The sequence below is a fragment of the Camellia sinensis genome, chromosome 5 (assembly GCF_055761805.1).
Source record: "Camellia sinensis isolate YWXY chromosome 5, ASM5576180v1, whole genome shotgun sequence".
In the NCBI taxonomy this organism is placed as follows: domain Eukaryota; kingdom Viridiplantae; phylum Streptophyta; class Magnoliopsida; order Ericales; family Theaceae; genus Camellia; species Camellia sinensis.
This window is the reverse complement of record NC_138965.1, coordinates 166,682,271-166,754,359: the sequence shown is the minus strand read 5'-3', so window position 1 is coordinate 166,754,359 and position 72,089 is coordinate 166,682,271. Positions and strand designations below refer to the sequence as shown.

Here is a 72,089-nt window from a genome sequence, read left to right as displayed (position 1 = left end):
TCTCTTCCCCAGGTAATGGTATTGGAGCTAATCCAAACTCTTGCTCACCATTAAAAGCCTTTTTTTGCCTCTATGGATGGTAGCGTGGAAGAAATTTTATGTGGCTGACATGTGTTCTTCTTACCATATTTTAATCTGTGAGAACATGTTCCTTCACTACAAATTGGACATGCAAAATATCCCTTTACAGTACAACCACTCAAATTGCCTAATGTTGAAAAGTCGTTAATTGTCCACAACAATATAGCCTGAAGTGTTCTTGTTTATAAGCGTCATAAGCTTCAACACCTACCTCCGACAACATTTTCAAATCATCAATTAGTGGTGCCAAGTGAACATCAATGTCATTACCAAGTTGTTGTGGACCTGATATTAAGAATGATAACATCATAAATTTCCTCTTCATACATAACCACGGTGGAAGATTATAGGTAATCATTATAACTGGAAAACAACTATGCCTACAGCTAAGGGAACTATGTTGATTTATTCTATTAGCAGAAATAGCTAATCGAAGGTTTCTTGGTTCTGCAGCGAAATCTGGCCACTTGTGGTCTACTAACTTCCATGATGGAGAATCTGCAGGGTGACACATTGTACCATCATAATCTCTTTTGAGAGCATGCCATGTCAAATCCTTCGCTATTTTTGCTGATTGGAACATCCTTCGAAACCTTGGGATAGGTGGAAAATACCATAAAACTTTTGTAGGCACATCCTTTCTTATTTCAGTGGAATTCTTCTTCAACTTCCATCTTGATGTACCACATGTAGGACATGAAGTTTCATCTTTGTACTCTTTTCTATAGAGTATGCAATCATATGGACATGCATGTACTTTCTCATATCCCATTCCCAATGCAACAAACGTCTTCCCAGCCTCATACATGGATAATTGTATTTCATTGTTCAATGGCAGCATATCACCCAACAACGTCAGTAGATCTTAAAACCCAGTGTGAGATAGGCTATTTATAGTTTGGAAGTTATACAGTTTAACCAATGCAAATAACTTGGTAAACTTTGTGCAACCCGGATACAATGGTTTTTCTACATCCTCAAGTAATTTCTTAAACACTTCAGGATCAGCCGTGCAATGCTCATATGCATCTTGAACCATTTCTATTGTTTCAGCTACAACGTCTATGGGAAACATGTCAAATTGTTGTTGGGAAAAATCTTGTTCATTTAAACATGGTGATGCCCCACTGGTGACTGCTTCTCCATGCCATATCCATGTGGTATAACTTTGGTCAATACCATTGAAAAATAGATGATTTCTAATCTCTCAAATAGGTTGGCTTCTCAAGTTTCCATAGACTCTACAAGGACAACGTATGGATTGAAGATCACCTGCATGGATCACAACAAAATTAAGAAATTGTTCAACTCCATTCTCATAGTCTTTTGATCTTCTATCCTTGAACATCCAAGATTTGTCCATTTGAAATGTATTTTTGAATACCTATATGAACAAGGAAATTAGAATATAAAACAATAAACTTGCAAGGATAAAGGCTACACAATTGATAACCTCAAAGGAATGTCATTGACAAGGCACAATTTCTTTGATAGAACATTAAATGCCTCAAACAAACTTGCAACAAAAAAATTTTTTTAAACAAAATACAAGATCTTAGTGAGGAAAGATTGTGTATTTAATAATAGGCAACCTTTTTGTGTTGAGTTGGGTGAAGTAGTGAAGGTTAGAATTGAAGTAGAATTTGTTAGCCATGTTTTACTCCATTGCCCATTGGTAGTCCCTAGTTCCATTGAAGCCTTGCTACAATGGTGGGATGGGGTGAAGCTCAAGATGGAGGGAAAATTTTGGAATATGGTGCCACTAGTGATGCTGTGGTTAGTTTGGTAGTTGAGGAATGAAATGGTGTTCAATGGGGGTCATCCCAATTTTGTTGATTTGGTGGATATTGTGAAGTCAAGGATAGCTTTTTGGGCAAAGGGTAGTATTGCAGGTGTGCAGTACTCAGTTCATGATTTTGTGATCAATTTGAATCAAGTGCTGTAGTTGCTGAGGTGAAGGGTGTTGCTGTGCTTTTGTTGCTGTTGTGTTGCTGGTGTGGTTTGTTTACTAGGTGTAACTGCTGAGGTTAGAAGGTGTCTGGGTTACCAACAATAGGTTTGTAGGTTCGTCTATCCTATTGCCCAGACAATAGGTTTGTAGGTTTGTCTATCCTATTGCGTCTGACAACATATTCTATACCTTTATCATTGTTTGAGATTGTATTACATAACTGTTATTCTTTTGCTTTTTGACAATTTTCCCTTTGTTGTTGCAGTAATTGTTGTTTTTGTTCACTTGTTAGTCTTAAATACTACGCACGCTATTGGCAATTTTGTTCACGCTTATGAGCTGGGAAATATCGACCGATTATTTGTTTAGGTATTGGTAATTCAAAGTGATTCGCTCTATTTATGTAGCATACCTTCTTGTTCTTCAGATAGGCATTGCCGTGTTTTGATTAAACAATTATTCATATGTTTGAGCTAAATTCTAGAGTATGCCTACATTTAATTATAAATTTTGCAAGTTACATCTACAATAAATCAATAATAAATTAAACAACAACGTCGTGGAAGCTAACTTCTTAAAGTTTTCAACATTAATTGTAAAGAAAAGAAACTAGCATATTGAGTTATGGAATAAAACAAACAAGGTTTTAAGAATCTTCAAAAAGTTTAATAAATCTGAATGGTTAGATATTTTTCGCAGTTATGGAATAGAACAAACAAGGTTTAAAGAATTTTCATAAAGTTCAATAAGTCTAAATGGTTAGATATTTTTCACATAATAAATTTGTTGCTATGTTTTTTTATACGCAAGACATGATCTCTATATTAGTAGATTGAATTAAGCTAGTAAACAATCGGAGAGCAGCAGCAGCAGTGTGCTTGGTTCTGGACAACAACAGTAGCAGTAGCCGCAGTGTGCTTGGGTAGTGTCTGGTGTGTTTGGGTATTGACCAGCTTCCCTCACTTTTTCACTAGTATCATTAGCCAGCATATAATATGTACATTTTCATATCTGATTTCCATTTTCATCCCTTAATACAGCAACTGGAGATTAGACTAGTCAAGGCACCAATAAATTTTGGTGTAAACTACTCCAGTCAAAGCATGTACACATTGTATTTGGTGTTTTGCCTATGACTTACATACACAGATGGTTATATATCAAGATAGCGGCTTTGTATGTTATATGTAAGACATAATATATTTTGATCATTGTTTATGTTTTGGGTCTATTGGCAGGTTGTGTCCCATGTTCTAGCAACCCCAAAGAAACAAGAAAGAAAACTAAAACTCCCAAAAATAGTAGCAGCAGCAGTCATAGAATCAAATTGACAGAAATAATTAAAAAAACAATTATTATAATTATATTGAAATAATTATAAAACTTTGGGTATGGTTCGAGTTGTTGTCAAAACATATCGAAAATTTCCACCCTTATATTTTATCTTTTTTTTTTTTTTTTTTTGATCAACAATGAAGAAAACTTTATTGATGATAGAGAACCTTACACGTAAGGAAAAAAAATCAACAAAGGGAAAGGGGATGATGCAAAAGCCATCATAACGAAACAACCCAATCCCAACTAGGTTGGCACTAAGAAACTCGCACAATCACATGGTAGTATCAATCCAAGCACTTGTTGGTGAGAGACCAACAGATACAAACTGCAACAGAGCTTACAATACTGTAACAAATACACAAAGACAACAGATATAAACAAAATACAGTAGATACACAAAGACAGTAGATAGCAACAGATAGCAACAAAAATACCAAAATAGCAGAGAAAACCTATGCTAATAGCAGCCCAGGTCACTTTAAATCTACCCAAAATACTAAACCAGCAACCACTACAGACCAGACCCCATCAGATACTCACCACATAACAGCTCTCAAATTCTAGCAGATCTATCAGATACACACCAAACACACCAGTAGCATTCCTCCGATTATATCAGACCATACACACCAAATATACCAATCTAGGAGCCAAATCAGCAGGCAAATTGTTGATCAGTATTCTATTTGTGTATCAGTATTCCTTCTCATTCAATGAAGACTATCTACTTGTTTTGCACATGCATACAAACTGATTTTGCGAAAAAAATTCTCTGAGATTTTGTTTTTATCAAAAGATTTAAGAGGGGAAAAAAAAAGAAGAAATTTCACTTTTGTCTTTCCTTTTGATTTCTTTCCACTTATTTCTACTCTAATTCTTGATTGAAATACAGAATGTTTTGGTTTTAACTACTCACTTTGCATTTGTAGTTTTTGCGATTGGAGCCATAAGGAGTGAAAATCTAAACAAGAGAAGGTTGACAACGATGTCAAAACCACTTTCTCGAAACTGTAGGTTTAGTTTATGACAATGTTTCACTTGTCTGACACTAAATATATCCTTCATTCTCATATATTGCACAACCAAAAATGTCTGGATTCATTTTGGTTCTGTTTTAGGGAACCCAATGCCATTTTCTTTTTTGCTGACATGATTTGGTTTATAGGGGAACCAAATTGAATCCAGCCATCAATGCACCACTAGTGTCTTTAGTCGCACAATATATAAAAAATAAAAAATAAAAAAAAATTGATGCATTAGTAGTCCTACTGGTGGACAACCATGATAACCTAAAACCACAACTCAATGATTACTTGGAGTTGCATCAACATATCTCCACAACCAATCTCAAAAGGAAGTATAGTACTTGGCGAAACACCATTTGCCAAGGTTAAAATCTCTATAAAAATAATTCCTCCTCTAAATAATGATAGACCCACGTACAACACACTAACAAAATATTATGAGGTAATAACAAGCATTCCAGTGACATATAGGATAGAACTTTACAATATGCTGATGGTTTTCTGTGTCAAAAACTGGTAAGCCTTTCTTGTAGCAGGCTTTGCATCGTTGACATAGCAACCAAATGAGTACTAGCATGTAGAGGGCCACATGTTTGTACCAGTGATGATGCACAATGCTGAAGTTCATAACAAAGATTCAGCTATTGAGGTCTTGTGCAAGTTGCATGAACAATGTTCCCTGCATAGGCTTAGGTAAAGGTTGCACACTCCTAAAACATGGATATTCTCTCTCATTAAATCCTCATTACTAGAATAAGGGTCATAGAAGTAAGATTTATGAGAAAAGCAATGGATGAGGCATGCTGTGAAGCAGATATCCTTTTGAAAAAAGTGCAGGGAGGAAAGGAAAAGTTGTCGGGAGAAGAGAACGATAGGAGAGAAGATAGAATTGCATGAGATGCGCAAAAACGCTTTGAATGTGAATGCAATAGTTTCAAAGAAGTCACAGAAAGCCACACAAAATGTCTGAGCTACTTACCAATTCATGAGAGAGGGGATCAATGATTTGAAGGTATATATACATATATATATATATATATGTCTTGCTCATGGTGCTTTCTTTGCTACTTGCTAAAGGTTTTCTACTGTGTAGTTACGACATTTTATAGTTTTGGCTAGGTTGCTGTATATATAGCAATTTTGGTTTTGTTAGTTATAAGATATGTGATTGGTTTTTGTTCTTAATTGATACCCCAAAGAAACAAGAAAGCAAACTAAAACTCCCAAAAATAGTAGTAGCAGCAGCCACAGAATCAAATTGACAGATAGTAGCAGTAGCCATAGAGCCAAACCAGTAACCAAAACTGACAGCTCAACCACCTCAATCAACTACCAGCTCTAACAACTTAAACTCCAACACAGATCAAAAAAAAGGAAAAGAGAAAGAAAAAGCATCAGGACCAAACAAGAATTCAGAGTCACCTGGAACAAAATCTGACCCGATATAAATTAAAGATAATGTCATTCATTAGGAAGGGCAATCCTGTGTATGATGCTTTGGTCCATAATGCAATTCTCACTTTGACAAGTAAGCCCCCTATGTTGTGTTTCTGGGAATTGCATTCTATTTATACAAGTGAGCTCCTTATCTTGTGCAATATCTAGCTTATGATCACATTGGAAGATGCATTTATTGTACCATACTCTTATTTTTATGAGTTTCCTAAGTTTTTTTTTTATTTATTTATTTATTTATTTTTAACCACGACCTTTATGAATGGTTGTCTTTTTTACATTTTTAGTAATGATGAATAAAAATAGTAGTAGCATAACTTACTCAACTCAACTAAGCCTTGTCCTGCTAGTACTAGGAGTAGTGATATTGGTCGTGTTTGCAAAAATTAACGTTCAGAACTTATTACCTTCCAAACCAGAAAAAAAATAGAGAAAGAAAAACATGATTTTGTCTACCCTTTTTAGCCATGTAAAACACATCCAATTTGAATGGGAATTTCTAGTTCACTAGTCTGACCAGCTAATCTGGAACTTCAATGTTAAATGCAATGATGCATGTTAGGGCTGGGCATAGGGTTATTCGAACCGCCCAAACCGCCCTACCCGATCCGAACCGTGCACGTATGGGCGGTTTCGCAAACACATTAGGGTAGGGTGCGGTTTGGATTTTATGTAATTTTCGGGTTGCGGACGGGTTGCGGGTTTAACCCGCACCTGCCCAACCCGTCCGTCTAAAACACTTTTTTTTTTTTGGGTTCAAATCTAATCTAACCGTTTAAAAAAAAAAAACCCTTTTCTTTTCCTTCAAATTCGACCGTTCAAAAAAGAAAACCCTAATCAATATTATCTATCTCTCACTCTATCTATCTCATTCTGTGTCTCTCATTCTCACGCTCGCTCTCACTCTCGCGATTTTCATCTCCACTGCCTACACCCACTGATTGATCCACTCTCTCTGTCTTCGCAAGATGGACTAATCGACCAATCAACCTATCGACCTCATCGCACACCTCACAGGTAAGCTCCTCTCTGAATCTCAGTCTCTGTCTATGTCTCTCTCTCCCCGATCTTTGTGTCTCTGATCTGTCTCCCTCCCTCACTGTCTTATCTCACAGTCTCTCACTCTTTGGCTTTGCATCTACTGCACCGATCGACTCTCTCTCATCACAAAATCGACCGATCGATTGACTCTGTCATCGCACCGATCGCAAGTAAACCTCTCTCTCTCTCTGTCTTTCTCTCTTTCACTCTCTCCGATCTTTGATCTGTCTATGTTTGGAGAATCAGTTGATAGATCTATTTTGAATCTATTCATTAATGTGGTATTGGTTTGAAGAATCAGTTGATAGATAGATCTATTTATGTTATTTGTTGATGGAGGACATTAAATCTGTTTTTGGAATTAATCTGTTTTAAATCTGTTTAATTTGTGGAATCTATTTAATTTGTATTGAATCTGTATTGAATATGTTTTAAATCTATTTGTGGAATCTATTTAATTTGTTTTAAATCTATATTGAATCTGCATTAAATCTGTTATTTAATTTTTGGAATTAAATCTATCTGTGTCTGTATAATCTGTTTTTAGGAATTGAATCTGTGAAATTGAATCTGTTAACTTGATTCAATCTATTAACTTGAATCTGTGAAAAAAAAGGTCCAAAATAAAGATTGACAAAATGGGGGAAAAAAAAATAATAAATTTTTGGAAAAAAGTTCAATCCGCAAATCGCTCGCAACCGCCCGCACATCCACGAACCATATCCGCACAAACCGCAAACCGCATTGCGGGCGGTTGCGGGTTGACTTTTCCCCAAACCGCATAGATGCGGGTGGGTCCAAACCGAACCGCAAACCGTCCCAAACTGAACCGCAGACACCCCTTGTGTTTAGACATAGGACACCCACCGATATAAATGACATGGACACGTTGATACAACAAACCTTTTTTATTTTAATTTTACTTTAGTGAAAAGGAAAATTTATAAAATAAATATATATAATGACACTTAACAGAGGCCAATAGAGTAGTGAGTTTCACTGTTTCGGCACTCAACCACTGGTTGCAGAGAGTGACAATCATCATTCATATGGTTCGAGTAGGAAGGATAGCAACCTTCAAATGATCCAAGCATAGCAAGTTTCTATAATTATGAATCGAGGGGAACAAAATACCATCTTGCAGAACAGAAAAGCAAATTCCAAAATAGATAGAAGGCCAACCAAATACACATCCTTAGCATACATACAAATACAATGACAGAATATACAGCCAACAAGTTAAAAGGCCAATCAAATACACATCGATATCCAATACCACAAGAGGATAAATACACATACAGAAAAGAAAACTCTGCAAAATTTGTGATTCTACTATACCAATAGAAATACACACAAAGGGGGCATAAAAACTAGAGGACTCACTAGAAATTTCAAGAGATTTTTTATTTCAAAAGACAAACTTCAATGGTGGTTCGAAGCTATGATGAAGAAAATGAAGGGCTTCGTTTCAGCAAGGAGAAGAGATTCAATCTTGTTGGGAAAGGCAATGGTGGTTTGGGGCTGGGATAAAGAAAATGAAGGGCTTCGTTTCAATAAGGAGAAAAGATTCAATCTTGTTAGGAAATGCAAGAGTCATTTGCTCTCAATGGTGATACATAATAGGCGCCAACTTGGGAATCAGATTTTATATAAAAATGAAATTAAAATATTTTATACAATCACACCTATTTAAGGAGTGCGATTAAAATACATATATAATGACACTTATTTAGAAGTGTGATTAAAATAAAATGAAATTGATATATTTTATACAATCACACCTATTTAGGGAGTATGATTAAAATACATATATAATTACACTGATTTAAAAAGTGTGATTAAATATATATATATATATATATATACAATCACACTTATTTAAAAAGTAATAAATATTATATATAATGACACTTTATTGAAAAGTGATATAAAAATAAATATAATCACATGTTAATTAAAAGGTGTGATTAAAAATATATATATAATCACACTTAATTAAGAAGTGACATAAAACATAAATATTATCACACTCAATCAAATCAAGTGTGATTAAAATATCAATCTAATTTTTTTTTTATCACACTTACATTAAAAGTGAGATATTTTTATTTACCACGGCTTGCATTTAGTGTATGTCGTTAATGTGAATCTGTGAAAACCCAATTTTGTTGTAGTGAGGAGAAGAGACCTGTGTGTTTGTGAAATTCAATCTTGTTGGGAATGGAAAAGTCGTCCTCGGTCATTCATGGGTGTAGAATAGAGGCGCGAATTTAGGAATTGTACATTTTATATAAAAATCAAATTGGAATATTTTATACAATCACACCTATGTAGGGAGTGTAATTAAAAAGTAATTAGAATGTGTGATTAAAAAATATATAAATAATCACACTTTAATTAGAATGTGTGATTAAAAAATATATATATATATATATATATATAATCACACTCATTTAAAAAGTGTGATTAAAAAGTAGTAGTGTATATATAATCACACTTTAATTAGAAGGTGTGATTAAAAATTATATAAATAATCACACTTTAATTAAAATGTGTGATTAAAAAATATATTTATAATCACACTAATTTAAAAGGTGTGATTAAAAAGTAGTAGTGTATATATAATCACACTTTAACTAGAAGGTGTGATTAAAATATATATATATATATATATATAATCACACTTAATTGAAAAGTGATAAAAAATAAATATTATCATACTCAATCAAATTAAGTGTGATAAAAATATCAATCTAATTTTTTTTATCACACTTCCAATAAAAGTGAGATTTTTTTTCCCCCCTCAAAGTGTGATTTTTAACTTTTTTTTGTAGTAGTGATGGTTATTAATTTGTATAATTGTATCCAAATGCACACATAAACATAATCTAGAAACTTTAGTGGCCAAAATAATTTGAAAAACCATATCACCCCTACTTATCTATCCACATATTATTATGGTATTGTGAAGTTTATTGTATATATATAAATTTATTTTTATGGTTATATATATATATGAGAAATCTAAGTGATTCATGATTAGATCAAGATTTAATTATTCCAATTCCCAATCAATTAAAACTCACAATCTAAATCATCAAGCACGTACGAAAGTGATTTAGATTGTTGTTTTAGAAAACAATAAATCGATACAAGCGATTTTTACGTGAAAAAATCACAATTGAAGTACCTTCAATTATGACAAAAAAAACCATGGGCGAAACGCCACTAATCAATCCACTACCGAAGAAAGAAATATTACAAAGATAACAAACAAATTATCCAAACACTTCCAATTTGTCTTCAAATCTTCTGTATATCTTTCAGCACAACCTTCGTCTTGGAATTGATTAGATTGATGTTGAATCCACAACATCTATTATCGAATCAACGACTGCACACAACATCAAACTGCTTTGATTACTCTGTGCTTGAATCTTCGGATTCCACCGAAGAAGAATACTCTCAAAGAAGATCAAACAAACTCCTTGATGTGTGCTTATAAGAACATGAGTTCAAAAAATTCAATCAAACATCAAAGAAAACTAGAAAAATATCCCCAAAAGAAAAACCTAAAACCCTTAAAGAAGATCTAGGAAAAGTAACCCTAGATTTGAAGCAACTTGAGGTTTTTAGAGACTGAGATAGTGAGATCTGCTCGAGCAGAAAAATGGACGCTCGAGCAAGGAATATATATCGCGTGTTCCAAACACCAGGGTTCATGCTCGAGCGGAAGATCCCACACTCGAGCATAAAAACACAGCACTCAGTATTTTTGTAGACACGCAAAATACTGTGAGAGTGTAATCTTCGCTCGAGTGCCAATTTGCCTACTTGAGCAGGCAGACCAAAAACAGGAAAATTACAACTCAATATAAACCCAAGTTTGTCCATGGAATTTGACAACAAGTAGGGTCCTAACAATATATATATATATATATATATAGTGGAATCTTCTATTTAACATAAAAAAAGGAATTTTTTTTTTTTGTTAATCAGAAATGGCTACAGAAAGTAATGTTACATCGAGAAATACTGCCCCTACACCCGTTGTGTCTACACCGGTTACTTCGATTCCAACAGTTGTTGGACATGGTTATGTTCCGTCAATCATGGGGAAAAACCTGAAAAATTTACTAGTATAGATTTTAAGCGTTGGCAATAGAAAATGTTATTTTATCTGACCACCTTAAATTTGGCAAGGTTTTTAAGAGAAGATGCTCAATCTCTTAGTGAGAATGAAAGTGATACACAAGTTGTTGCAATACTGGATGTATGGAAACATGTAGATTTTTTCTATAGGAACTATATCCTAAATGGATTGGATAACACATTATGCAATGTGTATAGTCCAATCAAGACTGCAAAAGCATTGTGGGATTCGCTTGATCGCAAATATAAAACAAAAGATGTCAGAACAAAGAAATTTGTTGTCGGTCACTTCCTTGATTTTAAGATGGCGGATTCCAAAACAGTGATCAATCAAGTCCAAAAACCTCAAGCTATCCTACATGAAATTCATGCAAAAGGAATGTCTCTGAGCGAATCTTTTCAAGTGACAGCTATTATTAAAAAATTACTTCCGACTTGGAGGGATTTTAAAAACTATTTAAAACATAAATGCAAAGAGATATCACAAGAGGATTTGATTGTTCATTTGTGGATTGAAGAGCATAATCGTGGTTCTGAAAAGAAAAATGGACATCGTCTCATGGAATCAAAGGCAAACATTGTGGAATATAAGCCAAAGTTTAACAATAAGAAAAGGAAGCATCCCAGAGAGAACTCTAAGCAAGGTGTTAAGTGGAGATAGTCCGAATTTTAATGGCAAAATGGGATATTGTGCCAAGGATTGTCGCAAGAGGACTCAAGGAAACTACAAGAAAAAAACCTGCTCAAGCTAACTTAACTGAAGAAAAGAGTCTTTGTGCAATGGTTTCGCACCTGAATGTATCTGGCATTGTGTCTAAAGTCAATTTGGTGGACAACCCCAAAGCATAGTGGATGGACATAGGCTCTACTCGCCACATTTGTTCCAAGAAAAAGATGTTCTCATCATATCTTGTAGCAGAATATGGAGAACAACTTTATATGGGGAATTCTTCGACTTCCAAAGTTGAGGAACGAGGGAACATGGTGCTAAAGATGACATTAGGCAAAGAACTCACTCTCAAAGATGTGCTGTATGTACCAGATATTCAAAAGAACCTAGTTTCTGGATTTTTGCTAAGCAAGAATGGATTTAAATTTGTAACACCCTCAATTTAAGACATAAATCATTCATTATCAAGTTTCATGAACATAAGGGAAAGAATACATTTTCATTCATCAGAGTCTTCTTTACAAAAATAATACATGTTATCAACAAAGTAAATGCCCTACGGGCTTACAGCTTTCCAAGTTACCACTTGGTCACAACAAAAGAAGAGTTCTAACTCTTTACATAGAAGCCCTCGGCTTGAATTTACATTTAATCAACAAAACAAAATAACTAAACATGGAGCCTTCAACTCCTAAACCTCCTAAGCTAAGATCTTGGAGGCGACATATCACCTGTACTTGAAAAATGATGTCCCAAGTAGGGTGAGCCAAAGCCCAGTAGAGATATGCTAAAAAACAAATAAGAATTAACTAAAACATTAGCATTCGATAAATGTTTAACACTTATGAACCATCTTAAACCTTTTCCATAATCAATCAACATTGATACCCACATTTCAATTCACTTCCGGTTATTACTCAAGTCAATTCATTAACATAATTCATTATCATAAGAACAATTCAACATGAGACTGCAACTCATTCATCAATACTTCAATTATAAACATCATTCATATACTTCCATAACTTTGCCATTTTACGGAACTACGTCCGAGGGAACCGACTATAGCGATCCCGGGTTTACCCCTGTTGTATAGTGATCCGGACATGTGTCCGTGGATGTTGGTAGTTGTTTATTATCTTGTTTACATCCTTTCTTTCTTTGTATTTGAGTTATAGGATGTGTTGAGCGGGTTTGTTACAGGTTGGTTGAGTTTAGAAACCAAAACTAGTTGCCCAGATTTTTGGCCTGTACGCTCGAGCGGAGGTGTTGGCGCTCGAGCGTAGATTACATCCATCCAGTATCTTGTTGTGCAGTGTTGTGAGCTCGAGCGTAGGGATTGGGAGCTCGAGCGGAGGCCTGGTTCTGCAAAAGTGCTGGGCGAGTGCATTCTGCGCTCGAGCGGGAGGTTGGCCGCTCGAGCGGAAGTCTGTGAGTGGTCGCTCGAGCGGGGTGTTTTACGCTCGAGCGGAAGACTGGGTTTAAAGTCCCGAATTTGTGACTCTTTAAATCACTTTTTCACTTTCTCTTCTCTCTCTTACTTTTCCAAAATCACCATTGTTGAGCCTCTCACTCTAGACTCTACCTTCTCTCTAGGTTTTGATCTAGTAGGAGTGATTTACTCACCTTTGGCCTTTACAAAAAAGTTGTTGATCGTCGAGGGCTTCATTTTAATCTGAAAATCTCGGGTTTTGGAGCACGTTGGGTTTTGTCGTCTTCTCCTTTGGGACTCCGAATTTGAGGTAGGGATATCCTACTCCTCTCTATGGATTTTGTCTTTAAATTTTGGTAATTTGAGATGTTGGGGTTGGTTTGGTAATTTTGTGAAAGTTTGGGCCTTTTGTGTTATGTTACAAAAGTTGGGGTTTTATTTGTAATAAACCTAGATGCATGTTTGGTATAGAGAAATGGAATAAATGTTGAATCATTGATGAAAATGGGACCTAAGGGTGGTAATGGTAATTATGGAAAATGACCTAATTACATTGTTTAATTAATTGAGATAATTAATTGTAGGAAATGAGGAAATGAAATGGAATCGCTGAGATTGGGAGTGCATGGGGTTAAAGGGTGTAGTTGAATTATTTATCACTCACCGAATTGAAATGTCGATTGAATATCCATTGTGCATTTATTTCCTGCTTAGAAATAATTGCTTTGGGCTACCGGTGGAGGGTAGTGTTGATTGTTGTAGACAATGCTTGATGATTAGGCAAACTAAAACTAATCAATTGGATGTGTCATAGAGCATGTCGGTTGATAGAATACATTAATTTTATGTATTGATTGATTGCATATGTGATTCTGTGTTTATATGCATTACTTGTGTATGGGAGGAGATAGGGGATGTACTCCACGGTTTAGGGGAAGATGGGGGATGTACCTCTAAACCGGTTAATGGTTTAGGGGAAGATAGGGGATGTACCTCTAAACCGGTTGTTGGAATGTTGATATAGCTCATATGCTTATCTATTGAAGTGTTGATACAGCTCATATGCTTATCCGTTGTGAAGTGTTGATACAGCTCATATGCTTATCTGTTGTAGTAGTGATGTAGCTCATATGCTTATCTATTGAAAAGTTTGTTTGATTTGATATAGCACTAAAATGTATATCATCATTGTTTGCGAAGTATGGGAGTAGTTTATGTGTTATTGATACAACACCATAATGTGTATCCACCTTGGATTTCGAAAGTGTTCTAGTGATGAACTATAATCTCATCAAATGTTCTGGCCAGAGTACTGAGCCTTGTTTTCAAACTCAAAGTTGAACAAAAACGAAAAGTGAATTGTAACATAGACTTGGCTGTCATGGAAACGTAGGGAGATGTAAATGGAAGTGTCAGGGTTGACCGTCTATCAGTTGCTAATCTTTTAGTCATTGTTCATGGTTGGTTTAGTGTATTTCTACTGGGCTGTGGCTCACCCTATATGGGAATATCATTTTCAGGTACAGGTAGCATGCCACCTCCAAGGACGTAGCTTGGGAGGCCAGAGGCGGACTTTTTGTTGTTTTACTTGATGTATTACATGTAAATTCAAGCCAAGGGCTTAACGTGTTTGAGTTAGTACTCTTTTGTTGTAACCAAGTGTTAACTTGGAAAGCTGTAAGCCCATAGGGCATTTGCTTTTGTTGTTAACATGTAATACTTTTTGTAATGAAACTCTGTTAAATGAAAGAATGTGGAGCTTTTGAATATCAATGCATGTCTTATTTAATGGGTTTAAAGCTATTATTTTGAGGGCGTTACAACTTGGTATCAGAGCGTACCGGGTTCGAATACTTTGGGTACGTAGGAAGTGATTAGTATCACAATGGGTTTCTCTCGCTTGTTAGAGACTTAGACGTAATGTTATGTACTTTTGTGATAACATGTTTATGTGACTATTTGGGTATGGAATGTAGTTTCTTGGATGTTGATTGGATCCTTGGGTTTCTGAGAGTCCTGTTGGAAAGGCACTTGATCAATGCTGTTTCTGATCGGAACTCTAGTAACGCCTCGGGACTATCATTATCTGGAAATGAAATTCGTAAGTGCTTACATGTTTATGTGCTTATGAGGAGTGAATTACAGTTGTCCATGTGTTAGGATGTAAGTGTTTAACATCGGCACATGTATGAGTGTGCTAACGTGTCTCCGTTACTTTTACTAGGATGCCTAGGCGAGGAAGTTGCGATTTCCCTCCTTCCGCTCGGGAAGAGCTGCGGAAACAATTTGTGGAATTACGCCAAGGTACTACACCTTTGGTGCGATTCGAAAGATGGTTTGCTAATCTGTCGAGGTTTGCTCCAGAATTGGTGGAGACGGAGGACTTACGTTGTTTTGAGTTTGAGAGTAAGCTGCGTGACGACATCCGTGTAAGGATAGCGGGGTCTTGGCATAAAAGATATAGGGCGCTTGTTGAGGCGGCCGCCCATGTAGAGGCTGCAGTGCTAGCAATGGGGCAGAGTGGGGAGGAAGCCATCTCGGCGACTCCTGTGACTCAGGGTGTTGGTAGGCCTTTTAAGAGGCAGAGGGTTTTAAACTCGCAACAGGGAGGACGGGCTAGAACTGCCCTTCCAGTGTCAGAATTGGGTTCGGGGGAAAATAAGCAGAGGGGCATCATTTGTTTCAGATGTGGTCTGCTGGGCCACAGGGTTTCGGTTTGCCCACAGAAGAAAGGGGTGGGGTTAGCAGTTCAACCAGTAGTTGTACCACCAGGATCATCCAACCAGCCGGGTTTTGGACCGATTAAATGCTCAGTGGGGAGGCAGTTGTTGGGGTCTTCATCAGCCCAGATTCTGAACCAATCTCGTGCTCAGGCACCGCCTACCTGTTGGGTGTGTAATCAGCCGGGTCACATTCGGCGTTCTTGTACTCAGCCGGGAGCTTCTTTAGGGGTTTTGCAACCTAGCCAGGCTCAGTTTCTTTCGACTGGGCAGGAACAGTATCATTTTGGGGGACTAGCAGGCCAGATTGCGAGGGCCTCAGTAGAGTCGAGTTCCCAAGCCCCAGCTAGGGAAGTTTGTAGTTGTTCTAGGTGTGGGCAGAGGGGGCATACCAGTGGTTCTTGTCCGTGACTTGTAAGCTCGTAGGTTGCCTTATGTTCGGGGATGACCAACTTCGGCGGTCCAACAAGGGACGGTAGTAGTAGTAATACTGATGGGATGGTTTTGTTTTGACTAATCCGTTTTGTAATCAGTGGATTATTGTTTTGTGATCATTGGGTTCCGTTGTGTAACCAATGTGTTTTGGGAAGGTTGAAACATCTAAACTGTTTGTTTATCTATATATATACATATATGCTTTGTTTGTTAATGTCCCTAGAGTGGGTGAATTGGAGCATGTCGTAGCTCTAAAATTTTATTAATGTATAAAGTTGCTATAAAAAAAAATTTATGCTTGTGATTTGATTTGGGGAGGATGAGGGCTAGAGAGCCATGTTTTCAAAATTTGGAAGAACCACCGAGGGGTACGTGTCCTAGCCAAGGTAATATTGGAGCGAGAACTATTTTACTTGCCGAGAGTGTGGAATTACATGAGTACTACCCATTTAAAGTTTGTGCGTGGTATAGCTTTTGATCTACTGTCGAGTGAACATGAGAGGATGTGAAGTGTACGATTAATACTAGATGTAACACGTATTTAATATGGTGTCCTACGGGGGCATGGCACATAATTTTGTCCAGGTTGGACTCGTACCTTCGTGGTAAGTAACGTTGTCAAGATTGCAGGTGTACTGATTGGCCGTTTCAAGTGAAGGGATGTCAGTCCCTATATAAGGTTGTGATTGTTGTATCGGGAGCGGTGTGTTGTGAGTAGCTGGTACTATACCTCGGGCTGTAGCATAATGGATGTCTCCCTAAGTTTTCAAATTTCTTTATTTGGATTGAATGTGATAAGTTCGTACCTTAGCACTGGTCAAGTCAGAGGATATTATCAGAAGCGTTAATTGGGTATATAGCCCATGGTTAGAGTGTGACCCGTGGGTGGAGTCACAGTGGTATGGTGTTTGCGGATGAAGATGTGGGTTAATGACGAGGGAGGCGAGGACTTTTACCCCTCTGGAAAGTTAGAAGAGTGAATCTTTGGAAGCCCTATCGGCGACTTGTGACGGTGTCGGGGTTTGGCTCATGATGGTTGCCTAGCGGTAGTGTGGACTAGTGGTTTAGCACGGAGGCCGGGCCTCTTGATGGTACTCTCGAGATGAGTGACAAGTAAGATATAGAGTAACGAGTGGACCCTATGAGTTATTGGAGGATTCGGTGTAGGAGTAAGAGGGCTTGCAAAATAAGGAGGTTTTGCCTAGTACGGTTGAATGTGTTAGATGGGATGGTTTCGAGAGTTGCGCGGTGTTGGCAAGACTATATGAAAATGTTCGAGGAAACGTGAGATTTGTATCTCGAGTTAGTGGGAATGGTACCTGTATGCTGGTTCGTGTGTTGGGCCTTGCTAGATAGTGAGTCCGTGGTGACCCCCCTTGGTTGTATAGGGGTAGTGTTCATATTGTGATTGGTTATCCATTGTTGGGTGTGGGTTATGAGTGGATGCTGCCAACATTCTTTGAAGGAAGAGCAATTCGTGTTCTAAAGTAATGAGTATAGCGTGGGTCAAAGTAGTCCTTCGTATTCGGGATGTTGTGATTGAGGTTGACCATGTCGGTCTTCGGTCAAGGAAGTGAGCAGGCTTGCTAGATAACCATGGCGGGGGATGGTGATTCCCTTAGACGCGATGTTGAGGCGGTTAAATTTTAGGAAATCCAGTGAGATTCCAAAATTTGTGGTTCGTGTAGAGAACTCCGTGGTTGGGGTTAGTGGTCTGAGTAGCACATCAGTGTGTGGATTACTGAGTGTAGAGTTTATTGAGTTGACTAGTCAGCTTGTCGGTATCGGGTGTTGGGGTGGCATTGGTCACCTTGAGTTTAGTCTCGTTCGTTGTAGACTACGTATGTTGATTAAGGAAAACTGAAATTAATCGAACATGTTTTGTCGTTGAGTCTGACGGTTGGAATAATACATCTAATATATGTATTGATTGATCATTGTGAATGATTGGCTTTTATACGTGATGAATGTATGGTGTTTAGTTTGATGTTGATACAGCACTATAATGTGTATCATTTGTGTATTTCTGAGCCGTGTTTATGATTATAAAGTGGTTAAGTAAAGGGAGGCGGGATAAAATTGCAAAACCATGAATTTCTTATACCTTATGTGCTGATAGTACTATTGTTATTTCTATTAACTATCATTATAGAAATGTTATGTTCTGTGTCGGTTGTGGCATCACTGTATGAGTGATGGTTGTGGATAGTGCTGTTTTGGAAAGAAATGGAAAACAAAATTTTTCCAGTGTTTGGACCATATAAATGCGTTGTTGAAAAGTTGATTTAATTCAAGAATTTTAAAGAATTCCAGATTAATCTTTTGGCAAATAAACTGTGGATGACTCTGCTTTTTGGGTAACACCGTATTTGTGAAAAATGTTTGCAAAGCTTTTGAGTTTTCGTACGGAACACGCAAGATTTATTCCGGAACGTTAACGTTGAAAATTTAAACATCTTTGGGAAATGCCTCTTGAACAAGAAAATGTTTTCTTATTATCTACTCTAAAGATTTGCTTTGGTCGTGTTGTTGAGTAGTGACTTAGCTTGGAATGCTAGTCGGTTGTTGGTGAATTGTTTCGGGGGAGGTTTGGTTTGTTGAGGCTTGCGTACCTAGAGTGTGGTTGTTTAGAATGTATTTCCTTGGTTAGTATCTTCCTTGCTAAGAGTAAGTCGGAGGTTTGTTGTGAAAGTAATTTCTTTCCTTGGGGTTCGGTTGTTGAATGCTCTATGATCATTTGGCCTTGTGTTTTGATGTATCTTTAATTTCGAGGACGAAATTCTTTAAGGGGGGGAGGTTATAGCGATCCCGGGTTTACCCCTGTTGTATAGTGATCCGGACATGTGTCCGTGGATGTTGGTAGTTGTTTATTATCTTGTTTACATCCTTTCTTTCTTTGTATTTGAGTTATAGGATGTGTTGAGCGGGTTTGTTACAGGTTGGTTGAGTTTAGAAACCAAAACTAGTTGCCCAGATTTTTGGCCTGTACGCTCGAGCGGAGGTGTTGGCGCTCGAGCGTAGATTACATCCATCCAGTATCTTGTTGTGCAGTGTTGTGAGCTCGAGCGTAGGGATTGGGAGCTCGAGCGGAGGCCTGGTTCTGCAAAAGTGCTGGGCGAGTGCATTCTGCGCTCGAGCGGGAGGTTGGCCGCTCGAGCGGAAGTCTGTGAGTGGTCGCTCGAGCGGGGTGTTTTACGCTCGAGCGGAAGACTGGGTTTAAAGTCCCGAATTTGTGACTCTTTAAATCACTTTTTCACTTTCTCTTCTCTCTCTTACTTTTCCAAAATCACCATTGTTGAGCCTCTCACTCTAGACTCTACCTTCTCTCTAGGTTTTGATCTAGTAGGAGTGATTTACTCACCTTTGGCCTTTACAAAAAAGTTGTTGATCGTCGAGGGCTTCATTTTAATCTGAAAATCTCGGGTTTTGGAGCACGTTGGGTTTTGTCGTCTTCTCCTTTGGGACTCCGAATTTGAGGTAGGGATATCCTACTCCTCTCTATGGATTTTGTCTTTAAATTTTGGTAATTTGAGATGTTGGGGTTGGTTTGGTAATTTTGTGAAAGTTTGGGCCTTTTGTGTTATGTTACAAAAGTTGGGGTTTTATTTGTAATAAACCTAGATGCATGTTTGGTATAGAGAAATGGAATAAATGTTGAATCATTGATGAAAATGGGACCTAAGGGTGGTAATGGTAATTATGGAAAATGACCTAATTACATTGTTTAATTAATTGAGATAATTAATTGTAGGAAATGAGGAAATGAAATGGAATCGCTGAGATTGGGAGTGCATGGGGTTAAAGGGTGTAGTTGAATTATTTATCACTCACCGAATTGAAATGTCGATTGAATATCCATTGTGCATTTATTTCCTGCTTAGAAATAATTGCTTTGGGCTACCGGTGGAGGGTAGTGTTGATTGTTGTAGACAATGCTTGATGATTAGGCAAACTAAAACTAATCAATTGGATGTGTCATAGAGCATGTCGGTTGATAGAATACATTAATTTTATGTATTGATTGATTGCATATGTGATTCTGTGTTTATATGCATTACTTGTGTATGGGAGGAGATAGGGGATGTACTCCACGGTTTAGGGGAAGATGGGGGATGTACCTCTAAACCGGTTAATGGTTTAGGGGAAGATAGGGGATGTACCTCTAAACCGGTTGTTGGAATGTTGATATAGCTCATATGCTTATCTATTGAAGTGTTGATACAGCTCATATGCTTATCCGTTGTGAAGTGTTGATACAGCTCATATGCTTATCTGTTGTAGTAGTGATGTAGCTCATATGCTTATCTATTGAAAAGTTTGTTTGATTTGATATAGCACTAAAATGTATATCATCATTGTTTGCGAAGTATGGGAGTAGTTTATGTGTTATTGATACAACACCATAATGTGTATCCACCTTGGATTTCGAAAGTGTTCTAGTGATGAACTATAATCTCATCAAATGTTCTGGCCAGAGTACTGAGCCTTGTTTTCAAACTCAAAGTTGAACAAAAACGAAAAGTGAATTGTAACATAGACTTGGCTGTCATGGAAACGTAGGGAGATGTAAATGGAAGTGTCAGGGTTGACCGTCTATCAGTTGCTAATCTTTTAGTCATTGTTCATGGTTGGTTTAGTGTATTTCTACTGGGCTGTGGCTCACCCTATATGGGAATATCATTTTCAGGTACAGGTAGCATGCCACCTCCAAGGACGTAGCTTGGGAGGCCAGAGGCGGACTTTTTGTTGTTTTACTTGATGTATTACATGTAAATTCAAGCCAAGGGCTTAACGTGTTTGAGTTAGTACTCTTTTGTTGTAACCAAGTGTTAACTTGGAAAGCTGTAAGCCCATAGGGCATTTGCTTTTGTTGTTAACATGTAATACTTTTTGTAATGAAACTCTGTTAAATGAAAGAATGTGGAGCTTTTGAATATCAATGCATGTCTTATTTAATGGGTTTAAAGCTATTATTTTGAGGGCGTTACACCGACACCCAAACATAAATAAGGTTTCGAGACTTTCACCCAGGACACTCCGGCCAACTTAATTATCCATGGAGTCCATCCCCTATCTTCTCCCAAACAATGGAGTACATCCCCTATCTCCTCCTAGACAATGATACATATATAATGTATTTAAACATGTTGTCATATATAATGACCAATTAAATCACATATACAATGTTTTCTTCCAACCGTCATATCCAATGACATATTTCAATTGATTAGTTTCAATTTATCTAATCAACATGCAGTTTCTACAACAATCATGACTATCCTCCACCGATAGCCCAAAACAGATATATCTAAACAGATAAATAAATTTCTCAACAGATAATATATCACATTTTCCATAGGTGAGTGATTCATCAATCCAACTACACCATTTAATCACAATTTTCCCCAATTTCATAATTTCCAAACCAATTTCATGTTTCCATAATGATCTCACTATTTAAACAAATAATTTGTATAACACAAAGTAGGGCATTCTCTCCATTTTCTCAAACATTGCACCTAAGGCCAAATTTCACACAACATACCCAAATATTCTCATATTCAAGTCCTCACATACATGTGGAACCCCAAAATAGGAAACCCCTCTTCAAATAACAAAACCCTAACCTTGACTTTGCCCAAATCTTCCACAAATCCACCATTTAAGTGTTTGAGTCTGATAAGTTTGTACTTACCAAAAATGGAATATATGTGGGAAAGGGGTACATGAGCGATGGGCTCTTTAAACTTAATGTATTGATTGTTGTTCCAAAGTTTAATAAAATTAACACATCTTTTGCTTACTTGCTTGGGTCTTCTTGTGTGTGGCATGGACGATTAGGTCATGTAAATCATGATACTTTGTGAAGACTAATTTACCTAGATTATTTGTCTAAATTTCAAATTGATTCAAATCACAAATGTAAAGTGTGTGTTGAAGCAAAATTAACTAAAGCACCATTTCAATCAATTGAAAGGAAAACTAAGCCACTGGACTTAGTCCATAGTGATATTTGTGATTTGAAATTTGTTCAAACTCGGGGTGACAAAAAATATTTCATTACTTTTATTGACGATAGCACTAGATATTGTTGTGCACTTGCTACGAAGTAAGGATGAAGTCTTGGAAAAATTCATCAAAAATAAGAATGAGGTTGAATTACAATAAGGCAGAAAAATTAAGGTGTTAAGAAGTGATAGAGGTGGTGAATATGATGCACCTTTTTGGTGACTTATGTTCACAACTTGGAATTGTACATCAAACTACTGCGCCTTATACACCTCAGCAAAATGGAGTTGCTGAGAGGAAAAAGAAAACTTTAAAAGAAATGATGAATGTTATGTTAATAAGTTCGGGATTGCCTTAGAACTTGTAGGGGGAAGCTATTCTTTCTGCCAATTATATTTTGAATAAAATACCTCACAAGAAAACCTTTCAAACACCTTATGAATTATGGAAAGGCTGAAAGCCTTATTTTAAATGTGTGGGGGTGTTTGACTAAGATAGCATTACCAGACCATAAAAAGGTCAAGATTGGTCCTAAAACAATTGATTATGTATTTATTGGATATGCAAACAACAGTAGTGCTTATCGATTTTTAGTACATAAAAGTGACAAGTCGGAGGTCCCTGTTAATACAATCATTGAGTCGAGGAATCCTTCATTTTTGAAAAATATTTTTCCTTGCAAATCCGCTCAAGTGATTATTATTCCTAAACGGACTCATGATATTGCATTTGACAATAGTCAAGAATTGGTTAAAGAAAACCAAGGAGGAGAGTTCAAAAAACAACCTAGACAAAGTAAAAGGGCTAGAATTGAGAAAACTTTTAGTCCTGACTTCTTAGCATTTCTACTTGAGAAAAAGCCTCGAACTTTCAAAGAAGCAATGTCAACTCCGGAAGCTCTTTTATGGAAAGAAGCTATTAACAGTGAAATTGAATCCATTCGACAAAATCATACTTGGGAATTGTCGGATCTTCCACCAGGTTGTAAACCTCTTGGATATAAATGGATATTCAAAAGGAAAATGAAATTGGATAGATCAATTGACAAATACAAAATAAGAATTGTGGTCAAGGGTTATAGTCAAACTAAATAAGTGGATTACTTCGATATCTATTCACCCGTAACAAGGATCACATCTATTAGAATGTTAATTGCAATTGTTGCTTTAAACAATCTAGAGATACATCAAATGGATGTAAAGACTGCATTTTTGAATGGTGATCTAAATGAAAAAATTTACATGGAACAACCAGGAGGTTTTGTCGTTCCAGGCAAAGAGAAGAAAGTGTGCAAATTAGTAAAATCATTGTATGGCTTGAAACAAGCACCAAAACAGTGGCATGAAAAATTTGACAACGTCATGGTGGTAAATAAATTTAAAGTCAATGAGTGTGACAAATGCGTTATGTTAAAAATATTGAGAAATGTTATGTCATTGTTTGCCTATATGTAGATGATATGCTAATTATTGGTAGCAATAGTGGAATGATTAATTCAACTAAGAAAATGTTGAAAACTAAGTTTCACATGAAAGATATGGGAGTAGCATATGTGATTTTAGGAATGAATATTACTGAAACATTTGAGGGATATGTTTTGTCTCAAACTCATTATGTTAACAAAATTCTTGAGAAATTCAATAAGCATGATGATCGCCATGTAAAGACACATGTGGATGCTAACCTTCATTTAATGAAAACTAAAGGTGAAAGCATATCACAATTGGAATACTCTCATATAATTGGAAGTCTAATGTATCTCATGAGTTGCACTCGTCCTGATATAGCGTATGCAATAAATAAATTGAGCAGATACACTAGTAACTCAGGAAAAGACCATTGGACAACAATTGTTAGAGTTCTTAGATACCTAAAATTAGGATTGAGTGTAGGGTTATCCGACGCACCCAAACCGCCCTACCTGAGCCGAACTGCGCACGTATAGGCGGTTTCGCAAACACATTAGGGTAGGGTGCGGTTTGGATTTTATCTAATTTTCGGGTTGCGGGCGGGTTGCGGGTTTGACCTGTACCCGCCCAACCCACCCGTATAAAACTCTTTTCTTTTTTTTTTAATCTAACCGTTCAAAAAAAAAAGGCCCTTTTTTTTTTCCCTTCAAATCTGACCGTTCAAAAAACAAAAACCCTAACCAAACTCACTCACTCTATCTAAGTCTGTCTCTCACTCTCACTCTCGTGATTTTCATCTGCACTGTATATACCCACTGATCGACTTTCTCTCTCGTCGCAAGATTGACTGATTGACCGATCGACCTCATCGCACACCTCACAAGTAAAGCCCATCTCTGAATCTCAGTCTTTCACTATGTCTCTCTCTCCCCGATCTTTGGTTTTTTTTTTCCAACATATCAAATCTCTCTGTCTCTGATCTGTCTCCCTCACTCTCTCATCTCACAGTCTTTCACTCTCTAGTTTTGCATCTACACTGATCGACTCTCTCTCATCGCAAAATTGACCGATCGACCAACTCTCTCATCGCACCGAGCAACCTCACAGGTAAGCCTCTCTCTCTCTCTCTCTCTCTCTCTCTCTCTCGCCCGATCTTTGATTTATTTTGCAATATATCAGATCTGTTAATTTTTTTTTGTAGCAACAGATCTGTCTGTGTTTATTTGAAATGTATGTGTTTTTTTTTAATTTAATTTTTGATTTAATGTATGTGTTAATTTTTGGAATTACATGGAGTATCAGCTCATAAATCTGTCTGTGTCTATATAATTTTTGGAATTAAATCTGTTGAATTAAATGGAGTATCAGTTCATAAATCTGTCTATGTTTGTATAATTTTTGGAATTTTTGATTTAATTTTTGGAATTAAATCTTTTTTTTAATCGGTATTAAAATTGGATCTGTATTGAATCTGTATAGAATTCATATAATTGGATCTGTATTGAAATTGGATCTGTATTGAATCATATAATTGAATCTGTATTGATCTGTAATTGAAATTGAATTTGTTATTGAAATACTATTGAATCTGTATAGAATCTGAAATCTGTTATTGAACCATTATAATTCATATAACACTATTGAATCTATTATAATAACTATTGGTGTAAAGGATAGTATTGAATCTGTTATAATACTATTGAATCTATTATTGAAATTGAATTTGTAATTTTTGTAATCCAGTTTAAATGGAGGATAGTATTCAATCTCCCGCAATCAATCATGTACCTCTGGAATTCTCTAATTCTCAAATGAATCTCCTCTTAGTCGAACCCGAACCTAAACCTAAGCCTCGTTGACCTCCAAAGAGAAAGAGTGAGGGTGGAGGGGGGAGAGTACCATCCACAATTTGGGATCATTTTGACAAGGTTGTAAGGACCGATGGGAAGCGTAGAGCCGTATGTAAATATTGCAAGAAAGAGTATATGGCTGACTCTAGACTTCATGGGACTAGAAATTTGAGGAGTCATACACCCAATTGCAAAAAAATATCCAAATAGGGATACAGATGGTCAACAAATATTAAATCTTAAACCGAAATAAAATGAAGATGGTGTTGAGGTTGTAGCAACAATTTTTAATTTTGATACTTGTAAAAGGGCACTTGCGGAGATGGTGGTCATTGATGAGTTGCCATTTAGATTTGTGGAGGGTGTTGGGTTTAGAAGATTTTGTAAGTCATGCAACCCAAATTCACACCAATTTCCTTTCGTCAAACCATATCTAGAGAAGTGCTCAACATATTCAAGAATGATAGGGATAAGTTAAAGAAGGCCATGAAGGGTCGTAGAATTTTCTTTACTACGGATACTTGGACATCTATTCAGAATTTGTGTTACATGTGTTTGACTGCTCATTTCATTGATGATAACTGGAAACTTCAAAAAAGAATCATAAATTTTCAACAAGTTGAGGATCACAAAGGAGAAACATTGGGTCAAAAAATTGAGTCGTGTTTGATTGAGTGGAACATTGATAGCATATTCACCTTAACAGTTGATAATGCTAGTTCTAATAATCTTACCGTTTAATATTTGAAAACGATAACCAAAGATTGGAAGGGGACTATTTTGCAAAATGAGTTTATTCATATGCGTTGTTGTGCACATATTCTTAATCTCGTTGTGAGTGATGGGTTGAAAGAAATAGATGATTCTATTGCCAACATTAGACTTGCGGTGAGATATGTGAGGTCTTCTCCTCATAGGCATGATGTTTTTAAGAAGTGTGCGGCCACACTCAAACTTGATTCAAAAGCTCTTGTATGCCTAGATGTACCAACTAGGTGAAACTCTACCTATTTGATGTTAGAGGCCGCCGAAAAGTATGAGAAGGCTTTTAACTGATTGAAGTTTATGGATTCCAACTTTGAACCTTATTTCAAGGATGTTGATTGTGGCATAAGAAGTCTGAATGAGTTGGATTGGAAAAAATGTAGAATTTTTTTAAGGTTTCTAAAATTATTTTATGTTGCAACTAAGAAATTTTTGGGGTCTCTCTTTGTTACTTCCAATGCTTTTTACAAGGAAATGTTTGTTATTGAAAGCAAAATTTACCAATTAATTTTGGAGGGGGTGATACTTTGAGCACAATGGCAAAGACTATGAAACTAAAGTTTAGCAAGTATTGGGGGGATGGAAGTAAGATCAATTTGTTTTTGTATGTTGCGGTGGTTCTTGATCCTACAAAAAAAATGACATACTTGAAGTTTTGTTTTTCCAATTTATTTCTTAGAGATAATAGGAAGGTGGAAGAGATGGTAGACAAGGTTAAGAGTTGTTTGAGTCGTTTGTATAGCCATTATGTCACACTTTATCCTTCAAATGAGAAACTTCCAAGTGTGAGTGAAGTTGTGAATATGGTGGAAGATGATGATGATGATGATCCCTATTCTTTAGTTGACTCCCAATTTAATTCCTATTTGAAGGGGCGATACACTAGTGGATCTAAGTCGGAATTGGAACAATATTTATCCGAGATTGAACATTTTGCAAAGAATCAAACATTTGAGATTTTGGATTATTGGAAGGTGATTGCAGCAAATATAGGGTGTTATCACAACTTACAAGGGATATGTTGGCCATGCCTATTTCTACCCTTGCATCGAAGTCGGCTTTTAGTACGGGAGGGCGTATTCTTAACCCATTTCGTAGTTCACTCTTGCCTTCTATGGTTGAAGCTCTTGTATGTACTCAAAATTGGCTTCGAAGCAACCTTCCAATTTCTCTTCGAAAGGCAATGGATGATGTAGAGGAATTTGAGCAATATGACTCGAGTAAATGAGAATTTATTTATCTTCATTTTTATTAGTATTGTTCATTTTCTAATGTAAGTTTTATTAATCTTCTCTTGTTGACTCCTAATTAGGTACTTTGGAGTCAAGCTCATCTTCAAGTTCAACCTATAATGTTGATGCTATAATTGATCTCTAATATCCATTTGCTCATTGGTAAATTTTCATATATTCAACACATTTTCTTACTATATTGAGATGCAATATATAGACATTTGTTTATCTTTTCATTTCTTACTATAATTGAAGATTAAAGTTTATATTTTTTCAATTTGTTTTTGTGTAGGGTTCATCAACCAAATGCATGGAATTGGAATTGGAATTTGTGAAAGTTGGATTGGATGTGATTCATGATAAAGTTTGATATCTTAGAAATGTTTTTATTTTATTTCATGGGTTTGTATCGAATGAAGTTTGACAACAATTTTTTTTTTTTTAATTGCATTTTGGTTTTGGATGAATGTAAGTTAATGAATTTTTATTTTATTTTTTTGCATTTTGGATGAATGTAAGTTAATGAAGAATTACTCTTTTTTCTTTTTTTTTCTTTTTTTGTATTTGGGTTAGGAATGATGAATGTAGAATTTTCAATGTATGATTTTTTTTATTTGGATTATGAATGATGAATGTAGGATGAATGAAAGTTAATGATGAATGTAGATTTTGAATGATTTGTTTAGGTTGCAAATTGAATTTGTTGTGTTTTTTATTTTATAAGTTTTAATTTATTAATTATTAATGTTGGAGCATTTTAGAAATTATGAGGAAAAAGGTCCAAAATAAAGATTGACAAAATGGGAGAAAAAAAAAAAGGTATGAAAATAAATTTTTGTAAAAAAGTTCAATTCGCAAACTGCCCGCAACCGTCTGCACATCCGCGAACCTTATCTGCACAAACCGCAAACCGCATTGTGGGCAGTTGCCGGTTGACTTTTCCCCAAACCGCATAAATACGGGCCGGTCCAAACCGAACCGCAAACCGTCCCAAACCGAACCGTGAACACCCCTACCTAAAATACACCCGTGACTATAGACTGTATTATACTAGATATTCAGCAGTCCTAGAAGGGTATCGCGACGCTAATTGGATATATGACACTAACGATTCTAAATCCACAAGTAGATATGTCTTTACCTTGGGAGGTGGAGCGGTCTCTTGAAAATCTTCTAATTAGACTTGTATAGCTAGATCCACAAATGAATCTAAATTTATTGCTTTAGACAAAGCAAAAGAAGAAGCAGAATGACTTCCAAATTTCTTAGAAGATAATCCAATATGGCTAAAAGCTATGCCAGTGATTTGCATTCATTGCGATAATCAAACTGCAATGGCTAGGGCACATAATCATATATATAACAGGAAGTCTTGTCACATTCGTCTTGTCACATTCGCTGTAGACATAACACTGTTAGGCAACTGCTCTCTAATGGAATAATTTCCATTGAGTTTATAAAGTCAAAAGAAAACATTAGCAGATCCGTTGACAAAGGCTTTGACCAAAGAGCAAGTGTTGCGATCATCGAGGGGAATGAGATTAAAGCCTGTCACTTAAGAGTTATCTTAATGAAAACCCAACCTAATTGATTGGAGATCCCAAAATCTAAGTTCAAAGGAACAACCAAATTAAGAATGACTCATTAGAACCACTAAGGAGTAAAACTCCTACCCATTTCTATGATGAAATAGTGATTATCAGTAGCAATAAATAAGTTAAGCTTTGATTTTAATGAGACTCATAGTTTGGAAATTCAAGTGGGGTATAGCATGATACTTTTAATGGGAATCACCTATGTGAGTGTGAACTGGGTCGGTTTATAAAAATTGAAAAGGCTAAATTCTCTAGAACACTTATGAATTCAAGAATTGTCTAGAGCCAAAATAGACACAACCGATAGAATCAAGTTGTGTATGAAAATAAAACTGTGTGATAGGCTATTGTCTCGGTTTACACCAACAGCAGAACAATTCAATACATCATATTCACTAATCAACCAGTAAATCCAATAGTCTTTTATAAGGGAAGGTTCAAGATCAAAAGCTACCTATCCTATGTAGGATATTTCTAGATTTGTATTCACATAGTCTACATGTTGTTGCATTTCTCATTATGTCAATTTCATTCATATGGGGAATTGTTGGAAAATTTATAAAGGCATTAGTGAATTGAAATCAACTCCATTTGAATGAAAGGGTGCAACCCTTCATTTAAATAAAAGGATGTAATCCTTTCATGGTGTTTTTTTATTTTAATGAAGGGTCATGTCCTTTTTTTGTGCCTTTTCTGTTCAAACTTAACAGGTACCAACAAGCCTATATAAAGGTAGCCCCCATTCCAATTTTTTTCATTCCAACTTCCTCAAGTTCAAGCATTCCTCTTGTATTCTTCATCTGCGTGAGTTTGAATTTTGTGAGTGTAAAATATAATTTTGGTTCACAGTACAATCAAAGAGTGTGCTCTCTTCGTTTGTGGTGATTGTTGTATCCTAGAGACAGTACATCCATTATTCTCAAGCACCATTGAAGAAGCTGAAATTATGTCTTAAAGACACAATGTTCATACATTGGCCTCAATCACAAATTTGTTCATAAACTATCTATAGAAGTACTATAAGGTTTAATTTTGTTGTTTACTTTATTTTTTTATTTGCTTTAATTAATTATTATTGAAATTATCTCCCACACATCTTTCCCATCTCCATTTCTGGAGTGGTTTGTTGGCCTCCGCTGCTCGAACCAGATGGATAAAATCCATATTCGCTAGTTAGTGCACTGTGCTCGTTGCTTCCATACCCTTTGGTTCCCAGAGCCATCTTCCTAAATTTTTTCATGTCCTCATTGTATTGGTTAGTGTCATAGTCTGAGCTGCCATGAGAACTGTAGACTGTTTTGTGTCCGGGTTTGATTCCTTCGTTAAGATCAGACAAAGATATGTCTCCTTCGAAGGCCCGCACTACCTGCACAATTCGAGTTATGCTTATCGATTAGGAGTTAGCTCACATATAGCACATCTAAGTTAAGAAGCAAGAATCTTGCAGGCTATGGACATACTGACACATCAACATCAGAAAAATATAGGACATGACATGTGGTGGACATGCACAAAATATATGATCTTATATATTTATTATATATCACATATATGAATATTTCATTCCAACATAATAAAAAATACAACATAATATTAATTCCTTAATTTAAAAAGAGCATGGACTAATACGTATAAATTTATATTGTTTTTCTTATGTCATTGTATCCTTTAAGTTATTTTGTTCAAATATATGTTTCATCATGTGTGTCCGACGAATGTCAAGAAGTGTCAAATGAGCATCAGCGTTGGACAAGAACACGCAACTTAGAATTGTTCGTGCTTCTTAGGTAACACGCCATGGGGCTCAAGTAGGGTTGTGCAAAATACCGCCCAATCCGCTAAAACCGCACTGATCTGCATCAATCCGCACCGCTCTAACCACTAACCACGGTTTAAACTTTAAAATTTATAATCCGCCAATCGCTCCGCTCCGCTATAGTAATACATATATATTTTTTAACCTCCAATGAAATATCAATGTAAAAATGAGTGTGAGAGATATTTAAGATATGGAATTTATTACAAATTAGTAGTTATATATATGAAACATATTATGTAAAATTACTTTGTGTTATATATCTAAAAAATGTTATACAAATTAGTATTATATATTATGCAAATATATGATAATTAGTTAGAATATTCTTTAATCCGCCAACCCGCCAAACAGCAATTTGTCAATCTGCTAATCCGCCAACCCGCCATTCGGTTTGTAATTTTACCCTTAAACCACCCGAACCACACCGCGCACACCCTTAGCCTCAAGTGTTATGGTGCAAGATACACCAACCTTGGGAAGCAGAATCAAATTATTTGAAATTTGTAGATCAGATCATTCATAGCTTTGTGTGTTTTAAAGGTCTCAACCAAGACAATGCATTAAATTCCAGGCCTGACTTCCACTTGCAAGTGACGTAAGTAGTATGGAATGGTAAAATTTATAATTGAAGAACCATTCCACAATATCGAAATGCCACACTGGATTCATAACTTGTTGGCTCCATTAGGATCAACCAATTTGCATAAGATATAGGAATTGTTTAGCTTGACTATATTGCAAATAGGAAAATGTTTAGGACCCCCACAAAGGAGGACCCCCACGGCCTCCACTGATGTATTGACCATTGATGTTTTTGAATTTTGTTTCCCTATCTCTGACAATGACATGAATGGTCCAGATCATTTTTGGGGTTGTGTTTTGTAGGGGTTTTTATCATGGCTGTTGCAAAATAAACCCAAAATCTTACTTGGCTCATTCGTGGTCGACATCGTGCTGAATGACGCACACAAGCAGTAACACAACCAACCATACGAGCCATCTCGTTGGGTCTGTAATCCCTTTGCAACTGTGGATCAACAAGCGTATCAAAGTTTTCATCTTCCAAAGCTTGTGTGACCAAGGGTCGCGCCTACAACAAAGATAATTTTGTTAGACTTAGAAAAAAAAACCAAAAAATGTGAAAAGTAAATCAAACAAAATTAAAGCCTTTTATTAGAGTGGAAAAAGATTTAGTGGTTTTGATGTAATTGCTCACCCAGTCTACCAAGCTATCATCTGCGTAAGATTGAGATGAGTTAACAGGTCGACGTCCAGTAATTAACTCTAGAAGCACGACTCCGAATGAGAAAACATCATACTTGTCTGTAAGTTTCCCAGAAGAAGCATATTCCGGAGCCAGGTATCTAGAAGTGGTGAGCTTATTATTAGAATGTGAATGATATTTTAATAAGAACTAGTGTAGAAAACATTGTAATACCTTTGTCATTATCAAAATGGAATGAGAAATTGAATCTTGGAAATGAAAACAGAGCATCCAGAATGAGATAACAATAACTGAATCAATTATTGACAGAAGCAACTGAAAAGTTCCCATCACCCATATTAATGTATATATGGTATATATTCCTACATATATTAGGTATTGATTTCCTAGATATATTAGGTATTGTCATAGTTAGGTTTCTTATAGAATATTTTTTCTCATAGTTAGATTTTTAGTAGGATATTTTTTCTCAACCTATATATACATGACTTCTACTGTATAGGACAATATTATTCAATACAATTCATTCATTCAATGCAGTACATATTATTTCCTCTCTCTCTACTATTCTAACATCATATCAGAGCTAGGTTAAGAACTTAATAATTTTGCTTCACTGGCGAGCGGCAGCCTCACCTTGGCCGCCTGCCGGAACTCAACCTATTCCGCTATCATGTTTTTCTTTTAGTATCACCTCGTAGTGATCTCTTCCTTTTTCCACTAGTTTATTCCTGCCCCAAATATCTTAAATTGGTTTCTATCTTCAAACCTATTTGAGTTTGAGGGGGGGTATTATACATATATCATGATGAACATGGTTATACACCATGAAAACCACCTAGCCGCTACCTTTGGCGCACAATCAAAGCCGCACTCTCTGGCCCACAACCCAAGCCATCCCTCTCTGGCATACAATCCAAGTCGCTTCCTCTGGCGCACCACCAAACTCACCCCCCGGCGCACCATCCAAGCTGCCTCCTGGCGCACTCAGTTATCTATTGCCATCATCGTTCAGCACTACGTCATAAGTTATATGTGTGCCACACTTACTGGTTCAACATTCATCTCTACAACGGTCTGGCATGACCCCGTAAACTGTCCCGACATTGATTCTGATTAGCTCCTACATCAGTTCGGCGTGACCCCTGTAAACTGTCCTGGCATTAGTTCCAACTAGTTCCTACAACGGTCCGACACGACCATAAACTGTCTCTCGGCATTAGTTTCAACCAATTCCTCTATCGGTCCGGCATAACTTTAAATTGACTTGGTATTAGTTTCAGTCAGTTCCTATAATAGTCCAACACAACCATAAACTGTCTCCTGACTTTAGTTCCGGCCTCTGATCTATTTCAAGCGCCTTTGTGCTCCTGTTCTGATTTTGCAATCTATTTGCCTTTTATTTTATTTAGTTTTATTTCATATTTTAGTTTCTCTCTCCAAACTCAAGATGTTTATCCTCCTTGAATTTGAGAGGGGATGTTAATGTATATATGGTATATATTTCTACATATATTAGGTAATGATTTCCTAGATATATTAGGTATTGTCATAGTTGGGTCTCTTATAGGATACTCTTTCTCATAGTTAGATTTCTAGTAGGATATTCTTTTTCAGCCTATATATACAAGTCTTCTATTGTATAGGACAATATTATTCAATACAATTCATTCATTGAATACAATATATATTATTTCATCTTTCTCTACTATTCTAACAACCCAAAAGAATCAATTATTGACAGAATCAATTATTTGAAACTTGGACATAAGAGGTAGGCCTTACCCAAAAGTTCCCATCACCCTGGTGGATATGTGAGTGTTGACATCAGAAGAAAACTTTGCAAGTCCAAAATCTGCAACCTGAGAAGAGCATAAAAAATTACAGGTTACAGACTTAATGACAACAATCACCACTACTATGAAGTTTGGACAACATAATCAGTGGTTTGAAATTTTTTGTTTGTCACTTGTGATTAAAAATATTCATTCCACTCCTTGCACCCATAACTGATAAATCTCACCAATCATATCACATACAGAAAGGGGAAAAAACTCTGTTTTTCTTGGATTTATTATGACAAACTTCAAAGATGCAAATTGAAATTTAATGATTCTCGACCCATGCTTACAAGGAAATCTTACCATTGCCTCAAAGTTAAAATCCAGAAGTATGTTGGCTGCCTTAATGTCACGATGTATGATCTTAGGATGGCCTGCAAATAAAAAAAATTCAATTAAAAAAATATATTAACCCCAGTATCATATGCTAAAGAGTCGCTTCTTGCTTCTAAAACGAGAAGCAAGTATATGTATGAAGAGAACTTACAGTCCTCGTGCAGATAAGCCAGTCCTTTAGCAGACCCTAGAGCAATTCTCAATCTTGTGGACCAATCCATGGTAGGTCTTCCCTTTCCTGAAACGTTTTATTTTCTATATCAGAATCAATTTTACCAGAAGCATCCAGCATCAGCTCAACAGGTTCTTAGACAATAAAGCATATGTAGGACTCATAACTTGAAGTACATTTGGCGACTAGAGTTCATTAATATTCTATTGTTTATTGAGAAGGATTGTTCAGAAAATATACATGCAAATTTAAAAGTAAGAACCACTAAACAATAATAACCAGCAGACTTGAAAATTTAACCAACCCCTTAGGCCCTTACCATACCCAAAAATTAAAAAAAAAAAAAAATATATATATATATATATATATTTGTAAAAGCAACAGTAGATAGAAAATCAGATAAGCATGAAGATAAAGTAGTTGCCTCTGTAATTTAGTAATGAAAAGAACACTCACCATGTAAGTGAAACTCCATGGTGTTGTTCGGAACAAACTCGTAAACTATTAAATAGGATATTAAAGTAACAAAATATTAACAAAAAAAAAATCTATTTATTATATAAATAGGATATTAAAGTAACAAAAAAAAAAGTAACAAAATCATCCAATTTTGTCCATTTAATAGGTAAAATATTAAAGTACGCATATTATGCTTCTTGAAGCCTTCACCAAAATCATAAATTCTGACAAACATGACTAGTGTTTCACCAAAATTATTAAATTATTTTTATAAAAAATCTAAAATTAGTAATTTGTATATTAAAAAAATATTTACAACAAATATAAACATCTATATTTATCTATTTATTATATAAATGAAAAGACTTGTGAAAGTTCCAAACTCTCATTCCACAATTGTTAATTTTTGTGATTTTATGAATATTTAAAAATAATTCTATTTATAGATTTAAAAATAAAAAATAAAAAAAAACCACCTAAAATTTTGAATTACAAGTTCCTAAATCTCCCCCTCCAATATTTCTCTCTTTCCTAAATCTCATCTCATAATAAACTAACTATACATTAAAAAAAAAAAAAAAAAAAACAAACAAACAAACAAACAAACAAAAATCTCATCTCATAACAAAGTAATTATATATATATATTTTTTAAAAAAACATTATGGATTGAAAAGAACGTAAAACCACAATTGCTAATTTTTGTAATTGTAAAATATTTAAAAATAGTACTATTGGCTAACAAAATAATTATAGATTAAAAAAACTAAAATTGCTAATTTTTGTAATTTTAAAAATATTATTTAAAAATAATACTATTGGCTAACAAAGTAACTATAGATTTAAAAAAAAAAATTTGAATTACAAGTTTCTGAAATCTCTCCCCTAATATTTATCTCTTTCCTAAATCTCATAATCTATCTATCTATACTATCTATATAAGCAAATGTAGTAGCGCATGAGAATTCTCCAAACTCCTAATACTAAACTCTTATGGATTATCTTTCTTACGTGTTACCTCTCAAGTCTTCCCTCCCACTTTCCTAATTTTTAATCATTTGTTAATTATCTAAATCTTAAAAGCCAAAAGGATTATATATATTTAAATAAAATGATAAATATTTAGATATGAATAACAAAGAGGTAGAGATAAAAATATAAAAAAATAAAATAAAAAGATACCTATTCAAATTTCAATCACAAAATAATATAAAAAGTCAAATAAAAGATTAAAAAATAATAAAATAAAAAATATTATGAGTCAAATAAATTTTAAAATAAAAGATAATTATTTATATATGAACAATAAAAAAATAGAGATTAAAATATATACAATATATATATATATATATATATATATATATATATAACTATTTAGATTTGAATTGAAAAATAAAAATTCAAATGAAAGATAAAAAATATTTAAATAAAAAAGATTAAGATTAAGATATAAATTTCAAAAACATTATAAAGTTTTTAACAATCTATATTTACCTTATGTGAGTTTGTTGTAGAATTTCCATATATTTTGGCTAAATCTTTTTAAAGTTTATCTTCAAGTTGAACTTAATATTTTATCTTTTAAAATCATTAATTAATTATTCATATAAATTTTAAATATAATAAAATTACATAAATAAAAATGCAAATAAAAGATAAAAAAAACATTTAAATTAAAAATATTAAGTTTGAGGTATAAATTCCAGAAAGATAATAAATGTTTTAACGATCTATATTTATATTCTGTGAGTTTGTTGTAGAATTTTCATATATTTCAGCTTAATCTTTTTAAATTTTATCTTCAAGTTTAACTTATTATTTTATCTTTTAAAATCATCAATTAATTATCCATATAAAGTTTAAATTTAATAGAATTTCATATTTTGAATTGATAAAACTTCAAATACAAGATTAATATTCAAATAAAAAAGATTAGGAGTTAAATACTTTTTAAAATAAATAACTATTTATGTATGGATAACAAAAAAAAAATAGAGATGAAAAAATATACAAAAATAAAAATATAACTATTTAGATTTGAACTGCAAAATGAAAATTCAAATAAAAGATAACAAAATATTTAAATAAAAAAAAAGATTAAATTGGGATATAAATATCCCAAAAAGATAATAATTTTTTTAATAACCTATATTTATCTTTTGTTAGTTTGTTATAGAATTCCCATATATTTCAACTTAATCTTTTTAAAGTTTATCTTCAAGTTAAACTTAATATTTTTTGTTTTGAAATCATCAATTAATTATCTATACAAATTTTAAATAGGATAGAATTCCATATATATCTTTTGTCTAAGCATAATTTTTCAATATAAATAAAAGGTCCTGCAAATAAAACCATGAACAAAAGATTGGGGTGTGGGGCAGAGGGGGGAACACAATCAATATTGAGTCATTTTTTTTTATCTCTTTTCGGTGCCTAAAAATCCTAAATATTTGCTTTACATTTGAAATGTGAACTTGCATGAGTTTTTGCATTTGTGATAAAGTAAGTTTATGTTAATGGATATTATTATTTAATATTTATTTATTTTTTTGTTATAATCTGTATTTTTCTTTATTTCTTTCTTTTTGTTAATAATGTGTCATTTAATTAAGATTTTATTCTATTTTTTTCTTTTAAAAGCGCTACTATTATCAATTTGTAACTCTCTCATTTATTGATTGTGTTTAATTTTTTTTTTTTTTTTTTTTTTTTTTTTTTTTTTTTGTGAAGATGTTAGATTGAAAATGAAGAACACATCAAAATTGATTGAATATGGGTTTATACTTTAAATGTACTAATCAGTTGATTTTTTATTATTGATTATCCTGTTGAAATAACTCATAATTAAATTTACTTTAGGAACTTTTTTCCTTTGAGAACTAAATCACAAATTTCTTCTTTTTTTAATTTTTTTTATTTAGATTTAGAGTTTGAGCAAATGGAAGAGGTCTCATATTAAAAATGTTAATTTTTTTTTGAATAATTTAAATATTTATATTCTTTATGTTTGTCAATTCAATTTTAATGCATTTCCAAACCTTTTTAATTTTTTTTTTTAATCATTCCAAACCTATTTTTGTTTAATGAATCAGTATAACCGAAAAACAAATAACATGCAAAAAAAGTTTAACTACTAAAATGGGATGATTAATATAATATCTACTATTAATTAAACAAAATTAGTGTTACTTTTATTTAATATTAGTCATTTTGATTAATTATAATGTCTTTGTTACTCTACTTTGGTTGTCTGAAATAATTCTTAGATAAATTAGCTATTATATATATGATGATTTATTTAATGTATGATAGTTTTTAAAAATTTTCAATAATGTGAAATGTTAAATATTTTTAATGATGTAAAGTAAGATTTACATACACAAATTAAATAAAAATATTATAAAATACAATCAAATAGGAATTTTTTGTTGATGTATTGTGGATTGTATCTTGCTTAATCATCAATAAATCCTTACTTTGCCGATCAAAAAAAAAATAGGAATTTTTTTTTAATGATTATTGACTTTCTAAAATCCAGTGCATCACACGGGTGACCACTAGTACTATATATTATACCAAAGTGACTTTTCATCTTAGATGCCCTAAATGTTTCCAAACCTTAAATGTAATTTTTTAAAAAGAATATAAATCTCATACAATCTTTCTCTCCTAAAATAAATCTAATAAAAAGAAAACTCTTTCAACTCCCGTAAAATGTATACTATTAAAATATTTCACAACTAGTCTAATCTATATAAACCCAAAATTAAGCCTAACATAAAATAAAAATTAAACCTTATATCTAGATTCTCTCTCTATTCCATAATTAAATAAAATTTTATTCCCAAATAAATTTAAGCATATCTATACTATATATAATTTTTTAGAAAAATCTCATAATTTATTGTTTTTTATAATGATTCCATGATTTATAATTTAAAAAAGAAAAGATGAAAAAAATTATTCTTATACACTCTTTCTCTAACCAATTCTTTCTTCTATCTAAAAATCTTAGCCAGCATACGTTATACTTTTTCAAATGCATATAATAGTTTTTCAAAGTTATAAATAGAATATTTTTATTTTAATCAATTTTTTCAAAACTATTAAAGGTGTTAGTCAATTATTTAATTATTTATTTTTAATATGTGCAGCTCATCTATTCATTTTTTGCACTTTTCTCTCTATTTCACTGTGAGTTTATATGTTTTTAGAAAAAAAAAAATCATATGTAATTTAAAATTTTGAATCTTTTTATATAGGAAGTTAAAAAATAAATTTTAGAATTTTAAATATAGCTATACAAAACCATATCCTTTTAAATATAGCTATATTTATAATTAATTTTAATCTATCTATTACCTATCCTTAGTTTATATAAATAAAAATGTTGTACAATAATTAAAGTTCAAAGTCCTAATTTATTTTTTTTTTTCAAAGTTTAAAATTGTTAAAATGCATATGTTGCAATATCATTAATTTCTTCCTATTATAAATCTTATAAGATTTATTCAATGACTAATATTCATTTTTTGTAAAAAAACTCCAATATATTCCTTTCAAAAGTTAATATAGCAAGTCCACAAAATTATATTTTAAAACTCAAAATTATTAATACTTTTATTTTTATTTATTTTTGTTTTGAATAAACATGTTAAAATATAAATAATATCCAAATAAAACTATACGTATTAATAAATATGACATTAGTTTTAACTGTAATCACATCTTTTTAAAGTCTTTATTCATTTTTAACTTTTTTTTGAAATTTTAAATTATATGTTTCAATGATTCTTTCTTATGCATTAAGTTTTTAAAATTTCTTTAATTATTTTCCTTTCAAAAACCAATATAACAATTTTTTAAAATTCATATATTTTTATTCCAAAATAGTGAAGTATTAGAACTATGTCATTTTCTTATTTATAACAAAGCATAATTTTAATTGTTAATTGTCAATACAACAATTTTAATCTATGTTTATGAGTAAATATTATAGTAAAGGAACGTTTGAAACAAAACTCTTAAATTTATATATAAAATTTTATTTACGAGAGAAAAAATATAAAAAATTAAATATACTAATTATTATATTTTTAATAAATAATATATTATTTTATCTCGAGCATGGCACGGGTGACATGCTAGTATCTATACTATATATTAAGCAAAATAAGGTTTTTAACCCTAAGGCCTGTGAGAGCTTCAATATCCCAATCTGAATTTTCTAAATTTCTTATTAAAAAAAAAACTTTGCATTTATTGATTTGATCAAAATCTCCTTATCAATATTTATTAACTTTTTTCAATTTACATGTATTTTCACATGCCTGCATTTATTGATTTGGTCAAAATCCCCTGATCAACATTTAAAATCCCCTCATACAAATAATTATAGGTACAATCCGTGTATAGTTACTGCAATACCCTTTTCAACTTCTCCCATACACTATGATTAGTGATAAGATTGTTAAATTATTTTTATAAAAAATCTTAAAAAACATAATTTATATATTAAAAAAAATCTAAAACAAATATAAATATCTATAATTATCCCGTGCATAGCACGGGTGATAGGCTAGTATATACTATATATTAAGCAAAATGGGTTTTTAACCCCAAGCCTTGTGGGAGCTCCAATATTCTAATCTAAATTTCCTGGTTTTTTGATTTTTTTTTTTTTAAAAAAATCTTAGCATTTATTAACTTCTCCCAACTCCCAAGTCTTACCCTCATAATAATACTTTAATGCATTAAGAATAAGTATAAAAAAAAATTCTTTGAAATCCATCACATATGAATTCCTTGAAAAGTTCCAACACATATGATTATTATCTCTCATAATAACTTTATATAATATAAAAAAGGAAAAAAAGAAGACATTTAAAAAAAAAAATTTAAATCACAATTCACATATATAGATAATTGTAAACGCAATCCGTTCATAGCACGAGTGATATGTTAGTCTATATATAAGGAAAATGGGATTTCTAACCCCCAAGCATTGTGGGAGTTTCAATATCATAATTTTAATTTTCAAAATTTTTGACTTAAAAAAAATAATAAAATCTTAGCATTTATTGATTTGTTCAAAATCTCCTGATCAGTATTTATTAACTTTTTCCAATCCGCATATATTTCTACATGCCTTTTGAGAGCTTTGGTCAAAATCCCCTCAAACAAATAATTATAGATACAACTCGTGCATAGTTACTGTAGCACCCTTTTCAACTTCTCCCATACACTATGATTAGTGATAAGATTGTTAAATTATTTTTATAAAAACCTAAAAAAAATAATTTATATATTAAAAAAATTCTAATATATATATGTATATATATATATTTATAATTATCTCGTGCATAGCACGGGTGATAGGCTAGTATTATATAAGGAAAAAGGGGTTTTTAACCCACAAGCCTTGTAGGAACTCCAATATCCTAATCCTAATTTTCTAATTTTTTGATTTTTTTAAAAAAATCAACATTTATTGACTTCTCCCAACCCACAAACCCTTTTGACTTCTCTCATAATTACTCTCATACACTATGGTTACACACAAAAATAAAGAAGATAAGAATTTACCTATGGATCTCAAAAAGATATAACATTTAAATTTGAATTATAATTTAGTAATATAATTATCTATTTTTTTGATGTATATCTATCAAAATTTTAAATTACTTAATGGGACAAATTAATCAATTTTCTAAAATTATTGTTTTTTAATTTATAAAATAGATTAAAAAAAACTATTGATTGATTTATTTATTTAATAACAAAAATATTTCATAATCTCTCCATCCTAATCTCTCTCACCGATTTCAAAAAAAAAAAAAATAATAATAATTAAAACTTACCTTCCTTTTTTTTCCCCAAAAAATTAAATAATATTTTTCATTAAAGTTGTAGATATCTATCTATATCTTATATATTATATTATAACATAACCAAAAAAAAAAATCAAATAAACAGATAAAATTAATAAACTTGATTTTTATTTATTCACTTAAAATCTTTCTTTTGCATCACAATATCCAATTTTAAATTTTAAAAATCTTTAAAGTTTATCTAAACAACTCTAATTTAAAAATATCTCTAACCATTATACTTTAAATCAATAAAACTCACATGTCTATCATAAATCTAACTCACATCATAACTTACCTAAATAATAATAATTAAAAATAAATAGAAACTACAGATAAATTAAATTAAAAAAAAATAGATACCTACAACTCCATCTTAAAAAATAAAAAAATAAAAAAATCGGAATAGAAACTACACAAAAATAAAAAAGATAAGAATTTAGATATAAATCTAAAGAAATATGACAATATCTAAATTCGAATTATGATTTAGTAATATAATTATCTATTTTTATGATATATACATATCAAAATTTTAAATTAATCAATTTTCAAATCTTATTTAAAGAATAATCTGATTAGTCATCCCAACTTCTAAACTTCGCGAGCACTAGCAGAGGAGCTAACGGATTTGGTTAGGTAAGGTTTAAATTGTTAGAAGTAACATTCTCCAACTCTATAAATTTATTTATTTTTTAATTTTATTTTTTCCTTGTATGATTCTCTTTCTATATTGTTGGTTTGCTTTTGGTTTCGGTTTTAGTGAGATTTATGCGTTTGTTTACAGGTTTGCATGGTAGAGAAGAATTATTGGTGATTATAGTTGCAATCGAAGTAGGGGTATTTTTATACTGTTAAATCGAAGTAGTTGTATGATTATAGTTGCGAGTAGCAGTAGTAGGGGTATTTTTATACTTCTGAATCTCTCTCGATGCATGTCATCTTCTTGTACCTTTAATTTCATGCTATTAAATGAAATTTTTCTTTGCTGATAAAAAAAAAAAAATAGTTGCAATCGAAGTATCTATGTCTGTTCATGCTAAGGATTTTGATCGAATTTTGTTTTCTTCAATGAACACCATAAAATTGATGTTAAAAAAAATGGATATCAAATTTTTTATGTTTTTTGTCATTTTATTTTATAAAAAATGTGAAAATTTATTGAAAATTCAAGATTTTACTATAACATTAGATTTTTGTATAACTAGGTTAATTTAAAACTTTTAAATATTATTGTGTTCTTTATTTTTATTCTCTTTCTATCTCATTAGACCATTACTGCTATTTATTAGTTTATTAATTATAATTCAATTAATTGAAAGTGAAAACTTAATATAACTTTTCATATATATTATAGTTAATTTGTTACTACTATAGTTGTATATAATAGTATAATTTATAGGGATAATCTCTAAATATAATTTTTATTTTTTTATGTGATTAAAATAGTCCATCTTAATTAGATGGTTTCCTTTTCTCTAAAAAATCCAATCTATTTTTTTTTTGACTTTTTTATTTTTTAAATTGAAACATCAATTATTTATATCCATAAAACAAAACTGATAAACACATATCAAAAAGCTATACATATTTTTTTCTTTTTCTTTTACCTTTTCCATTTTTTAATATGTAGGATATTTACAAATAGAAAATGTTTGAAATCCCAAATTTTTTTTCATAATCCAACTTATAATGATGTAGTTATAAGTGTCAATTTTTATATAAATATGATAAGATAATTAATTAAATTATACATTTCAACCAATTACATACTCAAATTTTGACTATTTCAAGATGTTATTTCACTACAATTCCAATTAAGAGAATCTTCAACCCTTAATATATTTTTATCAAATTATAATTTGATAAAAATTTTAAAAAATAAAACATTAAAAATTATTGTTTTTTCAATCAAAAATTGGTGAAAAGAAAAAAAAAATAGGAATAAGAATGAAAGATCTTTTAAAAATTGATAAAAATTTAATGAAAAAGTTAAAGTAATTCATAAAAAAATTAAAAGAAAATTATGAAAATTGAAAATATTTTGAACTTTCTTATTCATAAAGACTAGAAATCCGTGTGTATATTATATTTGAAATTAAAAAAAAATGTAACTTAAATTATTGGATTAATAATAGAAACATCATATTAATTATTGTTAAATATCACTTCACTTCATATTTAATAATAAAATTATATATTTGTTTTAATTATAACTTTTAAATTTATATATTTTCATAACATGAAGAGGTATGTCATTACTCAGTTAATCTCATTTAATCAGGTTTAACTTTTTTTAAATACAAATTATCAAAATTGCACTAAATATTATATATATATATATATATTTAATTTTTTTAAACTAATAATTTAAAAAATTATAAACAGAAAAGTTAAGCTATAAATTTCATATATACCGCAAGATAAAATATTAAATTACTTCAAGATAATTATAATAATTTTTTTTAAAAAAAAATTAGAAAGTCTCGTGCATAGCACAAGTTCTCACTAGTAGATATAGATTTTAAAAATGGTTAACAGGGAATCTAAACAGATAAGAACCGTGCTGGGACCCCCAACACACTACAACAATTAACACTTTTAGCAACAAAAAAATTGGTCGCTAAAAGTCTATTTTTGGTCGACAAAAATTATTCGCGACCAATTTTTTTGGTCGCTAGTTTGGTCGCCAATTGAGGGTCGGCAAAAGTAATTCGCGACCAAAATTTTCATTGGTCGGCAAAAATTGGATTTTGCCGACTAATTTTTTGGTCGCTAAATATTTAATTACCGCGACTAATTCATTTTGTCGCTAAAACACTTTGGTCGCAAAAAGTCGCCTTTTGTCGACCAAATTTCTTAGTCGCCAATTGACAAATTTCGCGACCAAAAAGTTTGGTCGTCAATTGTAACAGTTCGCGACCAAAAATTTTGGTCGCCAACTGTGACATTGTGCGACTAAATTTAGTTTGGTCGCCAATTGTTTCTTTTCGCGACCAAAACTGTTGGTTGGCAAAAGTGAATTTCCACGACCAACAAAAATTTTGGTCGGCAATAGATGTATGTTTTGCGACCAAAATTCTTGGTCGGCAATTGTCATTTTTCGCGAAAAAAAATAATTTATTTGTCGCGACTAATAAATTGGTCGCCAAAGCAGGAAAATAATACACCTGTAATATTTAGCGAATTCATAATCAAAATAGGACGAATTCATTATCAAAACAGGTCTTATTATAAAATTTTCTATATCCAAGTTTCAACACATAACTGGGCAGCAGCAACATTGATTCCAAAAACAAGGAACAATTCACAAAACCCTATTCTAAACCCCAAAAAAAAAAAAAACAATTCATTCTAACAAAAATTTAACATAATTAGCATCAATTTCAAAAAAAAAGAACATCTGGTGTTAACAAGGTTGAGTATTGTTGTTTTTTATGTAGGGCATCCAGCTCCTTTTTGGCCTCTGCAAATCTCTCTTTGTCGTACACGTCAACAAGGTAAACTACAGAATCCACCTGCATGATGATCAAAAATTATATACTATTTGTGAACAAAATTCAATAAGCACTGTCATATAAATGAGCTGTGATTTGTCCTTTTCGTGCCTTGACAGAGAATAGCAAGCAAGAAAAAGTAGTCTCTAATATCAAAAGATGTAACTCAAAAGAAATTATGAATTCTATGTTAAGAAACCAGTGAAACCCAAGTAACATCATGTCTAAAATGCAAGTCATGCCCAGATATTCAGATTTTTGGGGTGATTTTTGGGCCTGAACTCATTTTGAAAATGATGTTAAATCCCTTGGATCTGCAATAAAGATAATATTTAAACTTGAAAATAGACAACAGCAAGCCAAAAAGTCACAAATTCTGTAAACTATAAAGAGATTCAACATACTGATATCAGATACACATAAATTATTGTAAAATAAACTGCGAAGCAATGAAACTTTAAGCGTGTGCCTTACATTTACTCTTTCTACCCTCCGCATTTCGTCTTCAAGCAAAGATAGTTGTGCAAAAGAAGTCCAATGGCTGCAGTCTAATGTACTAGGTTTCAGGAGCCAAAATATCGAGAGGTCTTGCCAAAAACCAAAGTCTAGGTAGGTTCATCTAGTGCAAAAAGGGTTTGATTCATTTTTTGCCAGACTAGATAAAGTTAATACTCGATGATTGAAGTAAAATGCCTACAACTTTTTCACTTTCTTACAATACGCCTGAGCAAACAATAATTAGTGTATCACAGCCATAACCAATGATCAGGAACTTACCAACTATCTATTGCTTGTTGAACTAATTCAGGTTTCCCACACTGACTATATGCTCTGGCTCTTCCAAATCTTCCTCAATGCCAAATACATCTGGGGCTACATTGAACTACTTTACTTTTAGGAATAAATGTCAAGGGGTGTCAGTGTAATTTACCCATATATATATATATATATATATATAAGCAATGTGTAATTAGGTAAAGAACTACATTTACTTTTAGGAATAATTGTATAAAGTGGTTGCCTTCAAGTTCGAATCCATAACCTCAATAAGAGTAAAATAAATAAATGGGGCCATAATAATTAAAATTTCATAATCTTCTCGTAGAGAATTCCTACTCAAACAAAACACTTGAATAACATCGACACGTGATTTTATTCCTAGCAATGTCATCCAAACATAACCTAAAGTTTAGCATTGAAGAAAAATTGTTGGTTGAGAAATGGGAAATTCTCAATTACAATGAGATAAATAAAAAGGACAAATATACGTTGTAGTCCTTAAAGTATGTTTACCATGTTTCTTTAGTCCTTCAAATTTCAATTTTGCCAATTTCATTTATAAAATTTTCAATCCAAGTCAAATTGGTCTAATTTCAAATGGTCCTCTAAATAATTAACCGAATAATTATAAAATACACAAATTTTCCCTAAAGTATGCATTATGTGTCATTTTGATCCCAAATTTCAATTTTATTAGTTTCACTGCTAAACACTATAAGACCATGCTTCATCTTCATCATATATATTATATGCTTAGGGACCAAAGAGATAAAACTAAGAACTGAAGAAAGAGGTGATAGGGAGTGCACATATTTTAGAAAACCACAAGTATAGTTTGCTACTATTGTGTAAACGAATTAGATAGTACATTTGAAATTAGACCAATTTTGACTCATTTGAAATGGGTTATGTCTATTCTAATTTTATTTTCTAATTTGCAGTGGGAGTGGGAGTGTGAGTGTGAGTTGATGACATTTTTATTTGGAGTAAACTGTAACTGAGTTATAAGAGATACTTACCTAAGCCTTTTGCTGTTGAGGTGGAGGAGGTCCTCTTGATCATCAATTCCAGGACTTCCACTGGATCTTTCTGCTGCATCATAGTCATTTTCATTAAGGTCGTTTCGTCTTCTCTTTGATGTAGTAGCACTACTAGCAACTTGTACTCCTGCTGATCTGTCCAAGTCTCCATGGAACACACCCATGATGCACATACACTTACCAATTTTTAATGTAAAACAGCTGCAAGATATTTCATAAAATAATTGACAGCATGGTTGACCCAAATAACATCCTAAAGCAGTCCTAAGCAGATTATTAATTTTGATACTAACCACGTAGCCATCAACCGTCCATTGGAGAATGTCGAAGGTAGCTGTCACATTACCATTTGGATCCAAGGGGTCATAGCAATCTGCGAATCAGAGAAGTAATCTGATTTTTAAGAAACAGTTCTTCACCCAAAAAGCAAAAATCAAAAAATGAAAAAAAAAAGCAGCAAAAGAAAAGTAGGATGCCTGAAAAACTGCACAGGGAAGCTAATAATATAATATCAATATCAGTTCTTACACTAATTTATACCAGAATTAGTGTAGCCTCCTCTTGGTGAGTCGAATAACGTTGTATATGCATTGAGTAGGTGATCTTTGTGGTTGACTGTGATGAGTACACAAGTGGTAGGCTTTGAAGAGCTGAAAAATTAGTATGCAACAAATCTATATTTTAGCCCTGTTATAGTTAAATTACAAGGACCATAAGGAAGAAGCTGCCATACATAATGAAGGACCAGTTGTCCATTCCAAAGGGAGCATTATAGGTGCAAATTATCAAGGAGCTTCATGACAAGCTTAGGTAGTCAAAGTTAGGGTCCGAAATTTAACAACATAGATGCTCCCTTCTTATGAAAGAGAGATGTAAATTGGAAAAAAAAAAAAAAAAAGAGACAGCCACCTTGTCAAGAGTAAGAGCCAAATTCTGAAGCCTTTGGTTGTAGACTCCCTCGGCCTGTCTCATGCAAAAAGAAAACGGAATATCAAAGATTGTAATTGAAAGAATACCCTCACATGTACAATACTTGAGTCTAAGCTCAGGAACGGGGGGTTGCTGTCAGTAAAACATTCACCTGGACCTCAGCATCACTTTTCTCAACTTCAATGGAGATATCTGCAAAGTATTTCCTCCTCTTCCAAATTATGCTTCAGAATCTCCTCAGGAAGCTTAGTTCGTTCAAAATTGATAAACCTCACCTTCACACAAGATGAATGCGTCAGACAAACAGAATCTTTAAAAGGTTAAACCCACAAACCCAAGCTATGTATAGCATAGATATATACCAGTCGAGCTGAGTAAGCAATCAGCCAATCAGATAATCCCCCAAGTAAACAACTTCCCAAACCAGCCCTACCCAAGTCAATATAATCTTCTTCAGATACAAAATTTAATTCACAAGCCTCTACTAACAAGTGGTGTCGATCCAGTATTCCATGCCCCTCCTTCAGCACCTAGTGCACATCAGAATTCAGTTAGAAGAAAATAAATCTGTTTCCAGTGCCTGTGAAGTGCTGCACCTGCTTATTCAGAGTGCGAAGGAGAGCATCTTCAACAAACAAATGCTTATCAAGAATCGTCCAATCCGATCCCTCCAGCATAGAATCGAGTAGAAGATTATGAGTGTAAGGATCTATGCCATAAACTTCTTGTTCTATCACCTCAACTCCAAGCTGTTTTCTAGGTTTATAATCCTTAACTTCAGGAATCTCCATATCCGACTCCTCAGTGCCATTTCTCTGAGCACAGAGCTTCTCAGCGTAATCATCAGGTAAGGAAACCCGCATCTTCCTTTTCACGTCCTCCTCATCGGCTACAGTAACATATTGATCAATTACTTCATATTTCCTAGTAACAGAAGGAACAAGGCTTGCTTTGGTCATTCGAGCACCCCATTCACGTTCATCAGTCAGAGGATCAAACCCATGCATACTGTGATACCTTCCATTTCATAGTTTCAGGCAATGCAGTGGGTGAGGAAGAAAAGGAGTCTGAACCACAGGGCAGTGGTGTCAGATCTCTTTAGTAACAGAAGTTATACAGAAGTTATACAGAGCACTAACCAATTCAGTGTCATTATTCTACCAAGCAAGTAACATGGTGTATTGCATTGCACTAACACTAATAATAATGTCTACTTTCCCGACATTTCTAAAACACTGTTAAACTATGAAAAAAATACCGGTGTGCAGTGTTTTCGCCAACTATGCTGCCGTTATCTTAGGTTTTCGGAATCTTTTTATTTAAATCAAGAAACACAAAGAAAATAAACCCAAAAAAAATAGAGGAACAAGAAGCTTCCTTACCCATAAGTATTTACTCGTTGAACCTATGGAAGACAACAGAAGCCAGATCATTTCTTGTGAGCAAAAGAATAAAAAGAGAACATACTAGGAAAAATGTTCACAACCAAATTAATTGAAGTGCTGGAACTATATATGAAACTTAACAATTAATGGAGATAAAAAAGATAATTCCATTATTAAATGAATATCCATCCAATTATCTGAATAGAAATTAATTATTAAATGTTTCATTATTCATACTATCATAAACAGTTACAAAAATACATGACAGATGTTCTCAAAACAAAAACTCAAAGAAAAATATGTAGAAATATAACCTTAGACTCTCCCATCTTTTTTATGCCAAATCCAGAAAATGGAGTGGTCGTGTCAAGATGCTCAGGCAGCCTACCGTAAGGTGGGTGATGACAAGATCCAAGAAACTTTGGTGAAATCATACTGCTGCTGTCCATTCCACAGTGCCCTTCCTCTACCCCTTCCTCTTCCTCTGCTGCTGCATTCCAAGTTTTTAAATAAATAAGCATTTCAAAGTTAAAATCAGGAGCAGTCATGTGCATCATCTTCCAAGCTTCATTTTTAACTTCTAGTCAAACATTCTTGTGCACATGGCATGGACATGGCATTTTTCATAATAAAAATAAAAAGGCAAGGCATGGCACTTGAGGCATGTTAAAAAATTACGTCTTTATAAATTTATTGTAAAATAAAATATATGAATGATTTATTCAAAGGTAATAAAAAATGCAACATAACACCAATTAAAATTAAAAGGTCATATATTTCACAACTTAAACATCAAGATATCATTCACAAAACAATTGCATTCTTAAAATGTAAAATGTGAAACCATTATAGAACATTGAAATACATATGTGATGTATCCATCTTAGAAATATTTTAAAGAAAGCCCTATCCATCAGAATTGATGTCCAAAGTAGTAAATTGAACACCATGTCTTCACCCTGGCGTCTTTTTCCCCAAAAAGAAATCCAATGCTAACAGAAACCCATTGAAAATAAGTTTCCAATTGTGACAGTTACATTAAAATCTATGTGTGCACACAAAAAGCAAGGTCCAAAGCAATTTGAATAAACTATGTTTGGGCTAGCATAGTACCATCTAGGTTGATTAACCTTAATATATTTTCTGCAGTCCTTAAACTTTTACTTGGAAGTTTTGTTCTTGTAATGGTTAAGTATTCATTTCTCACGATGGAAAAGCTTATAGTTAAAAATTCAAGCTTTGAGAAGTGAAATTCAGTGTCTAATCTTTTCGTGAAAATATGCTTCTATCGAAATTTGAAATCGAACAAATATAAAAAACTTAGAAAAATAGACAAAAGTGTCTTCATTTCCTCCCAGTCTACAAATATTTACCGAAGTATCAGCTGCCATATTAGCTTCTTGTAGGCAAATAATATACCCTGGCCAGTGTCCATGACATGTAATTCAAGACGAAAACATGCAAGCTAGCATATCTAACATACGGATCTCCTAGAGAGCAAGAGATTTATTCATATTTTTCTAAAATCATAAAGCTCCTTAGGCTAGATGTCATACATCCCATTGAGAGAATTCATGGGTTCCTAAGAGTCTCCTAAAATTATTCAGAGCTTGCCACCTAGACATAAGGTCCCTTAGAGACCACGCCTCATGCCTCATGCCAAGGAAGCACATGAACTTTTAACGGTCCTCTACAACGCATGCTAGACTACTTCCCTCTAACACCACCTGACATGTTTTACCAATACCACTGTAAATTTGATCAACTAACAAATTAAAACTCCAATGAAGACCTTGAATGTGGTAAGCGATTCCAAACATATGTCTTCCATGCCATTCTCTTAATAAAACCTGAAGTTTCTTTACCATTGCCAATTTGTTTCTAACATCCTAAACCATTACACAAATTGAACCTTAGACTTATTTTCAGTTTCAATTATTCACTATGAAAAACAAGCATGCCTTTATAGCACACCTGGTCCAACAGCCAAAAATCCACTCCATACATTTCCCCAAAAGTTTAAAAGAACCAAAGATTGTTTGTTAACTGTCACGCATATTCCTAAATATATATTATTGAAAATTATAAAGCCTTCATCTCAATTCTAGAATATCCAAACAATCTGTTTGTAGTCTTTATTCGGGAAACCCTATCCAAGAAGTTTAAGCCTGCAAGCCCTGCCCTATGTTGAAGTTAAGAAAGACCCATGGGCATGGAACGACCATTGCTGTATTGTTATACTATTTAGTGTTATTCTTTTTCATCCTCAACATATGTAAGCAAGTATTGAAACATAAGTGCTCCAAGAAACTGGCTGATAGCAATATTTTTACTAACAACTTGAGTCGCACAAGACACCAATGGTCCGATTGCTTTTGAGTATTTCCTCTCATTCTCTTTTACTGGTATAATATTAAATCAAGTTGTCAGGTGTTCAATTTGTGAAGATCCAATACAATCAATCAATCAGCAGGCGCAGGTGCACGTGCTGAGTCACATTGCATAGAAGAGCTTTAAATATATTAACATAGCCCCTAACAATTAAACCCCCTCTTTTTATCTACCAAAAAGCCCCTACAATACACATGAGAATAAAAGTTCAGTACTTTAGGCAGACAAACAGTACATCTGCAGAGAATTATGAAACTCCAAATGGTATGCAGATATTGAAATAAAATAAAAAAGAGTCTTTCACACTGTTTCAATTTCTAACCATTTTTGGGGGGCATTTTTCTCTTACAACGGTATGAAGTTCTATAAAAACTGTTTTAATTAGCTTAGAAAAAACTAGGGGCGAAAGAAAACAAATTGAACACTCAAATGTTCTACTCTTTCAGTTTTTAGAAAAAAAAAATGAGAAAGATTGAGACTTCGATGAGACTATTCAGAGGAAGAAGAGGAGGAAGCAACGTACCAAGTAAATAGCCTTCTTCAATGAGACGATTGAGAGAGATTGAGACTGAGCTCCTTCATATTTGCTCCATTAGAACTTCTATGCATTTTGATAAAACCCTTGGAAGCCAAAGAGCTAGGGTTGTGTAATCTGATATATTTATTTATTTATAAATATATTTTTTGGGGCTTTCATATTTCAATTGTATAAGAAAAAGGGGTTTTCTTCAATCCATGTCAATCAAATTAATTACAAGAAGCAAAAACTACAGGTTTAGCAAATTCAAGGTGAAGAAACTCTTGAGAGGCAAAGATCTGAAAAGTTGAAAATTATAGTTAGGGTTTGAAATTGAGGGAACGAGAGCGAGAGAGAGAGAGAGAGAGAGAGAGAGAGAGAGAAAGAGAGAGCGTGTTTACCTGATGCAAGAGGTCTAAAATCGAGAGGATTAGCAATGGTAGAGTGTAGGCGGCTCCACGCACTGCTACCTGGTTTGGTCAGTTCGCCGCCGACCTCAGTTCGCCGACCTCTGCCTTGGTCAGTTCGCCGCCGACCTCACGGTGGGGAAATATGGTGACGCCACCACGGCGTGAGACATTTTTGGTGGTGGTGGTTTTGAATGGTGGTCTAGGGTTTGTGCTTGTGTGAATAATAGAGAGAAACAAAAACAGATGGAGAGAGTGAGAGAAACAGGGATACATTGTGGGCATATTTTGATATATTTGCTTGTTTGTTTGAGAGAAACAGATGAGAGAGGAGAAAATGAAAATGTGTGCTAACAGATTGTTCAAGATAAAAAATTTCGATTCCCGCTGCACGTTTCAAATTTTCCTCCCAAATTTTTGGCAACCAAAATACCAAATTAGTCGCACAAAAGGTACCCTTCGCCGACAATTTTTTTTTAGTTGCCAAATCTCAATCACCGGCGACTAAAATATTAGTCGCTAAAAGTGCTAATTTGGCGACTAATTTTTTTTGGTTGCTAAAAATAAGTTTTTGGCGACCAAATTTTTAGTTGCCAAAAAAAATGTCACCTTCCGCGACCAAATTTGTAGTTGGTAGCCAAAAGCATACCACTTTCTGCGACCAACTCTTTTTTTGGTCGCCAAAATATAACCTTCTGCGACCAATAATATTTGGTCGCCAAAAATAATGATCATTCGCGACTAATTAATATTTGGTCGGCAAATATTATTTTTTTGCGACCAAATTTTTTTTGGTCGGCAAAAGTGGTCGGCAAATGTGTGAATTCTTGTAGTGACACCCCACTCCACGTGAGGCTCTGTGATTGTCAGATAAAAAAAAAAAAATTTCAGCCAATAAAAAAACACTGGAGGTCACTGGGGTTGGAAAAACTGGGGTGCAAAGCATTTTTGGAACAGATAAGCATGATGTTGCCTTTTCTTTTTGTAATTCATCTTGAATTTAAGTCTGTCAGATAAGCATGAACAGCTACATCTTGTATTCATTCATGATTTGCACATCCTCAAACCACAGCCATCACATATTCAAAATGTCAAATGAAAATAAATTCTTGGGAAAGGAATACTTAAAACTGACATTGAAAGATAATAAAAAATTACATTAATTTATTGAATTTAACTGAATAAATAGCCTTGAAAGGAAGGAATAGCAAAAACATGAAGAGTATGTTTGGTTTGTGTTTTAATATATGTTTTCAGAAGAAAATTTTCAAAAACATATTTGGTTACAAATTTTCTCAAAAAAAAATTAAAATTACTTTTTTCTCTATTACACATCAATCAATCACTTTTTCTCTCTCATCTCTCCTTTTCAATCATTTTTTTTACACATATCTATTCAATTACAATAAAATATCAAATCATCCCAAATTTCAAAATTATTTTCAAAATATACAATTAAATATACCAATTTTTTTAAAAAAATTTTCTCCCCAATTATTTGTTTTGAAAATTTATCTCAAAATACAAACCAAACACACCCTTCATGTAGCTAACTTCACTTGATCGGGATTCAAAGCTTAGTTTTTTTTTTTTTTTAACAACATTCAAGGCTTAGTTTGGTTTGCTTCTATTAGGTTATAAGAACACATACATGCCATTATTGATCCAATATTTTATATTTGAGAAAAACAACCCAAGTCATGAAAATGCTAAATTCAACAATTTTTAGCAGGAGAAAAATACTATTTCAAGAAGTTGAAAGAGTAAAGCAATTCCCAAGACTGTGACCACCAGATCCATATAACAGTTGCAGCTTGACAATTATTATACAATTCTAACATATTCCCAGTCAAATTTCCCAGAATTAGACTTCCAAAAACAAATTAATCAACAAATCCATGAGTTTCTCATAACCCTAAGGAATATGGAAAATTACACTAATAGTCCTTATAGTTTGAGTTTCATGTCACTTTAATTCTTAACTTTTCAATTGTGACACATTTGACCCTGAATTTTGAATCTTGTTTCAAATAAGGACAATTGAACATACCATTACTTTATTTCAAGGACAAAATCATTAATTTGATAAAATATAAACTAATTTGACAAAAATACATGTCGAAAAAATATTTTAAAATTTCTACAAATTATTTCTATCCACCAAAAATAAAATTATGTAAAATTGATAAAAATTACATGATTAATTTTTAAAAATTAATTTTACATGATTATTATCCAAATACATAATAAAAATTAATTTGGTAAAAAAAAATAAATGTCTAAAAGATTTATCAGTTTTATATAATTTTATCTTTAGTTGGTATAAATAATTTTAAAAAATTCAAAAATAATTTTTTGACATTTATTTTTGTTAAATTAATTTATATTTTATTAAATTGACGAATTTGCTCTTGAAAAATTCACTAGTATTTTCAATTGTTCTTATTTAGAACAAGATTCAAAATTCATGGTCAAATATATCACAATTGAAAAGTCATGGATTAAAGTAACACAAACCCCAAACTATAGAGACCGTTGGTGTAATTCACTCAACAAATAATAATAAAGTTTTTTTTTTTTCTATAATCATAAATGCATGTGAAAAATGACAGAAATTCAGGAGAATTTGAACACATGACAAGATAAGAAGGAACAATAAGTAGAACGGGAAAAAGGTCTCTCACCTTTAGGCCCGTGTGATGGTAGAACATAGTCATCATGGTCTCTTCTCTTCTTCTTCTTGCACCATATGAACAAAATGCTCAAAATTGCAAGAATCACTACACCACCAATCGCAATCCCAACAACAAGCCCTGTTGATGTACTTGACGAGCTTGGCGGCGGCGATGACTTTGAAGTCCCCGGAGGTGGCAGCGAGGAACCTGACGGCGGAGAAGAGGAGTTACGAGTGGTACCAGGAGTTGGTAATGGCGATGGCTCCGGCTCGGCAGACAGCAGCCTGTCGTTAGGACGTGTGGGAGTGGTGGATATAGGGTCGTTAGGAGGTGGGGGAGTGGTGAATATAGGGTCGTGAGGAGGTGGGGGAGTGGTGAATATAGGGTCGTTAGAAGGTGTGGGAGTGGGGTCGTTAGGAGGTGTGGGAGTGGGGGCGTTACAAGGCTGGTGTCGACCCTATAATGGAATTTCTAAGTCTCCAAGGAACTTTTGACAAGAATAAATGCGAACAACCAAACCCAACAAGTTTAAATCAATTCGTACTCCTCCAAAACTAAAGTACAACAACACCAAAGGTTCCCAAAATAGAATAAAGGGTCTAAATACATTTACAAAAAGCTTTAAAAGGCAAAAGTGCTACAGTATATGGGAGAAGTTGAAAAGGATACTACGGTAACTATACACGGGTTGTATCTATAATTATTTGTATAAGGATATTTTAAATGTTGATCAAGGAATTTTGACCAAATCAATAAATGCAAGCATGTGGAAAAATATATGGATTGGAAAAAGTTAATAAATGCTAATCAGGGATTTTGACCAAATAAATAAATGCTGAGGTTTTTTTTTTAAATAAAAAGTTTTAAAAATTCAGATTGTGATATTGGAGCTCCCACAAGGCTTGGGAGTTAGAAACCCCTTTTTCATTAATATACACTAGCCTATCACCCGTGCTATGCACAGGATAATTATAGATATTTATATTTGTTTTAGATTTTTTTTAATATATAAATAATGTTTTTTAAGTTTTTTTATAAAAATAATTTAACAATCTTATCACTAACCATAGTGTATGAGAGAAGTTGAAAAGGGCATTGTAGTAACTATACACGGATTGCATCTATAATTATTTGTATTAGGGGATTTTAAATGTTGATCAGGGGATTTTGACCAAATCAATAAATGCAAGCATGTGGAAAGACATGTGGATTGAAAAAGTTAATAAATACGGATCAGAAGATTTTGACTAAATCAATAAATGCTGAGATTTTTTTTTTTAAATAAAAAATTCAGATTGGGATATTGAAACTCCCACAGTCCTTGGGGGTTAAAAACCTCCTTTTGCTTAATATATAGTATAGATAGATATAGATATAGACATAGATAGATAAGTTGTTTTGAAAAATAAGTTAGAAGTTTTTTTTTTTAATATATAAAAAATAAAAAAAATAATGTGCCTTAAAAAAAATTAAAAAATTAATTTTTAATCCTTTCCCAAAAAGGTAAATATTAAAATAACTTCTAGGAGGTGTCGACGAGAAAGAGCCTTTGAATTTCTTAACCGCTCATCAAGGCCTCCTTTAACTAACTTTTCCACAATCAATGTAAGGTTGTCATGTCATCATAGCCATATTTGGCTGATTGACTCCATTTTGTCTCAAGCATTTGCTTCAATAAGAAAAAAAAGAGAAATAAAAATAATTTTAAAAAAGTAAAAAACAGATTGCTTAACACATTCATGTGTCACCATACAACCTTATCCAAAGACATAAATCCAAATTCACAGCTAGCTAGAGTTCTCAATAAGGTATATGTTGGTGCATTTTAATATATTTAATTGAATAATACAAAATAAATAATGAGTGAGGAGGAGTAGAAGTTGATGAGGCTTTGTCAAAAGAATTAGATGGCAGGTTTTCACATTGATTAGAAAAGAGAAATGTAATAATTACTTGTTATTATTTATGTTGTTAAAGTTAGGTCCAATTCCAACCTCAAAATGTAAATAGAATTTGGGTTACACTCCAAATCTATCTATATCTATATCTATATTATATATTAAGCAAAAGGAGATTTTTAATCCCAAGCCTTGTGGGAGCTCCAATCTCCCAATCTAAATTTCCTGATTTTTTGATTTAAAAAAAAAAAAAAAACCTTAGCATTTATTAACTTCTCCCAACCCCCAAGTCTTACCCTCATAATAACACTTTAATGCATTAAGAATAAGTATAAAAAAAATTCTTTGAAATCCTTGAAATCCAACACATAAATTTCTTGAAAAGTCCCAACACATATGATTATTATCACTCATAAAACACTTTAATACATTAAGAACAAGTATAAAAAAAATTTCTTGAAAAGTCCAACACATATGATTATTATCAAAATATTAAACTTTAATATGATATAATAATAATAAAAAAAGACATTTAATTCCTTGAAAAGTGTAACGCCCCACTTTTTATTACTCGAAGTCATTACCAAATTCATTAGTTTAATTCAAATTCAGAGATAACATGCGGAAATAAACTCTTTAGTCCCATCAGTAGAAATAAATAACAATTCTCTCATCCGAATGCACAGTAAATATACCCGCTCGAGCGGACAACCAAAATCACACTCCGCTCGAGCGCAAAAGTACCCGCTTGAGCGTACCACCAAAAAACTAGGTAATGAGGAATGGGACCAAAACTCAGCCAACCTATAACAACTCTGCCCAAAACATTTCTAGACTCATTCACTAAGAGTTAAAGGATGGAAATGCAACACAGCCAATAACCATCAACCACGGAACCGAGTCCGGAATAATAATAAAAAAAAAAGGGAAAAACCGGGATCGCTATAAAAAGTCTAACACATATGATTATTATCAAAATATTAAACTTTAATATAATACAAAAAAGGAAAAAAATAAGACATTTAAAAAAAAGAAAAGAAAAGAAGACATTTAAAAATCGTCATTCAAATATATAGATAGTTGTAAACACAATCCGTGCATAGCATGGGTGATATGCTAGTATTATATAAAGAAAAATGGAGTTTTTAACCCATAAACATTGTGGGAATTTCAATATTCCAATCTTAATTTAAAAAATTTTTGATTTAAAAAAAATCTCAGCATTTATTCACTTTTCCAACCCACAAGCCTTTTGGGAGATTTGGTCAAAACTCCCTCACAATAAAATTTTAATGCATTATGGACAGGCATAAACAAATTTTCTTGAAAAGTTCAGCATATATCGTTATTATCAAAATATTAACTTTAAAATAATATTACTTTTGATGTATATGTCGATTTTTAATAAAATTAGTATTTTTAGAATTCTCTCATCAAGATCTATCAAATAAGATCCATGTTGATTATGAAATTCTTAAAAAAAAAAATTATTACCATTGACATTGATGTAAATAGTAACAGTAACATGTTACTCTGTTTGACAGTAACATGTTATTCTGTCTCATAGTAAATGTTAGTTTGTCTGACAGTAATATGTTACTCTGGTTCATAGTAACATTTTACTCTGACAATATTGTCAAACAAAGAATTTTTTATTTATTTTTTTTACTTTGTTTCTGCTCAATTATGTGTTTTCTCCATAGGGGGTTTATGAAAAAAATAAATTGGGCTGTCCTTTTCACCAAAATTTTCAAGCCTTTTTTACTTCTTCCATACACTATGGTTAGTGACGAAATTGTTTGTGATGACCGGTTTCCTTGCGTGTTGTTTCCTTTTTGTCCTCTTTGAGTTGTGGTGTTCGAGAGCTCTTTCTCAAATTCTGGTTCTTGTCTAAACTCCAGGTTAAGTGTCACTTGTTTCGGAGGATGCACGGCCGAGTCAAGAGTGCCTGGGAGCAAACCAGAAAATTATGGGCTGTTGGGCCAAGGCCGCACGTGCGGGGCCCTGGGCTGCACTTGCGGGATAGGGCTGCACCTGTGGGGGTTGAGGCCGCACGTGCGGGAAGGATGGATTTGGGAGGGCTGCACACTGCCTAATATGCAGGTGCTAGAGAAGGTACGGCATAGGAAGGCCACACGTGCAGGGTTAGGGGCCGCACTTGCGGGAGGTAGGCTTCGCACGTGCGGAACGCTGGCAGTCCAAAAACTCTGTTTTTTAACTCATTTTGGCTGAGTTTGTATCATTTTCTAACTTTCCATTCTCACTCTAAAAAGGTATTTTACTCCTCATTCTCTCTAAAAACCTTAACCCAAACAACCAAGAACCTTGATTAATTACAATCTATGGGGTTTTGATCCATCATCTTTCACAAACCTTGGAGAGCAAAGCAAGAACTTCACTTTGTACGGTGAAGATCAACTTTCTACAACTTCTGATTTATAGGGTTTCTTCTCTCATCTTCTCCAAAACTTGAGGTAGGGATTCCTTTGAGTTATATATACATGTTTTGCAATGATGATGTGTTTTAAGGGTTTTCTTGAAGTTATTATATTGCCTTTGATTTTGTGGTTCAAAATGTAGAGATTTCAAAAGTGGGTTTAAATCTCAATTTTTTTAATCCTTGAGGGTTTCATTTTCATTAATTTAAGAAAGATGATTTTGATGAGATTTCACCAAGGAAATGAGGAGATGTTTTGGTTTTTGATAAAGAACCCTAGAAATTTGGGGGTTTTGGAACATGTGGGAAAAACCTATGGGTTTCATTCTTTTTCTTGTGTTAAAGGAATGAATGAGTGTAGATTTCATAATATGGTTTGCAAAAATGGCAATCGTCTTGAAATGTGAGGGTTGAGAATTTATTTTAAAGTCATTGTTAAATGCATGAACATGTATAATTGTGAGATGACAAATTGTTGAGTACCATGGATTATGAGAATTGTAAATCTTGGAAATTGACGTTCGAAAAAAAAAATAAAAAATGCATAAAGTCTTGAAGAGACTAAATTGCTAAGAATTGTGCATGATGAGAAAATATTGCTATGTGTTGATAGCTTTGGTTGAGCATATGGTTATTTTGTGAAATAACATTAGAGGGAGGAAAATGGAGAAATGTTATGAGGCATTAATTATTGCATTACATTCTCATTCAATTTATTATTATTATTATTATTATTATTATTATTATTATTACTACTATTATGCATCTTGAATTGAGTTTGGAAACGTTTACATTGAGAAAAGAACATTTTGAATGAGATCTATCGAAATGTTATGGGGTAAATACGTTGGTAAGTCCAGATAAGAAGTGTAGATGAAATTGATAAGTTGGCCTGAGTGTCCGGGGGTGAAAGACCGAAAACACGCGTGGAGGAGGTACCACTTCCCTTCCGGTTAACAATCGGTAAAGTGGGGTATTGGTAGTGCTAGTTAAGCCTAGTTGCAGACACCAACTTAGGGATTACCTGAGTTGTATTTACCGCCCCTATTGAATAAAATTGGAAGTTGATAAGTTGGCCATTTTACGGAATCACATCCAGTTGCACCAACCTAGGCATTAATTATTGATAAGTTGGCCATTTTATAGAATCACATCCGAGGGAACCAACACCCATATATATATAAGATTTCGGGACTTTCACCCTAGACACTCCGGCCAACTTAATTTTCAATGGAGTCTATCCCCTATCTCCTCCCAAACAATGGAGTATATCCCCTATCTCCTTCCAAACAATAATACATTTACAATGTATTTAAACACGTTGTTATATACAATGACTAATCAAATCGCACATTCAATGGTTTAATCAAATTGTCATATTCAATGACATAATTCAATTGATTAGTTTTGTGACGCCCTCAAAACAATAACATTAAACCATCAATTAAGACATTCATTGACATACAAAATATCCACATTCTTCTATTCATCAGAGTTTCATTACAAAAGTATTACATGTTAACAACAAAAGCAAAATGCCCTACGGGCTTCCAGCTTTCCAAGTTAACACTTGGTTACAACAAAAGAGTGCTAACTCATCTACACATTAAGCCCTCGGCTTGAATATACACGTAATACATCAAAAGAAACTAAACAGCAAAAATCTGCTCGCATCTAGCCTCCCAAGCTATGTCCTTAGAGGTGGCATGCTACCTGCACCTGAAAATGATATTCCCATATAGGGTGAGCCACAGCCCAGTAGAAATACACTAAACCAACCATGAACAATGACTAAAAGATTAGCAATTGATAGATGGCCAACATTGATACATCCACATAAATCACATTTTATGCCATACGACTTATGAGTCCAAGTTACTTTTCATTTTCCCCTTTTTAACAGATAAGCATATTAGATATCATCATCACAACAGATATGTATAAGAACTATATCCCACATTCACAGATAAGCATATGAGCTACATCCACATTTCACAAAGATAAGCATATTAGCCTTATCTTCACTTCTCTAGACAAGCATATGAGCTGTATCTACACTTCTCAAAGATAAGCATATTAGCTCTATCTTCATTTCTCTAGACAAGCATATGAGCTGTATCTACGGAGTTCATCCCCTATCTCCTCCCAACATTATCCGGTTTAGAGGTACATCCCCCATCTTCCCCTAAACCGCGGAGTACATCCCCCATCTCCTCCTCTATACATAACGTATACAAACACATTGGTTCTATATACCATCATTCAATACATACAGTTAGTGTATTCTATCAACCGTCAAATTCCATGACACATTCCATTGATTAGTTTTCGTTTGCCTAATCATCATGCATTGTCTACAACAATCACGACTATCCTCCACCGATAGCCCAAAGCAGTTATTTCTAAACAGAAAAAAAATGCACAAATGGATATTTAATCAACATTTCATTTCGGTGAGTGATAAATAATTCAACTACACCCTTTAACCCCATGCATTCCCAATCTCAACAATTCCATTTCATTTCCTCATTTCTCACATTTAATTATCCCAATTAATCCAACAATGTAATTAGGTCATTTTCCATAATTAACATTACAACCCTTAGGTCCCATTTTCATCAATGATTCAACATTAATTCCATTTCTCCATGCCAAACATGCATCTAGGTTTATTATAAATAAAACCCCAACTTTTGTAAAAATAACACAAAAGCCCCAAACTTTCACAAAATTACCAAACCAACCCCAACATCTCAAAGTACTAAAATTTAAAGACAAAATCCATAGAGAGGAGTAGGATAACCCTACCTCAAATCCGGAGCCCTAAAGGAGAAGATGACAAAACCCAACGTGCTCTAAATCCCGAAATTTTCAGATTAAAAAGTAGCCCTCGACGATCAACAACTTTTTTGTAAAGGCCAAAGATGAGCAAATCACTCATACTAGATCAAAACCTAGAGAGAAGGTAGAGTTCTAGAGTGAGAGGCTCAACAATGGTGTTTTTTGGAAAAGTAGGAGAGAGAAGAGAAAGTGAAAAAGTGATTTGAAAAGTCAAAACACGGAGCTTTAACCCAGTCGCCACGCTCGAGCGTCGAACTCCCCGCTCGAGCGTCACTCACAGACTCCCGCTCGAGCGGCGGATACACACTCCCAGAACTTTTACAGAACCAGGTCTCCGCTCGAGCTTCCAACTCCCCGCTCGAGCGGCACTCACACAACCCCGCTCAAGCGACCAATCCCCCGCTCGAGCGTCCAACACTGCACAGGAAATACTGGATGGGTGCAATTCCCGCTCGAGCGCCAAAACCCCCGCTCAAGCGGACAGGTCAAAATCTGGGCAACTAGTTTTGGTTTCTAAACTCAACCAACCTGTAACAAACCTGCCCAACACATCCTATAACTCAAATGTGAAGTAAAAAGGATGTAAACAAGATAATAATCAACCACCAACATCCACGGACACATGTCCGGATCACTGTACAACAACAATGGTAAATCCGGGATCGCTATAACCTCCCCCCCTTAAAGAATTTCGTCCTCGAAATTAAGCACAAGTTTTCAAAAACAGGTTCTCCTCCATTTTAAACAATGTTACATTTTAACATTCAACAATTCGACCCATTACCGGTCATCCCATCCCTTTAACAAGAGTCATTTCACACTATGTAAACAACATATGTACTTTCAACATGCATCAACATTACGCATTTCCTTTCCAATTTCAACAATATATTCAACATGTATAATGTTACATTCAACTTCCATATGAGGCAAGTTCCAAAACATACTTCCAATAAACCAAAACATTTTCAATGTTTCACAACTTAAGACATATATAAAAGCTCTTAAGTTCAACAATAGTTCAAAATCTAAATACAAGATTACACATCAACAAACAAGTCCGGATATTTTTCGCGGACTTCCAACTCACGTTCCCGAGTGGCTTCCTCCACTCTGTGATGTTTCCACAAGACTTTCACCAAAGGAATAGTCTTGCCACGCAGGACCTGATCCCGCCTATCCAAGACCCGAACCGGTCTCTCCTCATACGAGGCATCCTCATCTACCTCTAAATCGGTCCAATCCAATACATGTGATGGATCTGGCTCATACTTCCGAAGCATACTCACATGAAACACGTCATGAACTCCGGACAACTGCGGCGGTAAAGCTAACCGATAAGCAACCTCGCCAACCCTCTCAAGGATCTCAAAAGGACCAATAAACCAAGGGGATAACTTCCCACTCTTCCCAAACCTCATCAAACCTCGCCTAGGTGATATCTTCAGAAAGACATGATCACCTACCTCAAACGCCAAAGGCCTCCTCCTACGGTCAGCATAAGATTTCTGACGACTCTGGGCTGTAACAAGCCTCCTACGGATAAGTTCAACTTTCTCCGTCGTCTCCCTAACCAACTCCGGACCCAACAAAGGTGCATCACCCACCTCGGCCCAACAAACTGGAGACCTACACGGTCGGCCATACAAGGCCTCAAACGGTGCCATACCGATACTAGACTGAAAGCTGTTGTTATAGGCAAACTCTACCAAGGGTAAGTGCCTCTCCCACGTCCCACTGAAGTCCAGGACACAACCCCGAAGCATATCCTCGAGGATCTGAATAGTACGCTCGGACTGCCCGTCAGTCTGAGGATGATAAGCCGTACTAAAGGTCAACTTAGTGCCTAAGGCACTCTGCAAACTCTGCCACAACCTGGCTGTAAAACGAGGATCTCTATCTGAGACGATTGTCACTGGGACCCCGTGCAATCTCACTATGTCCCGAATATACAAGTCGGCAAGATGATCTACCGAATCTCTCACGCGCATAGGAATGAAGTGCGCCGACTTAGTCAACCGGTCTACAACCACCCAAATGGCATCACTACCCCGCTGAGTCCTCGGAAGACCTACAACGAAGTCCATAGTGACATGCTCCCACTTCCACTCGACAATAGGCAAGGGTTGCAACAAACCCGCTGGCCTCTGATGCTCGGCCTTCACTTGCTGGCAAGTAAGGCATTTCGATACGAAAACAGCCACATCTCTCTTCATACCCCGCCACCAAAACTGGCGACCCAAATCCCGATACATCTTAGTGCCTTCCAGATGCACCGCAAGGCGCGAATGATGAAACTCTCGGAGTACTTCCTCTCGGCAAGACTCTGGCACAAACAAACGGTCTTGGTATCTCACACTCAGGTCGGGATACACCGTCAAACCCTTCTCAACTTTCCCACTGGAGATCTTCTCTCGGAGGGATTCTACCTCAAGGTCACCTCTTTGTGCCTCTAAAACTCTAGTCACAAGTGTAGGCTGCGCAACAACGGAAAACAAGGCTGCAGCCTCAACAGATTCGCCCAGTAGCAAATCAAACTCGCCAAGTGCTCCCAACATCTCCCATTCCCGGATGGCTATACAAGCTACATCACTAATAGATTTCCTACTAAGGGCATCGGCCACAACATTGGCCTTTCCCGGGTGATAGTGCAACTCAAAATCATAGTCCTCAATGAACTCCATCCATCTCCTCTGTCTCAAATTCAAGTCTCTCTGTGTAAACAGATACTTCAAACTCTTGTGGTCCGAGAACATCTCGAACTTCTCACCATAAAGGTAGTGCCTCCAGATTTTCAAGGCAAAGATCACAGCCGCTAACTCTAGGTCGTGTGTAGGGTAATTCTTCTCGTGTATTTTCAACTGACGTGAGCCATAAGCTACCACTTTCCCCTCTTGCATCAACACACAACCCAAACCCTCTCGTGAGGCATCACAATAAACCGCATAACCCAACCCTCTCTCCGGGATAATCAACACCGGAGCGGTGGTCAATCTAACTTTCAGCTCTTAGAATGACTTTTCACAAGTCTAACTCCACACAAACTTGACTCCCTTCCGAGTCAGTCTAGTCAACGGTGACGCTAACCTGGAGAAATCTTTCACAAACCGACGGTAATACCCAGCTAATCCCAGAAAACTGCGGATCTCAAACACACTCTTAGGCTGTGCCCAATCTTGCACTGCCTCAACCTTGGATGCATCGACAGACACCCCTTCCCCGGATACTACGTGGCCTAAGAATTTGACTTCCCTCAGCCAGAACTCACACTTCCCAAACTTGGCATACAGCCTATGGACTCTAAGCAACTCAAGCACCACTCTCAAGTGTTCCTCGTGCTCCTCTTCTGAAGGCGAATAGATAAGAATGTCGTCCACGAAAACGACTACAAAACGATCCAAGAATTCCCGGAAGATCCGGTTCATCAAGTCCATAAAGACTGCCGGTGCATTGGTAAGCCCAAATGGCATCACCAGAAACTCATAATGGCCATACCGAGTTCGGAATGCCGTCTTAGGAATATCCTCCTCCCTGACCCTCAACTGGTGGTAACCCGATCTCAAGTCTATCTTAGAGAAACAACGGGAACCCTTCAACTGGTCAAACAAATCATCTATACGGGGCATAGGGTACTTATTCTTGACCGTAGCCCGATTCAACTTCCGGTAGTCAATACACAATCTCAAGGCACCATCTTTCTTTTTAGCAAAGAGGGCCGGTGCTCCCCACGGTGAAACACTAGGGCGAACAAAACCCTTATCTAGCAATCCCTGGAGCTGAACTTTCAACTCAACCAACTCTGCTGGAGCAAAACGGTAAGGTGCCATAGAAATCGGCGCCGTGCCGGGCACTAAATCAATGGAGAACTCGATCTCCCGATAAGGTGGCAAACTAACGAGATCCTCGGGAAAGACGTCCGAGTGCTCACAAACTACCCTCGGCAAAACAACTTGGGTTTCATCACACTCACCACTCTCAAAGGTAGCAAGTAGACCACTAAGCTCACTTCGCCCTCGCGAATCATACCCCGGTGGTAAACCACAACCAACCCGGTCTCCCAAGAAATGGAACCACTCCCCGCTCAAGGTACATAACGTGACCCTCTGGCGGTAGCAATCGATAACAGCCCGGTATGACGATAGCCAGTCCATACCCAAAATAACATCAAAGCCCTTCATGGGCATGACAACAAACGGAAAAGGAAGCCTATGGTCGGCGACCTCTATATCACAACCTCTAACATCTTGTTTCAAAATCAACTCACCACCAATAGGCGATACCACACAAATAGGAGATGCTAACTGTGCCAACTCCAATTCCAAAACAGATGCAAATGCAGCAGATACAAAAGAATGAGATGCACCCGTGTCAATCAACACACTAGCAACCGAGTTGCAAAACAGAAAAGTACCTCTCACTACTGATGGAGCCGGTACTAAATCCTGCGCGGTAACAGCATACACGCGCCCGGTAGGCCCCAGATCTACCTGCTCACCCCTCGGAGCAAAAGACTGCTGCACAGACTGGGATGACGAAGCTCCCGGATTGGCCCTCGAGGCCTGCACAGACTGAGCTGGCTGAAAACTCTACGTCTGCCTGGAACCAGACGCTCCCGAAGTGGCACTCAACTATGGGCAAAACCTCTTCAGGTGCCCAGGCTGTCCACACTGATAACAAGACAAGGGCTGCCCCCTGCCCAAACTCTGACTCTGCGGTCTAGCTGAAGAAGAAGCAGCTCTCTGACCCCCACCATTCTGCGGGCAAACTGAAACCTTGTGACCCAGCTGGCCACACTTGAAACAAGCAAACTCCCCCTGATTGCCTCTCCCCGAGCCTGCACTCGGCACTGGAAAGGTCGATCTCGAAACTGCACCCTGAGGCTGCTGAGGGTTATAACCCCTCTGTCTCCTGCCATCACCCTGACCATCCTGGCTCCTCCTGGAGCCCCTCTGCTCTTCCTCCTCTTCCTGCATCATAATTTCCATATGAGCAGCGGCATCTACCAAGTGTCTATACTCTCGGATGTAAGACCCACCAACTCTCAACTTGAGGCCCCGCCTCAACTTCCGCTCAAACTCATAGTAACGGCGTTCCTCAGACGCCACCAGTTCAGGTGCAAACCTAGACAGACTGGTAAAAGTAGCCTCAAACTCGGCCACTGACAAGCCCTGCTGTTTAAGCCGGCTAAACTGATCCCTCAGCTTCTCCCTAGCTGCTGCAGACAAAAACCTCTCCTGAAAAGCATTTACAAACGCCTCCCATGTACCCCCAACACGAGCCTTCTCGTACTTCCACCATTGACCCGCATCTCCCTTCAGCTGGAAGGATGCCAAGGTCACTTTCAGTGCTCCGTCCTCGATGCCAAGCATCTCGAACGTCTTACTCATTTGCTCTAGCCACTCATTAGCCTTTAGTGGCTCCTTCGGATCCCCGATAAACTCATCCAGATTAGACCGGAAAAACTCCCTCTTCAAGAAAGAAGGCCCTGCCTCAGCTGCCTGATTCCCAGCTCTAAGAATACCCAAAGCTCCTGCTATCTCTCTGGCCAAGGCACCCATGGCCTGCTGACCCGCTGGCTCGGCCACATTGGCCTGGCCAACTCCCTCCTACACTGCCGGAATCTCACCCGGTAACGGTACTTCCTGCCTCGCAGGTCTACCACGCCTAGCACCTCTTCCTCGTCTTGACATCCTAATAAAAGTAATACAAAACGTTAGCACATTCACAATGTTCCAAAACTAAACACTCACGTCCTAATGCACGGACAACAGTAATTCACTCCACGTAAGCACATAAACACACAAGCACTTACAAATTTCATTTCCGGATAATGAAAGTCCCGAGGCGTCACTAGAGTTCCGGTTAGAAACAGCATTGATCAAGTGCTTTTCCAACAAGACTCCCAGAAACCCAAGGATCCAATCAACATCCTAGAAACTACATTCCATACCCACATAGTCACATAAGCATGTTATCAATTAAGCACATAGCATATGACACTACATCTAAGTCTCTATCAAGCGAGACAAACCCATTGTGATCCTAATCACTTCCCACGTACCCAAAGTATTCGAACCCGGTACGCTCTGATACCAAGTTGTGACGCCCTCAAAACAATAACATTAAACCATCAATTAAGACATTCATTGACATACAAAATATCCACATTCTTCTATTCATCAGAGTTTCATTACAAAAGTATTACATGTTAACAACAAAAGCAAAATGCCCTACGGGCTTCCAGCTTTCCAAGTTAACACTTGGTTACAACAAAAGAGTGCTAACTCATCTACACATTAAGCCCTCGGCTTGAATATACACGTAATACATCAAAAGAAACTAAACAGCAAAAATCTGCTCGCATCTAGCCTCCCAAGCTATGTCCTTAGAGGTGGCATGCTACCTGCACCTGAAAATGATATTCCCATATAGGGTGAGCCACAGCCCAGTAGAAATACACTAAACCAACCATGAACAATGACTAAAAGATTAGCAATTGATAGATGGCCAACACTGATACATCCACATAAATCACATTTTATGCCATACGACTTATGAGTCCAAGTTACTTTTCATTTTCCCCTTTTTAACAGATAAGCATATTAGATATCATCATCACAACAGATATGTATAAGAACTATATCCCACATTCACAGATAAGCATATGAGCTACATCCACATTTCACAAAGATAAGCATATTAGCCCTATCTTCACTTCTCTAGACAAGCATATGAGCTGTATCTACACTTCTCAAAGATAAGCATATGAGCTCTATCTTCATTTCTCTAGACAAGCATATGAGCTGTATCTACGGAGTTCATCCCCTATCTCCTCCCAACATTATCCGGTTTAGAGGTACATCCCCCATCTTTCCCTAAACCGCGGAGTACATCCCCCATCTCCTCCTCTATACATAACGTATACAAACACATTGGTTCTATATACCATCATTCAATACATACAGTTAGTGTATTCTATCAACCGTCAAATTCCATGACACATTCCATTGATTAGTTTTCGTTTGCCTAATCATCATGCATTGTCTACAACAATCACGACTATCCTCCACCGATAGCCCAAAGCAGTTATTTCTAAACAGAAAAAAAATGCACAAATGGATATTTAATCAACATTTCATTTCGGTGAGTGATAAATAATTCAACTACACCCTTTAACCCCATGCATTCCCAATCTCAACAATTCCATTTCATTTCCTCATTTCTCACATTTAATTATCCCAATTAATCCAACAATGTAATTAGGTCATTTTCCATAATTAACATTACAACCCTTAGGTCCCATTTTCATCAATGATTCAACATTAATTCCATTTCTCCATGCCAAACATGCATCTAGGTTTATTATAAATAAAACCCCAACTTTTGTAAAAATAACACAAAAGCCCCAAACTTTCACAAAATTACCAAACCAACCCCAACATCTCAAAGTACTAAAATTTAAAGACAAAATCCATAGAGAGGAGTAGGATAACCCTACCTCAAATCCGGAGCCCTAAAGGAGAAGATGACAAAACCCAACGTGCTCTAAATCCCGAAATTTTCAGATTAAAAAGTAGCCCTCGACGATCAACAACTTTTTTGTAAAGGCCAAAGATGAGCAAATCACTCCTACTAGATCAAAACCTAGAGAGAAGGTAGAGTTCTAGAGTGAGAGGCTCAACAATGGTGTTTTTTGGAAAAGTAGGAGAGAGAAGAGAAAGTGAAAAAGTGATTTGAAAAGTCAAAACACGGAGCTTTAACCCAGTCGCCACGCTCGAGCGTCGAACTCCCCGCTCGAGCGTCACTCACAGACTCCCGCTCGAGCGTCAACAATCCCGCTCGAGCGGCGGATACACACTCCCAGAACTTTTACAGAACCAGGTCTCCGCTCGAGCTTCCAACTCCCCGCTCGAGCGGCACTCACACAACCCCGCTCAAGCGACCAATCCCCCGCTCGAGCGTCCAACACTGCACAGGAAATACTGGATGGGTGCAATTCCCGCTCGAGCGCCAAAACCCCCGCTCAAGCGGACAGGTCAAAATCTGGGCAACTAGTTTTGGTTTCTAAACTCAACCAACCTGTAACAAACCTGCCCAACACATCCTATAACTCAAATGTGAAGTAAAAAGGATGTAAACAAGATAATAATCAACCACCAACATCCACGGACACATGTTCGGATCACTGTACAACAACAAGGGTAAATCCGGGATCGCTATAAGTTTCAATCTCCCTAATCCTCATGCAGTTTCTACAACAAATCATAGTTATCCTCCACTGATAGCCCAAAACAGATATTTCTAAACAGATAAATAAATCTATCAAATGGATAACATAGGTGAGTGATTTATCAAATCCAACTACACCATTCATTTATATAACCTCCCAATTTCATATTTCTCATACGAATTTCACTATTTATGAAAATAGTTATTTAACATAGATTAGGACAATTTTCCCCCCTTTTCCAAAATAACAATCCATATGCCCAAATTTCACCATTTCAACATTAGGGAACCTCATACACAAAGCTTCATAGTTATCTTATAAGCTAACATGAAAACCCCTCTTTTAATTTAGAACACAAACCCTAATTTCACCCAAATCACACCCAAAACCCACTATTTATACAAATAACAAACACCTAGGTTAAAGCTCATATTAAAGAGTAGAATATCCCTACCTCAAGTGGAGAAGCTCAAAGAGGAAGAAGGAGAAACTTGAAGATGTCCAAAACTCAAACTTTCTTAGATCAAATAGAAGCTCACGAGTTGCTCTACCTTTTTCTCAAAGAGAGTAGGGTAGAAAGGCCCTAGATCTTGGAGTATTTGTAGAGAGAGAGAGTTTTAGAGAGAGGAGGTACCGGATTAGGGTTTTTAGGGAAAAAGAAGATCAAAAGTGATGTAAAATATCTCTGCTGCAAACTGATATATGCGAGGCTCGCTTGAGCGAAGGAGTTGTCGCTCGAGCGACCAGACACAACAAGTGACCTCGCTCGAGCGCAAAAAGTGTCGCTCGAGCACAGAATTCAAAGCTTCAAGTCTGGCATAGACGCACACGCAAGCTCGAGCGCAAGAAGCCTCGCTCGAGCGAAGGAGAAAATAACACAAGGCTAGCTCGAGCACAAGAAACCTCGGTCAAGTGAAGAACTTCACATTACCTAGAAAAGCTGCGTCTGGAAGAAAACCTGAAGACTCTCAATTCTCACTCGAGCACAAGAAACCTCGCTTGATCGAAGAAGCAAATTACTCAAGGCTCGCTCGAGTGCGAAAAGCCTCGCTCGAGCAAATAAGCGAAAACCTGGGCAGCAACACTCTAGACCAACTAGTAACCAACCTGTTCCAAACTTGACTAACAAGTCCCAAAATTCAAATTCAAAGAATTAAAGGAAGGAAACGAGACATAGA

General features: G+C 34.9%; 3 protein-coding genes across 14 annotated transcripts; 1 reads left to right on the top strand and 2 right to left on the bottom strand.

Moving 5' to 3' along the window:
- Positions 1–11,059: 11,059 nt before the first annotated feature.
- LOC145791853 (uncharacterized) lies at positions 11,060–11,704 on the top strand. The gene has a single exon (XM_082872304.1). The coding sequence runs from the start codon at positions 11,060–11,062 to the stop codon at positions 11,702–11,704; it is 645 nt and encodes a 214-aa protein (XP_082728430.1).
- An 18,332-nt stretch (positions 11,705–30,036) lies between these two features.
- LOC114273659 (proline-rich receptor-like protein kinase PERK1) lies at positions 30,037–35,052 on the bottom strand. The gene is made up of 7 exons (XM_082870368.1): positions 35,010–35,052; positions 34,533–34,619; positions 34,349–34,419; positions 33,990–34,066; positions 32,196–32,343; positions 31,908–32,069; positions 30,037–30,526 (listed from the first exon to the last, which is right to left on the bottom strand). Exons 1-7 carry the CDS (start codon positions 35,026–35,028, stop codon positions 30,242–30,244), a joined length of 849 nt encoding a protein of 282 aa, XP_082726494.1. The 5' UTR covers positions 35,029–35,052; the 3' UTR covers positions 30,037–30,241.
- Positions 35,053–45,290: 10,238 nt separating this feature from the next.
- Positions 45,291–53,147, bottom strand: LOC114279484 (uncharacterized). 12 transcript variants are annotated; one of them, XR_014330469.1, is made up of 9 exons: positions 52,825–53,147; positions 52,430–52,722; positions 48,282–50,005; positions 48,110–48,163; positions 47,729–47,850; positions 47,494–47,573; positions 47,180–47,401; positions 46,158–46,253; positions 45,562–45,999 (listed from the first exon to the last, which is right to left on the bottom strand). XR_014330469.1 is itself a non-coding variant. In XM_082870370.1 (5 exons), the coding sequence occupies exons 1-5, from the start codon at positions 48,293–48,295 to the stop codon at positions 45,389–45,391; spliced, it is 585 nt and encodes a 194-aa protein (XP_082726496.1). In that variant the 5' UTR covers positions 48,296–49,404; the 3' UTR covers positions 45,291–45,388. The 12 variants fall into 12 exon arrangements, 3 of the variants coding, with proteins under 3 accessions (XP_082726496.1, XP_082726497.1, XP_082726495.1); XR_014330468.1 differs by having other exon boundaries at positions 47,180–47,573; XR_014330464.1 differs by lacking the exons at positions 52,430–52,722; positions 52,825–53,147 and adding an exon at positions 45,295–45,401 and having other exon boundaries at positions 45,855–45,999; positions 47,180–47,573; positions 47,741–47,850; positions 48,282–49,403.
- Between the last annotated feature and the right edge of the window lie 18,942 nt (positions 53,148–72,089).

Bases quoted from the DNA above. Each gene is read 5' to 3' on its own strand.
- LOC145791853 (XM_082872304.1), top strand. From the start codon at position 11,060: ATGTTATTTTATCTGACCACCTTAAATTTGGCAAGGTTTTTAAGAGAA.
- LOC114273659 (XM_082870368.1), bottom strand. The intron at 34,420-34,532 runs GTAAGTTCTCTT...TTTTATTTGCAG, and splicing joins GGCTTATCTGCACGAGGACT to GCCATCCTAAGATCATACAT. The intron at 30,527-31,907 runs GTAAGATTTTGG...CGAATTGTGCAG, and splicing joins GTCGACCACGAATGAGCCAA to GTAGTGCGGGCCTTCGAAGG.
- LOC114279484 (XM_082870369.1), bottom strand. The intron at 47,851-48,109 runs GTGGCTGTCTCT...CTAATTTTTCAG, and splicing joins TGGCTCTTACTCTTGACAAG to CTCTTCAAAGCCTACCACTT. The intron at 47,574-47,740 runs GTATAAATTAGT...TCTGATTCGCAG, and splicing joins AGGAGGCTACACTAATTCTG to ATTGCTATGACCCCTTGGAT.